Source organism: Amblyomma mixtum, chromosome 4 (assembly GCF_055824585.1).
Source record: "Amblyomma mixtum isolate Tamu chromosome 4, ASM5582458v1, whole genome shotgun sequence".
Taxonomy (NCBI): domain Eukaryota; kingdom Metazoa; phylum Arthropoda; class Arachnida; order Ixodida; family Ixodidae; genus Amblyomma; species Amblyomma mixtum.
The window spans coordinates 41,546,855-41,617,241 of NC_143015.1; the positions used below are offsets into that span (position 1 = coordinate 41,546,855).

The window sequence follows — 70,387 nt, forward strand, 5'->3', positions numbered from 1 at the left end:
TGTCACCGTAACTGTATCCTCGCCCAACTGAGCCAACTCGGGCACTGGTCCGGCTTTCCGGCCGAAAAAATAGCTCGGTTATTCCGAATCGGAACTAGTGTTTTTTTCGTGCACTCAGTGGGTCCACGCAGACTGAACACATTAAAGGTGCATACGTCCCTAGCTATCGTTCTGAAATGGCATCATTGTCTTTGCCGGTCTGCAACTGTTGCACAAAAAAATCAACAAACTGGAGCGGAAGAAAAAGCCAATTTTTAAGCTTTGAAGGAAGCTGGACGCCGGGATGGCTACACTTAGTCCTATAGAGTATTTCAGAGAGCACTTAGCACAACGTGAAGACAACCGCGCAGTGTGTGTTTTCACTCCACTATTCTTCAAGTAGCGCAAAGAGTAGACAATCGAGAGAAGCGCCTGGCACCGCCTGTACGCATGGGAATCGCGAGGAACCGGCGATCTTCAAAAGTACTGCGCTTGGTGGCTGTGACAAAGCCTGCTTCACCGTGCGACGTTGCTTTCTTGTGTTGCCTTCTTCTCTTGCCACGCACGGTCATTCCTCAAAGAGGCTCAATTCTGCTTGTTGAGTGCATTCAGTCTTATTCTCGGGGTCTCAGGAAGTGCCTCGGGTCATGGGACACACTTATAGGTATAGAGATGCAGGAGCGGCCTTTTGCTGAGAGGGCTTCCTTAATGTGCCCTTATGGGACGCATGTGAAGGGTGCCAAAGTTGAAAGAAAAAAATTAGGAGCCACGCAACTAGGGCGCACGGATCACATACGTATCGGAAAAAGGATTGCCCGTTCTGGGTATCCCAAAATGCCTTAACGACGGAGAGGCTCAGCCCTGCATTTAGAAATGATTGCTGATGGCGAATGCACTGTTCGGAGATAGGCTTCCTTTTCCCTTGCAGTTATTTCGAGCTTTTGAGCAGTACCTTGTATTATCAGAATTTAGGCTCGCTGAGCCGTAATGTCTAGCGTTAACGCACCAGCGGGAGGCCACCGTGTTGTTGAAGAGTCGAGGAAGTCAGCAGAGAATTCGGAGAAGTTTTACTACGGGGTTTTGAGGACACTATATTAATGGTAGTATATGATAACGCCTTGCTTGTTCCTAGTTGTGCAGCTACAGTGTTCAAAACAGATTTTAATGAAAGTGCCGCTGTTTGGAACTTTCATTAAAGTGCCAACCAAAACAATTTCAAGCCAGTAATTAGAGGGAAAAGATCCAGAATATAACCCTTGGTTCCACGATAACAACTTATTTTAAACACGTTGTCTAGCTGGGACGAACTAAGAACTATTTAGCTTGGTTCAGTTTATTGTAGCTGAGAACACAGCTAATCAGTGGTGAAGAATCGAAAACATAGTGTACTGGCCAGTGAGCTACTGCTTACTGATTACGACATCCAACTAACCCAGTAGAGGGGATGAGCAGGAGCTACTGCTATTTCTTCCCACTATTTTCGGAATTTCTATCATTCTCCTTTTCATAGAGACGCATCCTTCGCCTGGAAAAAGTATGAATTTTCTCACGAGGCCAAAACATATACATATATCATCGGCGTCCACTGAGCTGACTCCATGATGGCCCAATAAGCGCAGATATATTTATGCAGAACCTGATTACCGGCAAACCCAAGCACCAATCTCACAGAATTTATTTAATGCTGTCATCTGATGTATACCCAAACAAAAGTAAAGCACGCCGTGAAGTGCAATAACAAAGCTCGGCAAGCCAGGTCTATTGATCAACAACTTAGCAGCAAGCGCTGGAATACTCATACTAGCAGTGGGTACAAGCTGTGAAACACGTGCTACACGGACACCAACCCTGCTTCTGGCAGCGACCTATCAGAGTTAAAGAGTTAACTGCGCGAAAGGATTAGGAAACCAGGGAGACACATTCACTACACTTAAAATCGCTTTTAAGTGTCATGCATGTGTCTCCCTGGTAGCCTGACCCTTTCGCGCGGTTAACTCTTTAATTTAGAAATAAAGCAACCGACGCGGCAAATTCTTTTGCGACATATCAAAATTTGTCGGAAGAACCCGAAGAAGGCCAGAGTGGCTTATTACTCACTCTCGCACGTTCTGCGCTAATGTCAGGCTAAAGTTCAGGAGGGATGTCGAAACAAGCGCCGTTTCTTCCCTTCAGACTAATAATATGCTCGGTTCGTCTCGAAGTGGTGGGTTCTCGCCGCACTTTTCCGAAGCGACGGTCCACGCAGTAACTGTCTTGTCCCCTGAGCTGCAAGCATAAGGCACTATATAAGCACACCAATGGCGAGAAAATACGCAAAGCTTAGCGATGCCGACTTGGTTGCGTCAACATTAGAGCCCTTTCTCTTTAACTGCTGCGGGTTCTATTATGATGTACTAGGCAGGGTGCGGGACATTTCTGTCGCCTTCCCTCCCAACACAACTCCTGTGCATACCCTACCAACGTTACGAACGGCCAGAACGTTAACGCTAACAATTTGATGCATGCGAATGACACTGCACTTATCTTTACTGGCAACTTACTTCAGTCAATAGAAAATCCTATTAGCAATGAACTCCAACGTATCTCGACTTGGTTTCGTAATAATCATCTAACTTTAAACACTGAAAAAACTAAATATGTTATTTTTCGTTCAAAACAAAAGTGTATTGAATCTAGTGATTTTTCTATATGTGTTGACAACAATGTTATTGATAGTGTGTCTTCTTTTAAATATTTAGGGGTCATGTTTGACTGCCACTTGTCTTGGAAGGAACAGGTGCACAGTGTGTGTAAAAAGGTTGCATACGGTTGTTTTACGTTGGCAAAAGCACGGCGGCACTTTTCACCTGCTATTCTTAGATCACTGTATTTTTCATTATGTCACAGTCATCTCAGTTATTGCAGTGAATCATGGGGAATCACATACAAAACGTATTTATCACCATTGCTAAGACTACAAAAACGTGCCTTGAAAACCATGGGATCACCTTCTCCGAATAGTTCTAACAATAACATTTTTGGCGCAATGCAAATCATGTCATTCACAACCTTACGCGATTACAAAATAGCTCTTATGGTTAATAATATTATAAATACCAACTACCCCTTACCTCTTGGTGCATTCAGTGTTCCCGTCCGCAACACTAGACAATCCAGCAATGGCAATTTTAATATTCCTATTTGCCATAATGCGTACGGAGAAAGACGAATAGAATTCACAGGAGCGAAAATTTGGAACTCGTTGCCAATTGAAATAAAGCAAGCTAGGAATTTCAAACTGACATGCAAGAAACATTTTTTGGGAATGGAAGCAAGGCTACAAAGTTTGTTTTTCTTCAATGTGTTTGTGATTGTTGTCCTATGTTATTTTGTATTGGACCGCTGACTAGCCTCATTGGCTATCGGTCCAAATATCTGCGTATACATTTTGTTTGTGTTACTCAATAAATACTTCTTGGTTCTTGATTCTACTAACGGCCAGAACGTTAAGGCTAACAATTTAACGCCGACTGGAGCAGTGCTCTACGCTGGGAGATGAAAGGCGCAGTGTTCATACCAAAGAATGTGTAGATAAAATGTTCCCCTTCTATAAGGAGACGTAGGCAAGAAATCATGGCCCAATTGCTTGAAATCAACTATGAAACAAGGGAACATAATTGTGAGCACATATTTCCGATCCTCAGTAGGCAAAAATCTCGTTGCAGTTTGTAAAGAAGTTACCATTCCGAAGTTGGGCGCGTCCACTGATTAAAGTGAAACTGAAACCTCGATAAATCCATCAAGCTAAATGAATAATGTAGTAAAAATGTTCCAAAGAAATTCAAAGTAAGTTTTTTGCAAAGAATTTTGCTAGAACATACTTAATAAAATTTCAGCTATCGAACACGCTCAAGCGGCAATGAATGCAAACTTCAGAATACTTATGTAGATACCACAATCAAATTCTGAATCATACAGGTATACGGCATTATCGCTGACAATTTTTTTTCATTTAAGTACGGAGGCTTTGTTGATAAACAGACACGTGGTGAAACACTTCAAAGTGTGGATGACAACGCAAAGGAACATAATATCTTCAGTCACACTGGTTTTTTGTACCTACGCATTCGTTAATACATTAATGCATTAAAAACTCAGAACAGAGTTGCGCAGTTCGATGAGAGTTTTTTGTGCATATATTCTTATATCGCCTATGTGAGACATAAAACCTGTATTCATGACTACTTCATAATATTGGCTGGTTGCTTGGTTCAATGAGGTTTAACGTCCCGAGCAACTAAGGTTATGAGGGACGGCGTAGTGAAGGGCTCCGGAAATTTCGACCACCTGGGGTTCTTTAACGTGCACTGACATCGCACAGCACACGGGCCTCTAGAATTTCATAATATTGGTACACTCTCATTTAAACATTCTCTGAACACATCTCCTTTCCTGACTTGAGTATAACGTTTTGCTGGTTTTTCTGATAGAATTTAATTGCTTTATGGGAGATCACAATCTGGGTCACTTTATACTTCTTTAGTATAGTTCAGCAGGAGACAACAGACGCACGCAGATAGTGCAGAGTGCAAATAGTTGTCAAACTCTACCTGAATTCTGAAACACACCACTCAGCCAACCATTTCGTTTGGTTTATTAAACGTCCCGAAGCGACTCAGGCTATGAGGGACGCCGTAGTGAAGGGCTCCGGAAATTACAACCACCTGGGGTTTCTTAACATGCAGTGACATCGCACAGTACACGGGCCTCTAGCATTTCACCTCCATCCAAATTTGGCCTTTGCGACCGGGATCGAACCCGCGCCCTTCAGGACAGCAGCCGAAAACCACTGAGGCACCTAAGCGCGGCCGAATCAGTCTGTTCAGGCGCGGAGCACTATCCAAACCATCTAGCGCCTTCCAGCCTTTTGCAGCTGCGGTATGAGTGGTATAAATGGCGCTATTTTTAGTGCGCTGTCCTTTTGAAGCGGTGAATTGACTGACGTAGTAGCATGCCAACACTACTGCTCTGTCAGCGCTTTTATTGGTGCACGCGTTCAAACGTTTATGTTCCACTCCTCTCTTCGGCATTATGCGCCCTTACTCTCAGCACAACACGGCGGCTAGCTTGCCTAGCGGCGAAGATAAGCGCGCTCTGTACACAATGGTGCCCGCAATTTCCGGTACGATATGTTCCTAGGCTACCGGCCCTAGAGCACTACGGACCTATTGCTACCCGCGTCTATCCCAGACAATGAAAACCAAACGCCAAACTACGCTTATGATGAAAGACATATTTGTATAGCTTCCTTTCATCTTAACCAAGACCTAGGGAGCTGCCATCAAAGCCTGCTTTGAGGGTGCTTTTCCTATTAGGATGCTTTAGATGTACAGCGTTGAAGCCCTATGTTTTACCTTGTCCTCTCAGACCTACGCATCTTTTCTGTAAATAAACAGAGTCTCTTTAAACGAAATATTTCGGATTATTTTCGTATACCATTTCTCTGCGGCTCTAAAACTGCCAGACAGCTCTGTCAACTGCTGAGGTAGGCAGAACTGTTGTTGCCTGCTGGGATTTAGAGGCGATGTTTGCTGCGCCAAGAGTAGTGCCAAGGAGCAGGGGCACGTTTGCGCATCAATATAATTTGTGGCCCGTACACTCGTTTCCGCAATCTTTCCCTATGATAGGTGTAGAATTTACAGTTCGGAGTGGTGACGTATAGTCGACATCTTCGACACTACATTGCGGGGAAAGTTTTTTTTCCAAACGACATTTGTAACCTGAAAAATTCCTCATGCAGGATAACTTGGACAGCCATAAACGAACGTCATGCCTTCAGATGCATGTGCTGCATACTGTACAGCGCCATTCGCTTTCGGCTTTTATGTTCGCCGATATTAGTGCGTGAAGATCAGGCAGTATTTTTTAGCTAAACCTTCGCCACAAATCGGGTTGCTGCAAAAAGTTGGTAAATAGGGCTTTTCGGGTACTTTATTTTAGCGTAAAACAAAACTCACTATGCGGACTCGACTTTGTTTGCCACGAAAAACGCTGTACAGTCAGGGACAAAAGCCTCCGGACCACGTGTTCCTCAAACGAAGCTTATAGCTCTACTATGAGACAGCGGCTGGAGACCGCACTTGTGGAGATGGAAGAACAAAAAATTAACTTTTACCTCCACAAGTGTGGGCTCCAGCCGCCGACTAATAGCAGAGCTATCGGCCTCGTTAGAGGAAGACGTGGTCCGGAGACCTTTGTTCCCGACTGTACGTTTTGATTACTTTCGTGGACTACCGCCTTTTCCAGCTCCTCTATTCGGCATCCATGCTTCGCACGCTAGTCTCTGAGCACTGAAAAAACATAAGTTCAACATCACGCCAATCATTTTAAACAAACAAGAGCATTGCAGCAGGACGTGGATAACCACGTACGTTAAGCAATGGGCATTGCTTAACACATGGAGGAGGTGCGGGGTTCGATCCCCAGGGCCGGCGGGCACCCACCGGTAAAGCTTCCCCTGGCTTTATGCTCGGCTTAACAAGAGGGAATGCTTGGGAAATGGGTCCTTGACCCCACCTTGAGCAAACCAAAATACCTTGTGTCATGACGCTCTTTCACCGCAGATTCCCTTGCGTCATAAAGTTTCACTATCATCAGTGTTTGACACATCATCATCCTCGTCGTCATCATCAGCTTCACTATTCCCACCTAAGAACAATGACCTCTTAAATTTCTCTCTATGTAATGTTCAACTTTAATTGCGCACAACGCAGCGCCTCCCACAATAATGCTAACGAGACATGTGATAAATAGTCTTGTTCTGTCTAAATCCCGTAACGTAATTGTTTAACTTACCACCATATTAAACAACCGCATATAATAAATGTTAATTCATCTGTAAAGGAATGTTGCACTAAAATTGTGCCACTCCATTTGTGTATTCTGGTGATCCACAGCGCTGGAAAAGTCAGTGACACGTTGATTTTTTAGGCTGGAAATGGAAAGCACAGTTTTGCTCTTTTTTTCTTCGACCTTGTGCTCCTGCCGCCGGTGCCTTAAACGACAGCTACTTTGAAGCCGTGGCATCCAACTTCTCGATGGCTCGGAGTCCCCCTGGGGGCAGGTATACAGAACCCCTTCGTTTGCTCTTAGTGTTCTGCACTCAGTCTTCCACTTTACGTCTTTCTGGGAATGTCATCTTACACGCAGCGCACAAACTTATCGCTAAGCCACCGCTGCATCTGCGTCGACGGGCTTTTACACATAGTGGAGGAGTGATTAGCAAAGTCAGTTGGTACGATCTGTGGCGCTTGGTGCCAGGTACGCTGCACCTGTGCCGCAAATGCGTCGACGAGATTGTCTACGTACTAGAATGGCAACTGGTGTCGTCAGTCAGTGCGATCGGTCCAGTCAAAAGCGTTCGAATAAGTCACATTTAGCTTTAATATACGTGAAGCAGGATACATAAGTACCGCCAGTGTCTCATAGTAGAAAGGTGTTTTCCAATAACTCTTGCACCAACTCTTGTCAATCCACGGCTTCTGAATGCCTGCTTTAAAGAGACGGTAAATAGCGTTGGCGAGATTCTGTGTCCCTGCCTGACACCTTTTTTATTCTTATTTTATTCCTGACTTTATACAGGTTTTGGTGGTTGTGCAGCTTTTATAATTATCTTCAACTATTTAAACACAGGTTCATATACACCCTGATTCTATAATACTTGTATGTCGTGTCGTATATAGGAAACTTTGGCCAAGAGGAGACGGAAGGAGTTGCGTATTGCTTTCTTGCTGGGTGGCGGAAAAGTGAAATTACTGTGAATAGGTTTGGATTTTTGAGTCATAAAACAGCAGGTAAAGCCGAGGCCACACTTTCGCACATGCTGCTTTCAGCTGCACTTGCTGGTTTCCATTCGCTTTCCTGCATGTGCTCTGGGTTATCGGCTTTGCAGAAATGTGCGACAAGAACTCAAAGGCCAACAAATCAGATTCTTCACCTTGGAGGGATCGTTTTGTTCATTTTACACACGTAATTAAGTTTGGAGCCAAGTACAAGAAAAAAACACTTTGCGTGAAGGATCACTTTCTAAAGCTATTTCAGGGCGGTTGATTCCTGGCATAAACAACAATTCCTCTTATTCGCCTATAGTTACGTGTGTCAAAGTAGGGAGACACGTATGAGAAAGTATTCTTTTAAATTACTGCTTGTCTACTGGCACAGAAATATTCAGAAACGTCATTTCTTGATTTCAATTCGTTGCATGGTTTGAATTCCACAAAACCGAATTCCACGTCCGATGAGGCGCTTTACGTCATCATGCAGACTTCCAATGTCGCTCGTCCACTTGGGAACGTGGGTCATAGGCATGTCCACATGCGACAGGTTGGCGCGTGTGGCAGCTTTGGCTGATCGATTCAAGACGAAGCGGTGGGGTCAGAGCAGTAAGCGTGTTACAGCGTATTTTTGACCATATTACTGATTGGAATCATGGTTGTCGCAACCGCTGCCACTTTCAAGATACGAGATGTCGATTTCGTTCATCTTTAATTGGCGCCGCTGCGGCCCAACTATCCACGAGAACAGGTGAGGTGACGCTCGGCCGTTGCCAACGGTGCGCGGCAGGCGCACAAGAAAACGGAACCCTTTCGTGCTTAACTGAGTAAAATGAATACAATAACATGGGACAATTGCCTCTCCCAAGCGAGATTGAACAATTTCTCGAAAATTTCGTTTTTGCTGTAGCATCGCTTTATCAACACTGGCTTTTCGTTCGTAACAGCAAGATTTTATTTCGAATCTTGTGTTTCCTCGTCGCAAGGAAAAAGGTATGTCGCATGTCCTTTCGTACGGACCGGACTATTGTATTAATCTCATCAAAACTTTTAAGCTGGAACCTTCTCCCAAGTATGAATATCTGCTTCATGGAGGGGCTCTTTGACTAGCTGAGCAGTTATCGACGATAAGCCATCACGATTTGCGGTTCAAATGATCCTTTTATCTCCATGTTATTCAGCGATTTTACTGCCCGAGTTCATCGATTATTTGCGTCTGACGCCTCCTTTGATTTATAAATCTGCAAACTTCCGTGTGAGTCCTTTAATGTAAAGGGGTAATCATTTTAGTCTCGTCCTACGTATCGCTACAAAACTTTGCGCTATCCTTCACATAGCGCATTTCGAGACAATTTTCTCTTCTGAAGTCCTAAAGAGCTAGATATTTTGCCCAATCCTAAGACTACAAGATATCGTACATGTTTGAAATCAGGTTCAAGTTTGACAGCAGAACGGAGTGTTGTATCAAAAACAGCGATGTGGAGAATTAAAACGTTAAATTTAAAAGCAGGGATATTAGGTAAATAAATTCAGTTGCCGCACTGTTCCAAAATCTATATTAGCGCAGCGATGTCGCTTCCGTTTTAAAAGAAACCATCGACGGAAGCCGCAAGCAGGGAAGTTGCAGCACTCCGGAACTCAGATACATCTATCTCTGGGATGACGAGGTAACGCCCGTGAAAGACGAGACGACGGCCATGGAGTGGCTCCTTTGTGAGCGAATAGCCTTTGGATGATTCCGGAAAAGCAGTAGAGATAATCACAATGCACTCAGTGTGGACATTTCTGCCAAATCACGCATCCTATAGTGTCCGTGGCGCAGCGCAGTCCGACGCCTGTATCTCCGATCGAGCTTTTTCCTATTGGGTTAGTGCGGCAGCCTTCTTTACCGGTTTTCCTCGATGTGCCGCGCTCCGACTGCGCTCCGCCACTGCAGCGGCAGAGCAAGGCTTTTGCCGAAGCCTCCAGACGTGGTGCAACAAGGCGGCGGCCTACGTCACCAGAGAAACGCTCGCCAGAGTGCAGGGCCCTATTCTGGACACGTGTGGCCACCCTTCGGCGTTTTCTCTCTGACTGGCTCCGACAGCACTTTTGTGCTAATCACGAGTTTCAAATTTGTAGCGCGAATCCTCCAGGTTTTGAAATCGCTTTTAATGAAAATAGATTATTTATTTATTTATTTATTTATTTATTTATAAATAAATAAATAATCTATTTTCATCATTCTATTTTCATCTGGCCCAATAGCAACGAAACCCGGCATTGGTGCCGCCATCCAGAAAATTGCTCCCAAAAACCCAGAATGACATCACCAAGACCATATTAAGTCAGTCTTAAACCACAAAATAGCTAACCGTAGCAAGAGTTAATGACAGTTATGTCTGTGACGCTGAACATAGTGATAGTGGTAGCTGATAGCGTTATAGTGCAAAGTTCTAAGATGACGCAAAATGGAAGACGACGTCATAGTTTAATGATGTCATATTACGTCTGTGGTAAATCTGTGCCATTGCGTATTCAGTTACGCAATATCGAAGGAGATATGGTGTGATCAACTGCGTCATATTGCAGAATGTGGCGTGATCTAAGACACGACATCACTTTACGTGGAAAAGGTAAAGGTTGGTGCATGGCTTTTAAGTATGAGTCATAAGTCAATGCGTAAGGGAAGCGAAAATGGAGATGGCAGGAAAGAAAATGACTGCGCCCTGAGGAGAACCACTTCTTGAAATCTGATTGGCTAGAGTAATTTCACATGAATTGGGTATATTCAAGCACAATAAAGTCCCAAAACCCGGTTTCTTCACGCAAACGACGTTCCGCATTTACCGCAACGCCGTGTTTGCCTGCCGTATTTTCTCGATGGCTACGAGATGGTCGAATTACGCTAATAAATGCAACGTTGACTTATACGGCTTTTAGCTCACCGCAGTTTGATAGGCATTCATTTTAAAGAATAACATGTTCGTGAACATCTTGTTTTGATTGGAGAAGGCATAGAAATAGTTTAGTAAGACCCCTGTGCTAGATTAGCCACCCCTCCAAGCATTCATAACGAGGGTGTAAATTTACAGCCTTAAAGCCGCAAGAGGGCTGTAATTGCTCTCCCGTTGCAAACGCTGCGTTCACAGCGAGAACTCATCGGTCCGCGCGGTGGCTACAACACGGCGACGGCAGCGTCCGTTGCTGCCGTTAGTTAGGGCAAGCTGCAAGAAGGGAAGTGTTTTAGAGCGGTCAGTGGTTATTTTGAATTCTCTGACTGAACGGTTTGTGACAGTGAGGACCTGACAGGTCTCCTGGCATGGAGGGTATGCAAGGAGCATCGCGGCGACAGGCAGTGTGTGAGCACCTGATGATCATCATCAGCCTGACACCGCCTACTGCAGGGCAAAGACCCCTTCCATGTCTCTCCAATTAACCGTGTCCTTTGCCAGCTGCGGCCACCGTATCCCCGCAAACTTCTTAATCGCATCCGCTCACCTAACTTTCTGCCGCCCCCTACTACGGTTGCCCTCTCTTGGAATCCACTCTGCTACCCTGTCCAAGCCCATTTCTTCCTATTTATTTCGACTAGGATGTCATTAATACACGTTTGTTCCCTCACCCACTCTTTCCGCTTCCTGTTTCTTAACGTTGTAACTATCATTTTTGTTTTCATAGTTCGCTGCGTTGCCCTTAACCTAAGCTCAACACTTTTCGTCAGCCTCCTCATTGGGGTAAATGGAGAGATATTCGGGTAAATGGAGAGATATGGGAGAAGCCTTTGCACTGCATTGTGCGCAGTCAGGCTGATGATGATGATGAAAAATGAATAATGGTCTACGCGCTCAACCAATGCATCTTTATAGCACAGGTTTATATTGACGATAACGATAACCTGGCAGTTGCCGTCTTTTGGCGATCAGCCTCTGATAAAGCAGAAAAAATACCTACCATACGTAATGCCTCAAGCGCGATTTTAAATCGGCGCTGTGCGAAAAGATCAGCTTCTCTCGCAGCTTCATCGTACCCCTTGGCCGTTAGAGCAGCCTTTCGATATTTTTGAAAACAGCTTCATGGGCGCCGCCATATTGGGCACTGGGCTGTGTTGGTAGTGCAGGAAAGAGTTGATTATTTAGCTCTCCAGCGTCATCCGCACAGGCTAGAAAACCGGTTTTCCCAATGGGATATCGTCGTGTTCATCAACTGGCATTTGTTGCTTTCACGCTGTATTTAGGCAGTCTTTCTCCCCGTAAATGAAATTGGAATTGAACTTTGTTTTTGAGGAAAGGAAATGGCGCAGTAAATATCATCCGTTTGCATCCGCAGAAAGCGTCCAAGTCATACAGCACGGCGAGAAATCTTAGCCACTTGACATATTAAGGACATATTAAAGCCCCTTGATATTGACGATAGCGACACTCTCCTCCACTCCCGCGCTTTCCTACTCGATTCTGCTCGCCCGCAAGCTGTGCGCGCTGCGCACGGCACTCTTTGAAGGCCATCGCGCGCTCGCCGGCCCAATACGTTTTTTTCTACACGTGAACGCGCCGAAGTTGCTCTTTTTTCACGGTCTTTTAATGATCAAAATCACCAGAAAGTTGTGCGACATGCTTTACTTTGCCACGAGCCACATTTATCATCTTCTCGTTTGAGCAATGGCAGCGCTAAACGTGAGCGATTGCGGCATGAACAATCAAAGCCTACTCCATCCTCCTTAATACGGCACAGTTTTATTAGGACAAAAGTAAAGTTAGATTTATGTATTCGTCAATATTTTTCGGCACAATGACACTCCGCTAAAAGCAGATTTCACTTAGCGCTGCATTTTGAGAAAATATTGTTTATGACGCTGTCCTATTGAAATTGAGCGAAGCAAAGATTCCGGTTATTTATTTAAAGATGTCGTTTCACGAGAGAAATCTCAGAAGCTCGATAGTGGCTACGAAAATTCTGGGACGTTTTCTTTAATGCGCGGTATGCATTTTATTTAGAATGTTTCGGGCAAAAACATTTAAGCGCCTGTGTTGTGTGCGTCTTTCTCTATCCTTTGTCCCGTTTTTCACCCTCAGTTTGGTTTAGTTTGGTTTATGGGGTTTAACGTCCCAAAGCGACTAAGGCTATGAGAGACGCCGTAGTAGAGGGCTCCGGAAATTTAGACCACCTGGGGTTCCCTAACGTGCACTGACATCGCACAGCATCCTCACATACCATGAACTTAAGCTTGGCTCCGCTGAGTGATGCACATGCAGCGGCTTTATTGCCTGGTCAATACAAATTTCACGGCTGCTTGAAAAAGGACAACATTATTTTCTAGTTTAATCGATAATTTTATGGACTACTGAAAAAGTGTGTCTGGCCAGGGTTGGCTTAAAATTTCTGGATGACTGCTGGTGCCAAGGGATGATGAGATTAAGTGATGCAAAGATAATGCTCTCTCGATGACTCATCGAGAATAGTTCTTTGAAGGAATTTAAGCAGTGCTTCTAATGCCTGTGTTGAATCAATATTCAGCACTGTAAAGCACGATCGGAAACGATTGTGTGACAGAATCAGCTTCACAGAAACAATTCGTACTATTTTATAAAGTATGTAGTTGAAGAATATGACGATTATTTGAAAACGTCATTCACTGTTGTATATCATAACGCTTTCACCCATGACAAGTCAAAGCTCGCCCTAAAAAAACATCTTTTCTGTGACTGGCTCCTCACGTGGGATCATAGACCTCGGAATCGCGGTAGAGTTGCGCAGTCGCGACGGTCGAACGAGCACCTTAATTGCTTTAAAGATTAATAACTCCTATCATCCCTAGACTGACGGTGGTATGACATCGTTAAAGCTACTAGTACACTAGAGCTCTTAGGAACATGGGAGAGAGACTGCCGTATACGATACGAAAATCAACATTTTTACTATTCTGCACCACATCAGAAGCACTAGCAAAAAATTAATGTCTACGATGCATCCGTTTTTCGCGGAAACGCACAATGAGATCCTGGCATTAAAGCGACTATTGTAGGCGCATTACATACGCCAAAAATCGCGAATAGAACACAAAGAGCAATGCCATCGAATGGACAGAACAGCGTGCGAAAAGGCACACAACGACTAGCGAATTAAGCAAGATTATCAGCTTCCCGATGTTATCGAAAAACGTTTCAAGTAGACACACTACACTTTCGATACCAAGAAATGTCCAGTACCTAGGAGAGGACAATGTGCTTTGTCGGAACGCAGTCGTTAAGGCTGATATTGTGGATTTACTTTTTTCTGTGGCTGGTGTCACTTTTTTCTCGAAAAATCGCGAACAGTAGGAAGCCATTTTCACGCCTGCTTGTACACTGCAATTCGCTGCATACGGGTATAACGCGGCGCTAAAAGTACAGTTCGAATTTTCAGCACGCAGCTCAAAGGAGCTAGAGCTGCAGCAGAGGCAGACCTGCGCATGGTGGCGAAGAAAAACGAAAACGCAACCAAGCAACCAAAGGGGCCAATCATCGTTCAGAAAAGCGCCGAGCAGAGACACGGGCGAGAAAGATCTGCAAGGGTTCACGGCGCGTCGGCGAAGGTCACCGAAATGCGCTACTTCCAATATCAAGGAGCTTTAGGACATATGAGCCACCGGCGCCATCTCCCGAGCATGGGACAAGCCATACAAAGCGGCGGTAGATTTAAACCCTCACAGCTGAGCAAAAAGAACATGAAATGTCATTGGTTTGAGCGAATTTAGTTCTCCAACACAAAGCGCTCTCGAAATCTGAGCCACTATTCTAATGCATCCCCTAGGTATGAGTCGCATTTATTGCCGGTTGTTGTTTTTTTTTTATACTGTGGCCTCTGCTTGACTTGTTTTTCCTGCATATCTTTCCGGGATTCATTTTTTCTCCTTCTTGTATTAAGAAAGTGACCATAGGGAAAACATCCAAGTCCCCAGTTCACTTATTAGGTCGATAGAAACACCACAAAGAACGTCAACTGCAACCCTGCTACAGTGGCTGTCATTACTCTGGAAAGTGAATGAAGTGGCAGTCTTTAAGACAGAATGGCAATTGTCCTGCATAGCCTTACTTGCGGTCTGGTGTTGTGTGTGTTGTTCCGCCTTTATTTTTGTTTTTCAGATGGCTTTGATGCGGTTTCATGAAGTTTTGTGAATAGTTCATGTGAATAGAAGATCATTTAACTCTAAGAAGCACAGTGTTTAAAAAAAGGGCACATGCCTAGTGGGCGCTATGTTAAAGCTTTGGTCTGCATGATGCTTTTGAGGCACTGTTTCTCACAAGGATCGCCGACAGCTTCGCACATTAGCTTACCAACTGCAGTTTAATGCAGGAAACTAAGATGTTTAAGGCATCTTTTGGCGTATAAAGTCGGCTCACCAGGGACGAAAGAAATCAAAGGGCAGACAGATTTTACGGGTCAGGCCGGCAGTGGTAAAGCGGCACCTCAAGAGGTGCGTAATTCTGTGCACGCAAGCAGTCTCTGCTGAAGGACAACGCTAGCTTTCTATTATTATCTTTAGCGTTGGGAACTGACTGCAGGAGCCAACCAATTTCTAAGCGCTGCCCTATGTATACCATCAGGTCAGCATGTATGCTGAAAGCTTTTAATCGCTACGTGTCGACTTCCGCGGTGTAAAGTGCGGAGAGCGTGCTGGGACCGAGTAATGTGCGTGTGTGTGTGTGGGGTGCTGTGGTGTGTGCGTGTGCGCGTGCGCGTGTGCGTGTGCGTGTGCGCGTGCGCGTGCGCGTGCGTGTGCGCGTGCGCGTGCGTGTGCGTGCGCGTGCGCGTGCGCGCGCGCGCGCGTGTGTGTGTGTGTGTGTGTGTGCGCGTGCGCGCGTGCACGCGTGTGTGCGTGTGCGCGTGTGTGCGTGTGCGCGTGTGTGCGTGTGTGCGTGTGCGTGTGTGTGCGCGTGTGTGCGCGTGTGTGCGCGTGTGCGTGTGTGTGTGTGTGTGTGTGTGTGCGCGTGCGTGCGTGGTGCATGTGCGTATGAGTGTGGGGATGTGGGGGTGGTGTATGCGCGTGCGTGTGTTTGTGGTGTTGGTGTGTGCGCGCGTGTTTTTCAGGCGTGCGTGCGTGTGATATGTGTGTGTATATAAGGACTCCACAGCAATACCTTGCGTATTTTCTGCTAAAATGCATGCTTCACGGGTCGCGGGGCAAACGGGTGTCAGCATTTTAGGCAATGGGTTCAACCACACCCGCATGTTGGTAAGTTTGCATGCCTTCGCACACGAAGGCATGCAAACTTACCAACATGCGGGTGTTGGTAAGCGCGAAATGCCTAAGCAAAACGCGAAACGCGAAATGCCTAAGCAAATGGCGCCAAAGAGAGCGCTGCGAGGGCGTATCCCTTACTGAACGATCTTTAAAGTGCAAACCGGAGAAAAGAAAAATTCTTTTTTGTCGTTCATAGATAGCCTCCCCCCTCCCCTCCCCCCTGCTTTCCCCACCAGTGGGAGGAGTCGGGGAGATTTCAGCAATTTCTTCGGTATAGGATAACATTTACGCATTTACCATAGCATCAGGCAGCCTCCTTCAATATTTGAATAAATACTGAGCCGCGAGGCTTATTGCACGAAAGGAAAGTTAAATGTCAGGAAGGGCGCAGAGGTCAGCTGCAAAAAAATTCCTGTACCTGCCATTCTACACTAGGGAAAGTAAAGGAAACAGCAGTAGAGAGTGAGGATGAGTGGTCACACCATATTGCAGTGAGATGCATTCAGTGAGCAAGACGATTGCCTTCTTTGCGTGATGAAAGTAATTGTTGTCCCATTGTTCACGTCTGCATTCTCATTAACTAGTACACGCCACACAAAGCCAGCCTGTACATGCGTTTTGGGCCAGTCACTCTCGCTGGTCTTGCACGTATTGTTTAAAGGAAGAACTGAGTGGCATGAAACCAAGAATCTGATGGAGAACGAAGCGGCAGTAAATTTATAAGCACTGCGATAAATAAAGAGCGCACTTGTTTATTTACATACTTTTAAGGCTTAAAGCCATTTGTAAAGAGTAGCGGAGGACTAAATAAATATGGCAACCGCTTATTTGGATTGAATACAGCAGCGAGTGCACGGATGGAGGCAGGAACACAGCAGGAAAAGCGCAAGCATTTAGGAGGATAAGAGGGAAAAGAGGCGTCAGATTCAAGGCTGAAGTGGCCCACGGCAAGATAATTGGGAGGCAGCATTCCTGACAGCGGTACTGTTTTTGGCAAAGGTACTATTAGTAAAAAAATTTCCACGACGCACAAAACAGCAATCTAGCTGCAAAGGTTTCACTTTTTCAACTACCACCACAATTAACTAGCACACAAGCACAACTTTAACCTTCGGAAGTGTGGCCTGAAGCCGCCGGCTAATAGCGGAGCTATTAACTTCGTTCGCTGCTCACTTGCCCTGAAGACTTCTCTTTCAGAGCGTAACTCCCGATCATGAAGTCAGAGTGTACGTATTGGCTACGACAATCTGTGCACTTCTTCAGCAATGCACAACAGGCTCCAGCACTGTATCTTGCACGGTTTGCAAAAGTTTGGCCTTCCTTCTGTGCACTCCTCAAAGAACTGCACACTGGAACTCAGCTGAGGATAGACATACAGCCAGATCATACAGTTTGCCTCTTTGGCTTCCTTATGACATATGCTCTTTAGTTAGGTATGTGAAACCAGGAACTTAGTATTAAAAGAACTGTGCTAACAGGCGATTGCTTGTTTAAATCTGAGTGTGTAATATGTTATTTTATGTGCACATTTATGTATGCACGTGCTTGGTTTTCCCAGCAGCCAGCAGTTTCACCTGTGCTGTTTAGTTCGTCCACCTTGACTCACGCTGGGAAACAGTGGCGTGGTCACATGTGACATTCCTTATCAATTCCACTGAGGGGGAGTCCCTTGGCTTTCAGTGTTGTCGGTAGGAATTTTTCGCATGTGCAACTCATAGGAGGTGTTCATGACGTTTGAAAAAATAAAGGACCAGGTTCAACAAAAATAAAGTAACTTCACAACAGCTTGTAGTACGCAGTTTGAAATGAGAGATCAAAGCAAACAGCAGTAGTCCGGTAAACGTACACTTCCCTGTGAAAAGTGTTCAAGCCACACGGCTTGCTTTACCGCTGTGATGAGGAGCATTCAAGGCACTCGCGATGCTGCAAACTTTTGTAAGGTAGGGAGGACCCTTGTCATAGCAGTTCAAGCCCTTTGTGCTTTAGGATACTGTGAGTGCCACACTTCGGACAAAAAAGCAGACCTTGTCGCCTGAAAAGTTTTGACTGCGTCTGTACAATTCATTGCAATAGGGGACAGCTGGCACAACATTGGAAAAGAAAGAGTGGTATCAACGACGACGGAGAGCAAGTATCCTACTTTTCATTCAGGTATTGTGTACACATGTGCACTAGAGTCATTCTTGAGGAGTTGCTTACTGGAAGAGAAATGTGGGCTTCAACCATAAAAAGTACCTTGCTCGAAGTCAGATCATGCTAAATAGATTTAATATGAAGAGATCAGATATAACTATAGCAAGATTTGAGAAAAGTATTGCAGTTCGAAATGAAATGAATTGCGAACAATGTGCCCTAAATCGCTAAATCCAGTTTTTATTTATTTTATTTATTTATTTACTTATCTATGCAACAGTGCAGGCCTTGGAGTGGCCCAAGCAGGAGGGGCATACAAATACTAATAATACAGCGGAACAATACAAGCAGAGATAGAGAAAAAATTATTAAACAGTGCACAGAATACTAAACCAGTCAACCAGCCGTAGAACAAATCACGGAAAAGGATGATCAGCTAATGTAATAAAAAAATTCCCAAAACAAAAAATGCAGAGAACATATATAGAAATGAGTCATCAATACGAGCGAAGTAAAAGAACAATATTGCAAATATACAAATGAATATATAATTCACAGCAGCACGATAATGTCAATAAGTCAAATGCTCATTAGAATCAATACTGGATAGTAGCGACTGAGGTAAATTGTTTCAATCTGTAAGACTCCGTGGAAAAAAAAGAATATTTAAAGAAGTTCTCAAACTTGAGTGCGGCCATTAAGACACAGATAATTTTACATACAGCCGGGAGATGACATTAGCGACACTGATACAGCTAATAACGTGGAAACGATTCCTGTATTAAGTAACGCAAAGGATAAGCATGAGGTCAAGAGAGATATACAGTAGACTCTCATGAGTTCAAACTTCAATGGACCACAGATTTTTGTCTGAATTAGCAGGAGTTTAAATTATCATAAGTACACCTTAATATGATCGCAAACTAAATGCGATATGTTATATTGATACCTGCCCATAAAAATTGTATTTAGGGGTTATTTCTTCAAGAAAGTGTTGGAAAAGCTTTTACGCAACATAAAATACGGCTAAACAGCGCTGCTATGCTTACTCAAGTTAGGTTTCAAAACGTTGTCAATAATATGCGCTGCTTTACAAATAAAGTATAACCACATTAAGGCCTCAAAGAACTGGTAAAAAAAGGTGAGAATGATCCGAAGGTTTATTAGTTCAATCGCTAAAAAATACTTTCAAAAACAGTTTCGCACCGCAACTAATTCAACTGATGAAAAAAATGGGCAGTGGTTATCTACTTTTAAACAAAAACTCGCTGGAAACGACAATTTTTAAGCTATATCACCACGATGTACTGCATTCCCACTGTTGAACATAGCAGACCTGCTCCAGAATATTAATGCCATGCGCGGCCTCTTTCAGATTCGCAACGCTGTAGTAGTGATCTCTCCTGGCAAGTTGCTGTCCAAGTAGGGCAGCAGCTCACGAGGATGTGTTATCGACGTTCAGTGCTACACGGATTGAAAAGGTGAAGGGAACGCGCATTTGCGACCAAACGGCAGGACGCCTTGTAAAAGGAAAAAAAAAGATAAACCAGCGGCACGCTAATTAGCATACTAACGGGCGCACAGCTGGGCTTGAGTCGCTATGTGTGGCCCAAAGAAGAATCGTCGCAGGCTGGGAGCGAAAGTCGGAAATACGCAGCGATACAGCCCCGATCCGATACGGCCCCCCGTCGGGCCGTGCCTGAATTAATCAGCTGGAAGCCCTGGAATTTTCAGATGACACGGCGTCGGAAAACCGATGTACCCGAACTCGGTCATCGCTCTTAGAAGCGTAAAGTAGAAGTTACACAAAAAGTTGGAATAACCGAATTTAGGAGTAATCGTGGCACGAAGTAAGCGGCTTTGAAATGCACTGAAATATATTGAAAGTGACCATCAAAATAAATATAAAAATAATTAAAATACTGAATGATCAAAATTATTAGAACTTAAATTTTTGCACTAATTGAATGTACGAATTATATAATTTGGAGTTACCGCTAGTGTACTGTATTTGAGACTGTTATGGACGGGGCTAATGCATATTAGTAACAAATAAAGAAATCGGCAGTTATACTGATTCAGAAAATTGTGATACAGTATGTATGCAACGAAGGTGCTTTGAAAGCGCTTCTGCAAAAATTTATTTCGTCTGAAAAATTAGCTTGTTCCAGAAAAAATCCCCTGCTTTCCTGCCAATTTTTGTTTTCTTTTTTTTGAACCTTAAGGAATATTTTAGAGAAAGTAAGCTGCACAATAGTGTTTTCAGCATATTATCAGAATAAACAAAATTTGTTTCTGATAGTGCAAGAAACTATCATCAACACTGCAAGAGGTGTGATGGCGATATAAACAGTGGGCCAATCGCTTGTGCCTAAGTTTGTAGTGTTAAAATATTGCACACGTCAGTGTCCCAGATACAGATTTCTTCAGGAGCAAGACAAGTTGGTAGATGTAACAGAAGTGAGACCAAGTGTACGTGCACTCTAATACTGCGCAATACAAATTGGCAACACAAGTAGCATCTGTTAAACAGAAGAATGGAAGGTCCACTGATGTCCACTGAAGATTAAAAATTTGTCGTTTTTTTATTGTTTGTGGCCGCCTTATGCTCTAAAACGTCTGGTCGATGCTTCTTTGAGAGGGGAGTAATTCTGCGAATCTTTGTAGTGTTTGTTCATTGTTCAAAGCTTCCTGCACGTCGCTTTATCGCTTTGTTTTTGACGCAAGACGCGCCTAGATTTATCTCGCCTCTTCGCATCCAGGTGGAGCCGATTCTACGTTGTTCCAGAGTATTCTAGCAATTTTCCCAGCTTTATCTCGAAAGTTTGCTATCAGCTTTGAAAAGAGCACGGCCGAGAGGGGCAAGCATTCGGATACACGACCGCCGAACATGCTTGTTGCTGCGCTGCCACCGAGTAATAGAGTTCTTTGCGGGTGCAAGTATGCCCAAATAAAGAGTTTTGTTTAGAAGCCATTCTCGCTGTTTTCCTGTTCGCCGAACTGCAGTCACCACTTTGTGACAATATCCTGTGGGCTTGAGCGGGAAAAGCGCCCCCTCGGACCTTAATGCCTGCTCGCTGCGAGGAGGGACGGAACCAACTCCCCAAACCACCAGAAAAGACCACCCCAATGGCACCCATTTCGTGCGCTCAGAAAGTCGCCGCCAGCTGAGGGCCACACCAGGCCCGTTGCCAGAATCTCGACATTCTATGTCAATAAACATCCTTCTCTCTATCTCATAACGTGCACTGACATGGAACAGCACATGGGCGCGTTTTGCGTGTGGCCTCGATCGTAACGCGACCCCGCGGGCTCGAACCCGGGTACTCCGGCTTTGTAGCGTTCCTCGAGCACGCTTCCCACCCGGTGACAGCAGATTGCATAAAGCGGGAGGCAGAGCTCATGCAGGGTGTGGTCATGCACCCTCCCCGCCTCCTGCCTGCTGGCAACGACCCCACGTGAAGAAGACAAAGGGAACACGAGGTCCGAGCAGAGGGTGGTCACGTTGCAGACCTGTCGTGGTGGCTCAGTGGTTGTTCGCGCCCGGCTCCTGAGCCGTAGACCCGGGGTCGAATCCTACCGCGGAGGCCACGTTTCGATGCGAGGCGAAACCTAAAAAGCGCCCGTGTACTGTGCGATGTCAGTGCACGTTAGTGAACCCCAGGTGGTCGAAATTTCCGGAGCCCTCCACTACGGCGTCTCTTTCTCTCTTTATTCTTTCACTCCCACTTCGCACCTTTCCCTTATGGCGTGGTTGAGGGGACCACTGAGAAGGGAGACATTGACTGCGTAATTTCTCTTCCGCAGAAGCGATTGAATTTCTTTTAGTCTCGTTATCATGGATTGGACAAACTCTCTAATTGTGAGACGTGCGTATCACAGCTGTGCTGTGAACGCGATTTCTCAATAAATGCGGTTCTACCTACCATGGGCTCTGATGCGCTGTATGCGATACTGCTCGCCCGGTGAAAGGAAAGAATAGAATGTTTTGGTACAGCGGTAGCGTGACAGCAAACCTAAGAGATATTACGTTAGCGCGGCGCAAAGAAGTTATCCCTACAGAGAGTTTTTCTATCGCGTTTCGACAACATTAAGCGCTCTCTGCTTTACAGAAATGCGGAATGTCCTTTTAAAATGGTCGTGACTGGCACTGATTAGATTAAATATATTATTTCAGAAACTTTTGCGGTCAGTTAATCCAATAACCTTACTTCAGTGGAAAATATGCCCAAATACTTCCTTGCGAATAGAAATTTAGCAAAATAAGAGGGGTGAAAAAAGTTGCGCCATCTAGACAATGCAACTCTGAACACAAATTGCTCCAGCAAGAATATCTTCTATAACATGACGTGTAATGCTTGACCAGCTTTTATAAATTTACTATAAATTGATGCATCAATTTATTTAAAGGCACAAAACACAACAAAAAACCTAGAAACCTATTTTTTAGGGATGTGGGAATATCCAATTTTTCGAATACGAATCGAATACGAATACTTGATTCCGAATATTGAATCGAATATCGAATAATCAAGGACAGATGCATTTAACCACTACAAAGCATTTATTTGAGCACCCAAGAACACACAGTTCAACTATCGATGATTAAATGAACACAAAAGGTGTGTGTGGCTGCACAAAAAGTATCAAGGTCTCGAACATTATTCTTAGAAGAGTGGAAATATCCGAGAGGATGGCTAGTACACAGCATTGATCAAGGCTAGCTTGCCATCAGCACAAAAGCGCGTTGCTGGGATGAACATAAAAGGTTGTCGTGAAGGAAAACCAGCTGCTCCACATGGTCACGCAGAAGTAGTTCCCTTCTAGCTGAAACGATTCCTCCAGCTACAGAAAATGCCCTCTCACTTGGCACTGACCTGGCACGTACTGCGAGGTACTTCGTGCACAGCTCTGACTATAGCAGCTTCGCAGGTATAACCACAAAAAAAGCTCACCAGCGCAGTCATCTACGGCATGGCCCTTGGAGGAAGGAAAAATTTTCCTTCCTCGAAGGAAAAATTTTCCTTCATCCATGCGCATTGCTGTGGGCGTCGTTATGTCTCTGTCGATAGGGCTTGCGGACCGAAGTGAACGCCGGTGCTCACAATGAATATTCGGCTAGATACGAATGTTCGTGTCGGGTCTAATGTTCGAAACAACACGAATACCTGGATTTCGAATCGAATACGAATACTAAAAATATAATATTCGAAATATATTCGAAAATTTCGAATATTCGCACACCCCTACTATTTTTGTTTCGTTCCGGGCGGTTGCGTTCGTTCCGGCCTGATGCAGACGGTTGCTGCGCAGCTTGAGGCTCCATTAGGCCCAGGAGCGCTTGAATCAGGAGTTAATCTCAAAAGTTAGGTTGAATTACAGCTCGCACATTGTCGTCAAAACCGCAAGGCAGCAACACCAGCAGTTAACGGCAAGTCTGCCGGCCAGAACCGCAACGACTCCTTATTCGGCTGAAGCGGACGGCTCTGCTTGGATGGCCGGTGCCATGTTTTCACGCTAAAGGCGCAAAAGCCGCACCACTGCTTGCTGGGAACTTCGAGCAGGCTAACGCTATTTCTCTGTTGGCGTTCTGCGCATGAGAAATTGTCCCGCTGTTTCTCTAAGCACGCACTCGCGCAAAGTGCGCTACGCTAAAGCTGTAATATTGCAGCATAACAGTTTTCTGTATTATTTGCGCAGATATTGCTTGCAGCTGTAAAGTTGCCTTCGGATACCAAGTAAAGAGATTCGCACTGCACAGTCCGTAAAAGCTGTTTCACGAGCATCCTGTCTACAGCAAACGCCAATGTTCCAAAAATGAAACATAGCAAAAAATACCGACGATTACGTTACTTCCTAATGCGAAATTTTAGCGCAGCAAATAAGCTGTTTCACCTTTTCGATAGATTGATGCCGCCGATGCCGACACAAACAATATGATACCCTCGCTTCCGCAGCGCTAAGAACCAGGTCTAGCCGTGGGAAGGTGGTCACGTATTCGTCGACGTGCCGGGGCCTACGTGAAATAACCGGCGCGTCGGCAACTGAAGAGCACCCTATCCGCCACACAAGAACAGAGGGGGGGGGGGGGGGACCCTTTCCTCCTCTTTCTGCATGGCGGCGACGGTGTTCTATGCAGTCACGTTATCTTGACTCTCTAGCGGCGTCAGCGGCATCCAGAGGTATCAGTCGGTCGCTGCTAGCGCTGGGGGGATGAAAGGGGGGGCGGAGCTGGTTACGAGGCCGACGACAACGCCGACGACGACGCGAAACCCAGGAACGGACGCCAAAGAGCTGCGCTCTAAAACATGCTCACTGATTGTAAATGTCGGTACATTATTGTTGAGAAAGCAACACTACTGGAGTCCAGCATTGCTCGTTGCGTATGCTCGTGGCAGTGCGGTTACCGAACGACCTTGAGTCGCCATTGCCTCGCAACCGCTTCAGCTGCGCTCCAAGAGATGTCGCCTAGCAACCCCAGTTACTACTCGAGCTTATACGAGTTACTCGGGTAAGCTCGGGTAAGTTCGGACGAGCCTCGTGCCATCAGCGCGAGAGATTTCTCGGGACGAGCAAAATCGGTCGCAAAATCCCGACGGGTGGCTGGGATAGAAACAGGTACATAGTGCAGTGGCGCATCGCTTAACCGCTGCGCCACTGCGCTGGTAGTGAGTGGTATATGAGGACTTGCCGCCACCTACGAATCGTAAGTAGAAATTACCAATTCAGCCTTAACTCACTAAATATATCACGCCACAACCCTAAGGCGGAGTTTAAGGGCCCCCTTCAATTGAAGAATCAACACCTGCTTTCGTAGGTCTACTCGGTTTAACTATGTTAAGCCCCTATCAAGTTTTTTACACATACTTTAGACAGCATCTGGTAACTGTCTTGTGAATTTTAGTCTTTGAAACACAGTGCGACGTTGACAGTGCGACGTTGAAACCGCGTGCCTCCACGTTTCGTCTGTCACGGCGTACACAGATATGGCACGGAAAGAGAGTAAATCAACGCTAAGAGCAAGGATTTTTTGGAACGATACGCCATTTGTGTGACAATAGCGCATTTTGTTAAAAATTTCTCTTCACTACGGCACCTCTTTATTGATGTCTTTTTCGGATCCCTCCCTTATTCCTTCTCTTATGGCACAGCTCGGGTTTCCACCGCGATGTAAGAGAGTTACAACACTTCCTCTTCTCAAAAACCAATTTTCAATTAAAAGTATGTAAATAGAGAGCAACGAAACATCAGCCCAGTGGCACCCTTTCAGGGTTAGAAGAACGGGAGCCATTTTTTTCAACAAAACCGACGGTCAATCTTACGCCTGAAAGCGGCGGAATCGTCCATCCAACTAAAAAATGACGCAGATTTATCTCTCGTGCGCTTTGTTATATGTAGGCGAAATGAGGAGAAAAGAAAGCCCAGTGCTCCGTTTGAGGCAAGCAAACCAACTGAAAACGAGTGGCTCCATTTGAAATAGGGTTCGGCACATGCACACTACATCATCATCATTGCCATCATGAGCATGACTACGCCCACTGCAGGGCAAAGGCCTCTGCCATGTCTCTCCAATTAACCCTCCCTTTTGCCAGTTGCGGCTACCATATCCCCTCAAACCTCTTAATCTAATCCGCCCACCTAACTTTCTGCCGCCCCCTGCTACGCTTGGCTTCTCTTGGAATCCACTCCGTTACCTTTAAGGACCAGCAGTCATCTTGCCTTCGCATTACATGCCGTGCCCAAGCCAATTTTAACCTCTTGTTTTCGACTAGGATGTCATTAACCTGCGGTGGATCCGTCACCCAATGCCCCCTGTTCTGATCTCTTCTCTCATCCGGCCTTCCCTAGAATATGCATCTGTAGTATGGTCTCCTCGGCAGAAGATTCTTTCAACGGAAATAGAAAAGATTCAAAGACGTGCAGCGAGATTTATTTGTTCAAAATACAGGAAAACAGATTCGGTAACGGAGATGTTAAACTCATGTAGTCTAGAAACATTAGAAAAAAGACGTAAAAGGCAGAGATTAAAAATACTTTACCAAATCATTCACGGAGAAATTAACATCAATAAAGAAAAATATCTGCAGCCTCCAGGTAGACTAAGCTCCCGCCTTAACCACCACAAAGCAATTCGGCCATACTTGACACGGACTAACGTCTTTCGCTGCTCATTCTTTCCGGATGCTATTGAGCACTGGAATAAACTGCCCGCTCACGTTGCTGAGCCTACAGGTGTAGCGGCATTCTTGAATGCACTTGGGGATTCCTTCTAGGCATGGGATTCTTGTAGATGGGCGCGTAACTGATTGTCCAATATTGCTTTTTGTATAGCAGGTGGTTCTACAGTGGTGTGAACTGTATTGCGTTTCAATGCTCTCTTGTATTGTATGCTCAAAGAAGCTTGTTCATTCATGGTTATATGTGCATTTCTTTGTCTCTTCACTTTCCCTCCCTGTAATGACCCTCAAATGAGGGTTGACAGTATTCATAAATAAATAAAATAAAAAATAATGTTACCCTTACACACTACCAAGCATGCTATTTGTAGCGTAGGCTATCTATTATGCCCCTTTTATATATGCACTACATTCTGCCGCGACAGAACACCGCTTGGCCACTCATCGCAACAGCAACATTGGTAGTGCTGCAATGAATTTCTAAGATTGACCACCAGAGGACATCAGTTCGTACCTGAGGGATACGAAGACTACCGCACATATTAAAGAACAGAAATGGGTGCAGGTGATGGCACGTCTAGCAGTCAAGGGACGTGACCGCTAACCATTGAAACAGCGCCGCTACCGGCATCGAAGCATTTGCTTTGAATATTCCACACATTTCCTGCAAACGATTTCATTCTTATACCGGCTGTAGACGCGATGCACATAAGTTTGTTTCTTTGTCATTTTCTCTAGTGTCATTATCATCTACATTTGTTGGCTTTACCCAGTCTACAATTCCTGCGCCTCCATGCAGAGCTCTTAAATGAAATCACTTTGCAAGACTCACAGCTACAAACTGACACATTATTGGCAGCTCTAGAAGAGCTTAGGCAGGCGACTGATAGCGCTTGGTGCAATGAAGCAAAACAGGAATGCTCTCGCCTACGGTTTACCTGGTATTCTTCGGTGCCATCCTCAAGAGAAGCCCCGTTGTTAGGGGTATTGATTGAAAAGAGGATACACTACAGTAACGAGGATTCCACCACTAGCCATAGATCAGATGTTTGCGAATCGGCTTCTGGTTGCTGTTAATTTCGTCACGGTGACTCAGCTCTCCTATCTGCAGTTGCGTAATGGATGTTTGCTTTCTGGTAGAAACCTCTAATTGAGTTTTGCCCAAAAATTAAATTACCCCAACTAGGTAGTGGACGCTTAGACAACCATGGGTCGCTTAACAATGTTTTGAAGGTTAGCTCGCCCCTCCATGCAAATCAGGAGAGCTCTGTATGGGGCCTATCGTGTAGCAGGTTGGGCATAATAGTGGTCTACTCAATTCTGGCATGCAAGCCCTTGGTATGCCTTTCTCTGTTGAAACTGGAACGAGCCCATCGGGGCGTGAACTATCGGCAGGGCACGCCAACTACGACTTTTTGTGCAAATTTTCACAGTAGGATCAATGTTTCTGCAGCTGCTGTCGAGAGATATTTTTGTGCTTTCAACTACTTGCTTTCACGAGCCCAAGCTTTTTATTCCTGTATTTTGAACATACACACACACACACACACACACGCACGCGCACGCACGCGCGCACACACGCACACACGCGCACGCACACGCGCGCACACACACACACACACACACACACACACGCACACACACACGCGCACACACACACACGCACGCACGCGCGCACACGCGCGCACGCACGCACGCGCACGCGCACGCGCACACGCACACGCACACGCACACGCACACGCACACACACGCACACACACGCACGCACGCACGCACGCACGCGCACACACACACACACACACACACACACACACACACACCATAGCGTAATTGCCTCTAAGGGCTGCCAGAGAGTCGATACTTGCCGAGACTTCTGGAGTGCTTAGGGCGGTACTAGATATACACGGGCTGTGTGACAATGAAAGCCTCAACAAGGCACTCCCGCCAATGCGCAATTTGCCTATATTGATGTGTGAGAAAGAATCGCTGAGGTAACTTTTGGGAGCGGCACTCAAAAGTATTAGATAGTTATGGGTACACGAAGGAATAAAAAATTGTCCCGAAAGGGCAGAAAGAATACAGAGAGAAAATATTTTCAGCATGTAATAAGATATGCGTCGCTGACGCGAGAAGAAAAACTTTGAAGGAAAAGGAGGAAGGAATGAAAATGCAAAATACTTCTACAGGAGTCATGTACAAGACGCCGCTTCTGTTGCTATCCATTCGAACACACGATCGCTCAATGTGGCTGGTGGTCGCAAACGCCTTCCAATTGACGGGATTGATTTCCAGCCACGGCGGCCTCATTTTGATAGAGGCGTAGTGAAAAACACCTTTGTACTGTGCGGCTAGAGAACCCTCGGTTGTCTAATTTATACCGAAGCCGTCGACTATGGCTTGCGTTATAGCCCATGTGACACTTTCGAAAGTGAAACCGTACAATTCAATTTACCATTAAGTGACCTTCTTATCTACCACATGCACGACCGCAGAAAAGGCGCCTTCCGAGCTCGACCGTGTGATGTGCCTGTTTTTAGAGTGTGCTTCTCGCAGCAACATCAGAATATTTCAGGATATTGTAAATTGCTTTGCAGAAATGATCTAAAAGCGCACTCACAGTTACAGTCTACATAGTTAACTTCGAGCCTTGCGTTTGCGTTACGTAGAAGTCGACGCAGCATTACAGTTAGGTAATGGAATCCGTAGCGCAGATAGCTTTTGTACGGCTAGCTTGGATTTAGACATTGGGCTCCGCATTGGAAAGAGTCCAGGAAACAGTATCACGCACGGTGGCTCTTGAACTGGCATAAATAAATGAAACCTGAACAAAAGCGGACACAAATATTTCGCAGACTAGTCTTCAAGTACGTTCCACCGCACATAGCAAACCAGCCGATGGAGCGAATTTCTCTAGACCAGTGTTCACTTCTTTTCCTGACAGATTAAGCCGATAGGTAAAAATATTTGAACTTCACCATGTTTCGGATGTGGTAGCCCACCTTTTCCGTTAGACATTAAACTTCAGTAACCATCTTACGTGTAATGTGCACTTTCTTCACGAATGATTTCAAAGTTTAAAGAGCGCATGCTTCCGAAGACTATGAGAAGAATGCTTTCACATTCAGTATATTGCCGCGTATCATTCCAGTGTTCTTTCGGGCTCAAGGCCGCCGGAAGATGGTGTTTTCATTTTTATTCGTGACGTGAGAAGCGACCGGATTAATCTCAATTGGGCTCACCCATGAAGAGCTGCAACTACGTTTTTCTAGATTACTGTATATGATATTGACCTGTTATCTCGAAGTTCTCATGCCGGCTTTAAATTGAGCGATGCCGCGAGCGGCGGACATTCGTAGTTCGACGACTACCAAAGCACGTTTGTTGCTTACGCCGCTGCCGTGCACTTGCGGGCGCAAGTCAGCCCGAATAAATAGCTTCGTTTGCAAATCTTGTTGCTGTCTTCCTGACCGCTGGACTGCCGTCGCAAGAACGTGACAATATCATTCGTGGAAGTACCGAGCGCGCCGTTTACGTAGGATGAGTGAGCACTTGTGCCCAGCATGTTATATTACTACGTTCATAGGTCTCTGTGAGAAATTTATTAATAAAGTGAAACATGCAAGCAGCCATATCGGATATATTTTCTCATTTCAATAGCTTACTGAGATCAAATTCTCCCACGGCGTGAGCGGCATGGTTCATTCTCCTTGTGTAGACCAGTTTGGTTAAATTTCGTATATCTTGCTTACACTTTCGAAATACGTATTCTGTGAAATTGTCCCATATTTTCGTAATTAACGTTTTGTTCTGATTAAACTTTTTAAAGACATTGAACTTCTCGAATGGCGGTGATGAGGTCGTGTATACGGCAAACTCGGTGACGAATACGCTGGTAAGTTTCAGCCGTGGGTGTTCTGGAAAAAAAAAATGCAGACGACATTTTACACCCCATTTAATACAGCACGAAAGACAGGTTTCCAACCTCGACCCTTCATACTGTCAATCACCTTTCCACTTTTTTCCCTCAGATTTTGTTTCTCTATACCTTTGTTTTTTTCTCTCCTGGCATACGGGATTTTTCAAATGGTCTTCACTAGCGCCCACCCCTCCCTAAGTAATGCTAACTACACTAGAGTGTTCTGCTGTTGAAAAAAAAAACCATCATGCTTATTTGCATATAAGTGCAATTTGGTTGATATCTATGGGTTTTGTACTATTATTTCCATGCTCACAGAATCTTTGGACGAAACACAGGGAGTACATACACTTTGAAAATTTTCTGTTTTTTTGTTCTAATGCCTCTGTTGACGGAAATATTTTGCCGGCTATCTCGTTTTAAAAAGTGGGTATTATGGGCAGGGTGAGAAAATGTTCTTTTTATTCGCATTAGGACAATTTGCCGCCTTGCTTATTATCAAAACACCATGCTCTTATTTATTTAGAAATCAAGGATTACCTTTGGCGTAGCATGTTGCCCTAAAGATCTCCGCCTCGCCATTGAACCCAGGAATTGCTATATAAATATATACTGGCATAATTTACAGCCTTGACTAGAAACGCACCGGCCGCTATAATTTATTTCTGTTGCTACAGCGACGCTCAAGGATCGTCACTGCTCTAAATCTCTCAAATTTGATAGATCCGGAGGGAAAAGACAGCGCGATGAATTAGCACCTTATATAAACGCTTACTAAACCAGCGCGAGAACCTTATCAGTTGATAGCAAACTAATAATTTCGGCGTTTTTCTTAACAGATGCTATAGATTGGTTGTTAATTGATATTACTATTTTCGCAAAAAAAGTGGAACGCAAATTACGCAATGCTTAATTCGCAATCCTGGTAGAAAAAAAAATCGAAATTAGATTTCATTTGATTCTGCAGGTACAGATTTGTTTGTGAAGGTGTTCAGCCCTGTTGATTCAAGAGCGTGCGAATATCGTTTTAAATGACAAACGTTTAAGTTTCGGCTTCGTTCTTCGGGCGTAGAAAGCTGATCGGAATTCGGCGGAAAGCTGGATGCCTCAGGCGGCGTGAAATTGTTTGGTTGATCAACCGATATCACGATTGAGGATCTGAAGCACTTGCTCTCAGTGGTAGATCTGTTTAAGCCGAAAGTTGTAGACAGGTGGAAAACGCCCTTTTCTAAATTTTAGAGCTATTGTCACGGCATAGGCGCTGATCAAATCCAGCGAATGACATAGCGTCATACGCCAGTATGGGTTTCCTGCCTCGCATGTCCAGCACGTAGTGGATTTTATCAAGTGCGAATTCAGCGCACCAGAATAATTTATTTATTTCATTTATTGGTTTTGTTTGGCCAGTACAGAGACTGCAAACAAGGGAGAGCAAGCTAAAGGCGCCTAGTAGCGCCTGACAGAGGCCTGCCCTCCCCATATAAAAAAAACAAAAAACAAAGTGGCACTTGGCAATGGTACAAAATTTTCATAAGTAACAGAAACTAGAAAACATAGAATAACAAGGCGAAAACTGGCATGCCAATCAGAAGCCTAGGTGCAGGTGTCTGCGCTATTTCACTCAAGGTATGCATTGAGAGCTGCGAGTATACACGTACCTCTATGAAATTCTTTCAGTTCATAAGACGTACAACATTGCACAACACATTGTGCGAACCTGAGAGAGGGGAATACCGAAACTCCTTAGGTTTCTCCTTGAATTGAGGGTGGAATTCAAGGCGAAACCTAAAGAGTTTCGGTTTTCCCCTCTATCAGGTTCGCACCGTACCAGAAAGGACTGAGATGGTGTGAATTGCAGAAAGCTTACCTCCTATAAATAAATATCGATTATTTGTGGTACAGTAAGACAACGCTGTTCAATGTAAACCTGTTCAGAATACAAGAGCGCCAAGCTCCTGCGCTCTTCGCTCTAAAGAAAATTCTGCAGGCTAGGAAAAGAATAGTAAGAGAGCCAATCGTTGTTTTCATTGGGCGAGGACTTATGCGCAAGTATCGACAAATGTGCAAAATATATTCGCCCACTGCCATGCTCACTGCAGGAGCGACAAACCACTGCTGCGTCTTTAAGGAATCCGGAACGAAAATTAAGCGAAAGGGAACGTAGACGCAATAAGACTAATTTTTATAGGCATCTGTGCCTATCTCAGCGTTGAACATACTACATGTTGTTGCTCTATTCAAGCACGAAATCGATGGTATGCGATCGATGTACTACCTCCCTGGCGGTGGTAGCTTATATTTCATTGTGATTATTTGTTTAGAAGGAATAATCACAAATAAGGGACAAATGACATCGAATTATTGTGTGACGTACTACTCACATCTCACCGACCAGACACGCTAAACCACTGCCTCTTCAAGAATTACCCTGAAGCCCGCTCTGTACTGTAGCCCTCATGGCTCTGTAGCACAAACATCTTTTGATATGTACGGCTTCTCTCCGGAACTGTAGTTTTGTCAAGAACTATAAGAAATCGAAAAATCGGCAAATGCAAAAATTTTACAGAGCGCTTGATCCGACCTTTCGCTCGATGTGTGCCCGCAGTGAATAATCGGATCCCGTAGAATTCGAGACTGCAGACTATCCCAGTTATTGACCTCTGTTATCTCAATTAGGAGCATTAATACTGTTCAGTTAATCAAATTACGCTCTACAGTTCATCAGCGAAACAAGCGAAAAAGAATTCTAATGGCCAGGTTGCGCACTAATTATCAAAAAGATGTACTTGAGAAGAAATCAAGCGAAAGTTACAAAACAATACTGTTTTGTAATTTTTGCTCCATTTTTACTCCTTCATTTGCGATACATTAAGAGTCCAAGTTTATTTTCTCCTTTTAGGCCACTTTCAGAGCGTCATTCTTTTGCAGCTTGCTGCCACAAGCAAGTACAAAATGTCCAGGTGTGAAAACAACCGTGACAGGAACAGGGTGTCGTAAGAGAAGTGGATTCTTTTTAACCTTGAACTTGTCGGATCAACTGGCCTAGAACTTCACCATGTTGAAAGAATAAAAGTTTACTTTCTACCCAATGAACTTTAATTCGTACACTTTAGAAAGCTATCCTAATAAACCCTGGAAATTGTTAGGACTGCTTTAAAAAATTGATGACCGGAAAAGTTGATATTTCCAGTCTCTTGTTCTTCGATGAAGGAAATAATAAGGATACCACAGGAAAAGCACATTACTTTTAAAAAACATGCCTCTCCCTGTATTTTGCAACCAGTCAACTAGAATTCAGGGAAGCCGGCAGTTCTAACGAATGCTCGCAATAAAGGTGTTGTGATCACAGTTGTGACTAAACTGGTTAGTTACCAGCGGCACAGAAATGAATCGCCTTATTGGTTAATTTCCGCTTATTCACTTTGACTCCGTTTTGCCGTTCGGTTCTAACTACTGAGCACAGCGGTCATCCTTTAGCGAATATTTCGCATTTGTCAGTGAAGTGTAAAATAACATACGTGGATAATCGGTGATGTCGAAGTACCCTGATACATCCGCCGGGTTATTCCATCCTTCATATTGTTGCATGGATAGGTTGATTTTAAATCGGTCCACGACAGCACTTCCATATGAGAGCTTGCAGTCGTATGTGGCGAATGATCCAGGGATAGGAAGCCTGCAGTAAGCATGAGGCGTAGGTGCGCGGATGAACTTGCAGACCTCCATGGGTTTTACGGCACGGGTTCCCCGCATGAACATTAGTCCGTTTGTTATGTTGAACCTGAAGAGCGTGTCATTTCTTTTGAATGGGTTGCGAACGGCGACATAGCGTTCCTGCAAGATTGGGGCCCCTTTCTTTGGGAAGAGGCTTCTCAAAACTTTGAGCATTATGTCTCTCTTGTACCCATCATCTGAAAGTGATAAAGAAAAGCGAGAAAAAACCACCGTTAGCCATCATTTTAGCAAAAAGAGCGCTCTGGAACGAAAGCTCTAACACCCAGTATTAACGGTGTTAATCATCTGAAGACCAAAATACATAGACTTATGCACAGAAATACTGAGGAGGATTTGCACGTCAGTAAACACACCCTGTATGAAAGAAGTATGGTGCTGGATTTTTTCAACTTCATAGGTAGACATCTGCATGTCGTTTTATTTTTTACATGACCCCTGGGGGATGTAATAAGGGATGAAAGGGATGAAAGGCAAAAATCACATACATATGAGGGCACTTAAATCACACACATATGAGGACACTTACATTTTCAAGGAACGAAGGCCGTTCTAATCTATAGCTGCAAGCGGAAAGAAAGAGGACGGAGCAGCAATAGTTCGCGCTCGAGTGCGGAAAAATTGAAGCGAGTGGCTTACGTGGAGAGGTATGTACGATGCTCGTATGATATAAGGTGCACGATTAAGCGATGAGTAATATAACTTAAGGTACAGTAAGAGGGTGGTAGAGTAGCAGGGTCTCATAAGAAAGGCCACAGTGGAAGCCGTGCTGTGATGATGCAAGTAGTCAAGCTTCATTTGACTTGAAGAATAATATATAACACATGTATTTGGAGATAGCCCTTATTAACGACGATAGTTCCAGAATGGGCTCGGGCACTTGTTTTTTTTTAGAATAATTTTGCTGTTGCTAGCGGGTGGTCGAGCCATCGCCGTTTTACGGCATAACATCAATATCATCCCAAGTCGAACCTGGCAGCGTGGATGCTGTAGGGTCATTATCCTGGAAAAAAGAAAGGCTCACTTTCATCGCAAAAGCATCGTTTTAACCGGTGGCCTAATAACTAAAGACGGCTTTTTGCAGACGATTTCCTCTGATCGCAGCAAGCTCGATTTTGCCTACATCGCTACTCCGGAGTTCGCAATGACCGGGCAACGTTTACATTCAGCCGGCTATATTTTAGGCTTCTACAACGGACCATATTCAAGTCATTCTCAAGAACACAAGCGAAACCAGTTGCTGCTGAATTCGCCCTTGAGTTCTTTGCAAATTCTACTCTGAAACTAAGGAAAACACTCAGGTAATTGTGTCTGTGCTAGCGGGCTAATTTGCAGAACTGGAAATATATTGCGTAGTTGGTCAAGACTACTCCTATTGCCTAGACGATAGACTTTTCTTTTTTGTGCTGTTTATATTCGGCTGACTTTATCGGGGTTTATTTCCGGATTGTAAGTTCCATGTTTTTCTGTGAAGATTATTTTTGTAGTGGCCAATTATGGTTTTTTCCGCTACAGTATGCGGGTCTGCATAAGGCAAAAAAAGCTTTAGTTTATATCAAGCTTCTTTTATTAGCAAAAGCTGTCGATGTACGAGTAATTGCCGTACAAATTGTTATATGCACATTTAAAGGCATTCGTGTGGAAATAAACAGCGTACCAGCAAGAAACACATAGAAAGAGGAAGTGCTTGGGGCATGAGGCGGAAGCTAGTGCGGAAGGTCAGATAGAAAATCTTGCTTTTTATGTTCCAGTGACCCTAGGGATTGAGCGAGAGGGCCGCTTATCACGTAGTCCGCGTACGCTGAGCAGTGATGGAATTTCAGCGGAACCTTCATGGAAGCCAGAGGAATGCACTTTTTCATTTCTGTCCTGCATTGTTGCGCGCCCATAGTTCCATGTTACCGTTACCAACGCTCAGAATTACCGTTCATGTAAAAGAAAACCTTGGCCAAGCAAAGGCCCTAAGCGGGTGATTGAGCACAGGCACCGGACGCTATGCTAGGAAGGTGCCGCAACTATAAGACCGCAGCTTGGCGAGGTGGTGAAGGCTCTTGGTCTGCACTAGCTTGCCAGAGGTCGGCGACTAATAGACAGTTTTAGCTGAGCGTTTTTACGGCCACAGGAGAGGAGCGGACGAGAGCGGACGGCACTGCGCATGCGCACGTCGCTAGGCCGGCCAGCATTTTTACGGAAGCCCTATCCAGCGGAGCGATAGACAGCGCGCGGGCGTCCGTAAGAGTGTGCGGGTGTGTATGGATATTCAAGATGGAAGCCTCTTTTGTAGATATAAAACGCAACACTTACCAAACAATTAACTAAAAACCCAGAATCTACTTCTACAAAATATTTGCAGCGCATTATTAGCAGGCTTAATTTATATTCTTTTGACTCTAACTCGAATTTTGACAAATTGGTGGAGCAGCAGAGGAAGCGACTTTACTCCGCTCGAGAAGACGGGCGATCCGCCTGGCTAAAACTCTTTTCTCGCGCGCCTGTCCGCTGGTGTATCCGCTCACCCGCTCCGTCCCGCTGGCCGTAAAGACGCTCAGCTAAATCTCTAATGCCTCAAGCGCTCAACCGCTGATCCTAATACAAGAACAGCATTTTGTGACCGAATATGCACTTCAATTTCTGCACAATAACCGTCTAGATTTCATACAGCGGAGTTTAAGGTCTTCGCAGCCAAACCTCAAGAAAACTGCTTTTCTCGCTTGTGTTCGACCTATCATTGAATATGCCTGTATTTTTATGGGACCCTGCACATCGGGTGTTAATTGAAAAGTTTGAAAAAATTCATAACAGAGCAGCAAGGTTCGTCTTGGGCAGGTACGGGCGAAGGGATAGTTGTGCAGCAATGAAAAAAGAATTGCAATGGGAACCACTCGCTTCCCGTAGAAGAAAATTGAGGCTCAAATTGCTGTACTTAATAGTTCACGGAAAAACGGGGATTGATTTTGAGAGTTGCTTAAAACAGCCCTTTTATGTTTCTCAACGACATGACCATTCCCGTAAAATTAGAGAGTACCGTACCAGGACGAACTTGTTTGCAAATTCATTTTTTGCTAAAACAGTGCAACAGTGGAACCGGCTTTCCGAAATGCAAGTGTGCTCTGCAAGTGAAGATGTATCTTTTGCCAACCTGTAACCCCGCTGCTATAACGCCTTCGGGCAAATGTGGGGTAACTCTTGAATAAAGAATAAAGAATAAAGATATGGTGCGTTCTTCAACTAAACTGAGCATTTTTCTTCAAACCAAACTTAAGAACTAAATTAAATGCACATTTATCTCTTTTTAATGGATTAAATCGAAAAGTGGAACATTTAAGTACAACTCTGCTGTAGTCTATTTTAGTAGAACACTCAGTGGCTTTTTAAATTTTAGCGTAATTGAGCCGAAATAAACTAGATAAATTGAGAGAGAAAGAATCTTTCATTGTCACAAAATATACGGCATTACAATCAGAAAGCGTCATGCAGTAAAGATTTGCAGGAAGCACGTAATTTATTCTTGCGGTACACCGTAGCTGTGACGTTCTGGTAGGGTCTCGTACGTGCCAGGAAGAAAACTTTCAGCCCCACCTTTCCTCCAGCCACAGTAAAATCGTGTTTATCTCCTTTTTTGATCGTCGCCCTTTCCATATGGTTATTTTTTGCTCTGCTGCTTCAACACTAACGTCTTTTGATTACATGACGATCGCTGCACTCCTCGCTTTCTAATCACCAGCCGTTGCCGTCTTACCTTGATTGCGCGTCTCCCAGACTCATTGCACTAGCTGCATACTTACTCCTCACTAACCCCATCCCATTTGTCTCAATAAGCCTACACTTCCTCATGCAGATGTGCGAGGGTATATAATCACCGCTAACAGAGGCCGTACTGACTACTCAAATAACAGAAAGGTTGCAAATGTTTTATCATTTCAGCTAGAGTGCAGGTTGTTGAAGCGGCGGCAGAGAAGATGGTGTGGCTTACAAAAAAAAAATAAACAAGGAACAAGGCCTTAGTTCCCTAGCGAACACGACTAGAAGGTTTGTATTCGTCTATTTAAAGATACACGTAGTATCCTTGTTTTGCTTTGTTGCCTTATATATTTTGAAAAGCATTTTGTACAGTGTTCCGTATCGTTTTAGGTTGTATATAGTGAACAATACTATGGTACAAACATTATATAAAGCGAAATGCCGAGGCGCAAGGCTCAGAGCTGCCCTAAAATATGCTCGAGTAGAAGTTGAGAACGGAGCCGGAAAAGCCCGTGAGAAGAAATTGGTATACGACGGCGACGGAATTTCGAGTAAACTTGTGCTCAGATCGCCGCAAGTGATGAACTTCTTTACGAAAGCTGCTCAATATACCACGTCTAAGGGGTGATTCTCGCTGGGTCTTGGCTACTGAGTGTTTGCGTAAAGGCCCAACTGAAACACTCCGCAATGCTGAACACGCGACTGTACCGGGGTGAATTCATTTTCCTTCCGGCCATAGCGTTCTACACTTGTGCAAAGAGAAACATACTACGAGTTCCGTCGGGCGTGTGAGCTAATAAAAGATGTTCACTATAAATTTAGGTCGCATAATTCTGAAGAAATAAATAGAGTAAATGCATACCAGCCGGCGTCTTCGCTGATCCGTACGCTCCTGTAGGAAGAAATGACATGGTGTGTCTTGAAAAACATTCTTTAGCCTTCACTCTAAAAATGTCCAGCAAAGGCTCTACATGAAAGCTGCCTTTTACATGGTTTAGCAGTGAAATTGTACCTGATTGGTTCAAGCTAGTTGATGCAATATAACTTTCGGCGCAACACATATGCCGATTAATGACGTAATATTGATTTTTAAAGCATTGTATTTTCATGCTAGGTGTCATTAAATTGAAAGCAGCGGTGTAGTCTCGTTCTATGTGACACTTTAAGTAATATTTTCCCCGTGTTCGAGAACTGACGTTATGCAGTCAGCGAAAAGAGCCTGTCATCATTATCAGCATCAGCGGCAGCCTAAATGTGTGCACGGCAGGAGAAAGGCCTCTCCGAATTCCTCCTCTGAACATTGTCCTGTGCCAGCTTCGGTCAACTTATCCTTGTAAATTTTGTAATCTCGTCAGCCTTTGTGACTGTGTAGACCCCTTTTACGCTTGCACTGTCTTGGAATCCACTCAGTTAACTAAAAAGATAGCACGTTATTTTGTCTTCGCTTTACATACCCTGCACATAGCTATTTCATTCTTCTTGTTTTCAACTAAGTTGTCATAAATAACCCGTTCTTCTCCTCTCTCTCAAAGTAGCACCTATAATTTGGTTTTTTTTTAGCTAGCAGGGATGTAGCTTCCACGTTTCTGTCCCATTAGCTACTATCGGTAACATACAGAAATCGTATATTCTTCTGTTGAATGATATTGAACTATTATTCACAAATCATCGCCTCTGGAAAACGCACTCCACCCTGTTCTTATTCTCGTATTTATTTCACTTTCGTAGAACGGTTCTCTAGTCATTACCTCTCTTATATTTATGTGCTCACATACCTGGTCCAGTGCTTTGCTGGCTCTCTCAAACTGCTGTTCCCTTCCTAGGCTGGTGAATATTTCTTTAAGACTATTCAAAATATTTCTGCACCTAGCGTTCTTTAGATCGAAGATCATGCTTTGAGATCTTGGCCCTTGTTTTTTTTAGCAAAAGAAATCTCAGGAAATCAAAGATTGCTACCGTATTCCCATTCAGGTTTTCCTTCTCAACTAATCCCACTCGTCCTCTGAATATCTTCTGTAAACACGTGGGGAATAACCCAGGGAAGTTCAAGTCTCCTGCCTACCAACTTTCCCGTTGAACTTCTCGGTAGTTGAGCAACCTCTACAGATATTTTCGGGTGCCTTTACATATGTCTCTACTATACCCTAGATGCACAATGCCTGCACGAACTCTGTTGTTTCGGCTGAGTAAAATGGTTTCTGGTAGCCTATGGAGGCTATATATCATCAACAGCACCACTCATACCACTGCAGATGAAAGGCTTCACAAATCTCTTTCCATAAAATCTAGCCTCTTCCTGCTGCGGCGACCTTATCCACGCAAACTGCCATTTACTTCCCCATGCTTTATTTGCCTTCTCTTGGAGTCAAGTCTGTTACCCTTCACAATCAACAGTTGGCTACCCTTCGCAGTAAATGCTGCCTGCGGCCATTTCGTCTTTGATTTCGACTAAAATATCGTGCTGTCTCATCACCTCGCGCTCTCTCTGTCGTAACGATGCAATGAAAATTTTTCTTTCTGTACGTCACTGTGCACCCTGGATTTAAATTTGAATCCTTTTTGCTATCCGCCACGCTTGTGCCCTTAGATAGTATCGGTAAACTGAGTTCTCATATGCTTTCTTCCTGAGGGATATTTGGGAACTGCTGTTCGTCTGCTCAAAGTGGCTGCCAAATACACTGAAGCTCATTCTGCTGCACTAAGTTAGTTAACTCCTAGTTAGAATTTCAGTTACGGCAACGATATGCGCTATGTATGATACATTTATAGAGGAGATTTTGGCGAAGAGTTAGACTAGGGTGACAGACCCTGTCTTGGTGAGATGCTTTCTCGGCTCTGGTGACTGGGATGTGGTCGTATCCAGGGCATGGTTATTCAATTCCATCGAAACTCGGAATTTTTTTAAAAGATGGAGAATTGCAGACAGACCGGGATTCGAACCGCGCACCTCTTGTACGTCCGTTGGATGTTCTACTGCTAAGACCTCGCTCATTTTATGTATTCAAAGGTTAGGCTTCACACGTGACTATATACAGCAAGAGAAGCGAGCGGATGCCATGATGGCCACCCAACAATCTGTTTATTCTTCGTGTACCTCTTCAACCTTCCACCGGCCCCCTTCCTACTAAGTTAAGTGACGTTTTAAGGGTGAGTACTCGAAACGCTTTGTGACGTCCGTATATCATTAGGAACGGGGTCCATGTATAGCACAGATCAAGAACTCGGGAAGCTGTTTAATGAAGCCGTGTGCCTCCAGCGGACGGCCTACACTGTGCCAAATAAGATGTAGCCCAAAAGACGAGGCTGGCAAATTCTTCAGCATTCTGTATTTTATGCCATAGAAGATCTGGCTAGTGGACACTAGCGTTTGCGTAGTTTTTTTTGTTACCTTCATAGCTTAGCTCTTTTTTCCGGGACAGCAATGCTTTTAACAAACATGAATATAGCACACTCTTCTGTTACGTTTTTTTCTTAAGCTATTTTATTGTTTGTGGACGCAAGGCTGCGGGCACAATGTTGTTGATCTCCAGTCAAGCCAGTAGTGATTCTTAGTGCTCTCTAATTAGTTCCTCAAAGGAGAGCTGAAAGAATGGATCAGCGCATTTGAGGCTCCTGCGCAAAGCAATATAGTTGATAAGTTTAAGGAACATTAGAAAGCGAAGCGGCCGCGTCAAGCCGACTCTATCTCCGTGTTTGCATCCAATCTCAGGCATTGTGTCATGCATTATAATATTCTTGATTTTGAACATATTTACCACTGAAATTTTTCACCCCATTATGAAGCTAAAAAATGTATACATTAAAGTGCAGTGATTATCTCTTAAGAGGCAAAATATGTTTAGGAGCACCTGAACAATTCTTTCAGAACTCGCCGAAGGAAAATGTATCGGCGACGAAGTCGCAGCACTCCGGAGAGCCTCGCCTGGTATAACGCATCGCGCTTAAAGGTTGCGTTCACCGATTTCTTTTTGCTGTACCGTTCAAAGGCGCTGCGTAGAAGAAAAGTAAAACCGGTGGCGATGACCTTCCTAAGATCAGGTCTTTGGGTGCGCGTAAGGTCTGCAAGCATGACCCATCGGTTTAAGAGAACTGTTATTAACCTCAGCTAACCCACTGCATTTGCACAGTGTTCAGTGCATTCGACGTCTTAATTCAAGGGCGGAGAATAGATTTCTGGCTGAGGCGGCCGCTGCTGTGCCTGTATACTGTGTGACGTCACTGTGCATTGAAGGACAAGAGAAGATTTTGGAACACATGAGTTCACTATGCCACGATATTTCTTGCACCTCCCTGTCCTAGCTGTGAAGGCGGTTTTTCAATATAATGGCGAAAACCCTCACAGAACAGCAAGAACCAGGGCACCAAACAAAAATTGGGCTCTGGGAACATGGCATAATCTCTATAGAGAATGAATTACCCTCTTGTGAGCACGCTTTATGGCTAAAGATGTCACTGTAACTAATAGCATCAATCATTATTGGCCCGAAACTACTAAATTACAAAATTTATTCTTCAGCTTGTGTGAAGCAAATATCAATGGGCCCGCAGTTCGTGACGTCTAACACGCCGAGCTGCATATAAAAATCGCCTTCATCGCGGTCACGAAACGGGAGAATCTAAATTTTTGTTGGCCAGGAACAAAGCCCCATATGGCTGCGATATTTGGCGCACATAATTAGACGATCCAGGAGTACAGCAGTGAATGTTTCAACAAAAGGGAAGGTTGTCGAAGTTGTGCTTCCGAAAACCCGTGTGCTATTAATAACGCAGAGCCTTAAACTGGGGCCTCTCTCAAGAACCCTATGTGCCACTTCGGGATGTTAAACCCTACTAACAACAAAGTAGGATGCCACACAACACCATAGCCTACCATATTATAGCGGAAGCGAGAGCACTGTGTACGAATGCAAGCTCGAGCATGCAGCATGTGCCTGTGCTGTGGCTTTAAAAGCTCTCGAATTCCTTCAGCTCCTAGGAGCAGTACAAAGAATTAGCACATTCGACTTTGGTGCTTAGCGCGTAGTAGGGCGCGTTTTCTTGAAACGAAAGTGAATCAATGAGGATTTGTTCCATATTTTGTATGAAATCACTCGCTAGTTCATGTATAGTTTGGAAGCAGCTGGCAGGGGACACTGTCAATACAAATAATATTAGGGAGGCATTTTTCCTGTTGTGGAAGTATTTGGGCTGTTGCTGATGGTAATGATTTTCTAGTATCTGCTTGAGCGGCAGCAATCTATACGATGCTATAGACGAAAGAATTCGGGTGCGAAAGGTTGTTTCAAACGGCGCTTCTGGCTGGAGTGACGCGTGTCGTTTGACGATGACGCAAGTATTAGCGTCAGAAGATAAGGTGCCTCGCTGGCGAAGATTGTCTTCTACAGAAAGGACACACGACGAAAGGCCGGCCTGAGGCTAAGCCGAGCATCAGTGGACTATTGGCGGAAATGTGCCCATAAAGAAAGAAACCAACGTTCTGACACGCAGCCTTAATGCCAGTAGCAAAGGCCGGAGAAAGCGACCTATTGCAATAAAAAAAATTCGGCTTCGTCAGTGCAGCCAGAAAACGGTTCTGTGCACGAAAGCGCTCCACTGAGAGCGGCAGATGTCCAGACAGCGCTAGCACCAAAACATAATTAGAAGAGGAGGTGGTGATTTCTAACTCGTCGAATTCTGTGGTAGCTACAAATATGTCTGCCCTGGAGTACTCTGTGAAACAGATAAAGGTACCCTTCGGGGCTTCGGGCTATAAGATGCCCAAGCATAAATACCTATCAGTACAGCTCGCTGATGCAAGTGACTCAAAAAAATGAGATTTCAGGAACCGTACCTTAACTATCAAAAGGAGAGGAATCCTGTTAAATGGATGACATGGCAGTCAAAAACAAGCGACATTTTCAGTTGTACTGAATTCTACAGTTACATCCCTGCTGAAAACAAGTTCTATGATGCAATAACCTCATAGATCATTCATCATAGAATATCATACAATCTGTATGACATATCATACAATTTGTATGACATATCATACAATCTGTATGATATATCATACGAATTGTAGGATATATCATACAGATTGTATGATATGTCATACAGATTGTATGATATTTTATGATGAATGATCTATGAGGTTATTGCATCATAGAACTTTTTTTCTGTAGGGATGTAAACAAAGAAACTGCGACAGCAGAAAGGGATGAATTTGAGATGTAACACAAATAGACTTCAATCATGAAAACGTTTGGGGTCATAGGAGCAGATTAGTGGAAAAATTTATGGCACCATGTTTTACCTAATCGAACAGTATCAGAGAAAAGGGTTACATTACAGAAGACGCTCTTTATGATCATATTTTTTAACCCCTGATTTTTTAAACCCTGAACCCCTGATGAAGACGTTTTCAAATCGAGTTTTCAAATAAAATCTACGTTGCTTCAGAAGAATTTCTACTGAAGCTTGGAGGCTTTGCGCAGATAATGGACATCACATGGTTGGTTGATGGGATTTTTTTTTATTTATTATTTATTTATTATTACCCTCAGGGTATAAACATTACAGAGGGGGGTGGGTTTTAATCAATAAACAAACAAAAAATATGCACAGCAACAAGAACATACAAGTAATACTGTAAGTGACAGTTAAATTTGGTTAAAAATGATCTAAACAAAGTCCCATAACACCTAATATAACACAATGAAATTCGCGATACCGTTTGAGTGTACACAGTGGTGAAATTAAATAATATATGAACACACAGGAAGGAGGTAGGTTTTATACAATGTTAAGAAAAAGTTGCATGGTCTATATTGCGCACGGCAGACTGAAATAACCAAAATTTATCAATTGTTGCAACGGAAGAGGGAAGGCGGTTCCAGTCTTTAGATGTGCGGGGTATGAATGAATCGGAGAAACATTTAGTGTTGCATGAATTTATGCCAACCTTGTGAGCGTGGCCAATGCGTGATGATACATATGAAGGCGGAATGAGCAATTTATCGTGTAAGTCATCATGGTAAAATATCTTATGAAAGAGGCATAACCGTGCATGCTTTCGACGAAATGTGAGGGGTAGCAGATTGAGATTAGATTTCATTGAGGATACACTAGCGGTGCGGTGATAATTAGAGAAGATGAAACGAGCTGCATTATTTTGAATCATTTCTAGCTGGTTAATGAGATCAGTAGTGCCCGGGTCCCAAACTGAAGATGCGTATTCAAGTTGCGAACGAACTAACGTTTTGTAAAAGAGAAGCTTGGTACTAGAAGGGGCCGAGCGAAAGTTCCGTTTTAAGTAGCCTAGCATGCGGTTAGCTTTGTTGACAATGAATTCGACATGACTGTTCCAGCTAAGGTTAGAAGCGATATGAATGCCTAGGTACTTATATGACGCTACTGATTCGAGAGCTACATTGTTAAGGTGATACGTAGGTGAGTTGCTAGATGACCTTGATACGTGCAGGAATTTGCACTTGTTAACGTTTAGCGTCATTTGCCATGCTTTGCACCAAGAGGAGATGTTGTTAATGCCAGTTTGAATTGCGCGTACGTCATCGTCATTTATTATTTCACGGAAAAGGACGCAGTCGTCTGCAAATAAGTGAATCGATGATGTAACAAAATCAGGCAGGTCATTAATGATTATTAAGAAGAGTAAGGGCCCAAGCACGGTACCTTGAGGAACGCCAGAAAGAACGGGGTGTAAATGTGAGTTAGTTCCATTAGTTGCTACAAACTGCTGACGGTCTGTTAAAAAGCACTCTAGCCATTTTAGTACGTCAGTATGGAGCCCTATCATGCGCAGTTTTAGTAGCAAAAGCCGGTGACAAACTTTATCAAAAGCCTTGGCGAAATCTAAAAATATGCAATCTGCAGTGGAACGATGATCAAGAATTGCATGCAATTTATGAGTAAAAAGAACAAGTTGCGTTTCACATGAATATGACTTACGAAAACCATGTTGTGCATGATGAAAAAACGAGTTTGACTCTAAGAAATTTGCTATATGTGAAAAAAGAACGTGTTCTAGGATCTTACAGGGGATGCTGGTGATTGAAATAGGCCGGTAGTTGTAAGGTGAGTGCTTGTTTCCAGATTTATGTACTGGAATCACCTTCCCTATCTTCCAGTCTGCCGGCATCGCGCTATTTTCTAGAGACTGCTGAAATAATTTAGAAAGAATAATGGAGGAATATATCTTAGTGCTTTTCAGAAATTTTGAGTTAATGCAGTCGATGCCGGCGGCTGAAAATGGTTTCAGGCCGTCAATGATTTTGGCGATTCCATCCGGGTTGACGATAACAGGATACATTGGCAGATAATTATGGGCGCAACAATAAGGTAAGTCGTTTGGCAGGGATTTCGTGAAGAAGCTGGAGAAGCAATCATTTAATACAGTGGAGCATTCATCGCCAGGAACAGGTTCGTCATTAGCGCTTGTTAAAATAATTTTAGACCGCTCTGTAGGATTGATAACTTTCCAGAACTTTTTAGGATTATCTACCAATATATCGGGTAAAGTCTTTGCAAGAAACATTTTTTTAGCATTTTTAACTGCTGAAATATAAGGGTCGTTTGCAGTACGATTTGGTTTGGTTTATGGGGTTTAACGTCCCAAAGCGACTGAGGCTATGAGAGACGCCGTAGTGAAGGGCTCCGGAAATTTCGACCACCTGGGGTTCTTTAACGTGCACTGACATCGCACAGTACACGGGCCTCTAGAATTTCTCCTCCAAAGAAATTCCAGCCGCCGCGGCCGGGATCGAACCCGCGTCTTTCAGGTCAGCAGCCGAGCACCATAACCGCTGAGCCACCGCGGCGGCGTTTGCAGTACGATATAAAGACCAACGAAACTGACTACATGAGGTGTTAGCAAGCCGGTATAAGCGCTTCTTCCGGTTAGATAAGAGCCTAATGTATGAGTTATACCAAGGTGCCTTTGGCTTATACGAGATATTACGGATGGGAATAAATCGATTGATAAGCTCGGTAACCTTATTCTTGAAGAGTGTCCAGTTCGTTTCAACAGAGCGTTGCTCGAAGCATTCTAGGTACTTTGTTAAAAAGAGGCTTAACTCACTGTTGATTTGGGTAAAATCCGCACGGTGATAATTGCGCAGCGTTTTAGTTGTCTTTACTCTCTTTTGTTTGGGTATGTTAATAGTAAAATTCAATGCAAGGTGGTCACTCAGCCCTGGCAGGTATAATATCTCTGAACATAATTCAGGGCTCACAGGATTAAATCTAATATATTAGCAGTGGTGTCCGTTATTCGGGTAGGTTGTGTAACTATTTGCGTGAGGTTAAAGCCCGAACAAAAATCTGTGAATTCCTTGGAAGTAGAGGAAGTTGAATTAATAGAAGCAGTACTCACTGACCAATGAATGCCAGGAAGATTAAAATCGCCCAGTAAAAATATAGGTGTTGTCGGAAATCGTGTAGTTACGATGTTGATACTGTCATGAAGCTCAGAGACAAACGTCGACGATGCGTTTGGTGCGCGATAACAAGCCCCTATAATGAATTGACGGTGCGTTAGTTTCAGATATACCCATATTATCTCTAATCCGGTCGTGACATCAAGGGCGAAAGATTCGAAATTTTTGTTAATGCCTATAAGGACGCCACCGCCTTGCCTTGCATTCCTATCACAACGATAAAATTGAAATTTGTTAGGTGAGTCAAGGATTTCGCTGTCGCGAATGTGCCCATGAAGCCATGTTTCGGTTAGTACTAAGGTATCAGCAGAGCATGAATCAACAAGAGATGAAAGTTCAGTGCTTTTCCTGATTGCGCTTCTTATGTTGGTATACAAGACGGACACGTGTGTTGGGGGAAGGTGGCAGCCACTGCCCCTCTGTAACCGCTAATCACAAGATAACGCATTTTGTTCCTCGGAAGAGGCAGGCCGGGGTGCAAGACTAGGAAGCGGGTTACGGGTGACAGAACGTTTTGGGCTAGTGTAGGGTAACTCAGATATAACATCTGTAATAGGATTGTACGTAAAGCACTTGTTATCGATGACTAGCTTATTGTACTTAAGCTTGAAAAATGGCAAGTTTGGTAGGGATTTAGCATATTCGATCAGCCTCTTTCTAGTTTCACGAGTCGCTGGTGAAAAATCCTCAGTTATGCTGATTAAGTTTTCTTTTAGTTTAGATTTTAACTGCACAACTTTTTCCTTTGACTTGTGGCTGGCGAATTTTACTATAACGGGGCGGTTACGGGAGGGGTGGTGTTGTCCTATTCTATGCGCGCGCTGAATGTCAGCTGAAGTTATCTGGTTACAGAGCAAGTTTAGCACCTTCTCTTCGGTCTGTGCCCATGTTTCGGTTTCATCAGGAATTCCATGAAATAACAAGTTGTCTCGCCGGCTTCTGTCCTCGAGTTCGTTCATACGCGATTGCAAAAGCTCGTTTTGTTTCCTAAGATCGTTGATAGTGTGCTCCATATTTTCTTTAAGACTGTCTATGGCTTCCACCTTGCGCTCAACGTCCGCAAGCCTGCTGCCCATGTTCCCGAGAACCGATTCGATTTTTTGCTGACCTTGACGGACTTCTTCAATACTTTTTTTCATTTCAAGATTACTCGCTGTTATTGAAGCAGACTGGTCCTGTACCACTTGGAGGATGCCCAGTATTTCGTCGTTTTGTGAGGTTACTTCTGAAGTATTAGCCGTAGACGGTTTGACTTTATCGGGAGGGCTATCTTTCGAATCTTGACGGATAACATTGCGTGTCGAGGGGCCGGGGTTTTCTTCGACATCTCCCGACATCAATAACAGAAGGCAATTGTTTAGACACTCGGATAATATATGAAAGAAAACCCGTGGGCACGGGAACAGCAACAGGCAACGATTTGCGTTCTTTTTTGCGTATACAGAAATACAGTTACGCACCTGGAGCAGTAGAACAGGGTGTTTGTCAGACATGGCTGGCGCCGTGCTGTCCGCGTGCCCACTGAAGGGTGCAGGGCGTTGCTGTAGGTTTATATCCGGCGGTTTCCAGTGTGTAGATGATGATGCAGCTTGCCACGTGAAGAAACGGCTATCGGGGATTGCCAGGAACGCTTCTGCGTCGCCTGGCGGCAGAGGGATGTCAGCCTGTAGTTGAACGGGGTTGGCCGCAGGATAGCGGCTTTCGATGAAGCAGTTGGGATTGGGTCGACTGCCGAGCTGGAAGCCACCGTGCACCAAGACAGAAAGCAGGAACTGGAGCAGTAGAACAGGCTGTTTGTCAGACATGGCTGGCGCCGTGCTGTCCGCGTGCCCACTGAAGGGTGCAGGGCGTTGCTGTAGGTTTATATCCGGCGGTTCCCAGTGTGTAGATGATGATGCAGCTTGCCACGTGAAGAAACGGCTATCGGGGATTGCCAGGAGCGCTTCTGCGTCGCCTGGCGGCAGAGGGATGTCAGCCTGTAGTTGAACGGGGTTGGCCGCAGGATAGCGGCTTTCGATGAAGCAGTTGGGATTGGGTCGACTGCCGAGCTGGAAGCCACCGTGCACCAAGACAGAAAGCAGGACCTGGAGCAGTAGAACAGGGTGTTTGTCAGACATGGCTGGCGCCGTGCTGTCCGCGTGCCCACTTGAACGACCCTAAGCGACTGAAGCTTTAAGGAACACCGTAGTGGAGGGCGCCAGGGAATTCCGACCACCTGTCGCTCTTTATCGTGCACAGACGTGGTGAAGTACACGAGCCTCTTTCTGGCATATCGCCTCCATCGAAATGCGACCACCGCGGCCGGGATCGAACCCGCGTATTTCGGGTCAGGGGACGAGCACCATACTCACTTAGCCACCGCTGCGTCTAGATGTGATATCCTTTGTCTGTGAACATTCGCCGGGCTCCCAAGTGACCGACAATAGCGGAAGCTAGGTTCGCCGAGTGACAAAGCCAGGAAACTCAAGGCACATGCGGCTGCAGACAAAATTGCGCAATGAAGCCTAAAAGCCACTTGTTTGGCACTCCCTAAAATATGTTTGTTGAGGCTTGGGTGAAAAACCGGGTGCTATATTTCATAAAAAAGCTTAACATACGTTTTAACGCTTATGCGAGGAGGCGACTGAAGTTACAGTGAACGCCGGGATTTGATTTCTTAAAACCAAACTGCTCCGTGCTTTGACGGAATATCGCGCACGTGTCACATGTTACCTCACCTCACCTCCATTTGGTTCTATATATAGTTACTTTAAGAATTACCTTTGATCTCCACCAGGAAAATCCATAGAAAGATGTAGGCATCTGTGAAAGAAATTGTTGTTGATTATCACTGTAGTAAGGAAGAAGAACGAAATGCTCTACAGTATTAAGTATTTCCTTTCGAAGAAATAAAGTAATATGCTAAAAAAGTTAAAGCTGGGGCGATTTGGTTCAACATTACTTGAAGCGGGTAAATACGAGAACAGAGCCCTGTCTCTGACCTGTTTTCGCGTCAACGTCTTTGCATAGCTCCGATTACCAGAGAATGTCGCGTGAAAGCGACTAAGCCACTCCAGTAATCTGAAATTAAAGGGATAAGCATGCGATGCCGCTGAGGTGCCAGGTTACCATCTGAATGGCTGAGTGGAAGAAGAATATATAAAATCTCTCGCCCAATTCATTCTTTTGGCTGTCAGACCTTCGTAAACAATTCTTTTATAGCTGACTTGGAGCAGTTGGTGAGCAAAGTAGCTTTCTAGGTACAAGGATTTCTAGGTAGTGTGGGGTGAAAACAGGCGCATTATATAAAAGAGGGCGCAGTAAGGACAACATATAAAGGAGAAGGAGCATCCCTAAGATTTTGGTGCCTAATAGATAACTTTTGTTTTGCACATTTTTAGATAACGCAACACATCAACTGCATATTCTACTGCGCAGAAATCACACAGCAGGGAACAACTGCATATTCAACTGCGCAGAAATCACACAGCAGGAAACAAGAATCACTCTTTCAACGTGCACAATTGAGATTATTACGCCTATCACTCAAACAGCGCACAGCATGTTATTCTGCGTAGACAGAATCGTGAATATGTACATATTGCGAAGAGCTATCCTTCGGCACAGATAACGTTCGAGGCTTACTGCATCAGTAGTAAGCGCTCACGTCTCATAAACGATGACGTAGCGTCTGCGTTATGTCTACTGGGAATCCTGGCCAGTTTTCAGCGTTTAGGCGCGACCATATGCATATTTACACATTCTTTTTTCTGCTGCTCTCACGCTTTCCATTTTATGTAGGCCAGGAAGCTATAACATTCACGCCAAGTTTGGCACAAGCACAGAAAAACCGAACACAAGAAGATATCACACACAAAAAGAACAAACGCGAACCCAACTGCACATTCGAGCGCAAACACAAGCAGGTGCGAGAAAGGCCAGAAACATGCCCTCTCGCCATGTAAAAGGCCGATAATACAGCTGCGGTCTAAGCTTGGAGCCTCTTATATGGCAGTAGGCCGCCGGTTCGGGGAAAAGCAGCTAGAGTGAAATTGTAGTGCCTTCTCAGATGCAGCAAGAGAGAAAGGAGGAGCTACTCTGGCACGCCGCATTGCCTTAGGCTGGCGCTCGCATTCGCGTGCCGACGCGGCTGTGAGCTTGCCTCCCCCCTTTAGCTATCCTGCTTGCAGAAATAGCCGCAGCAGACACCCTACCTGTCGATACTGCCGCAAAACAAAACGCTGTCGCGGCCATCGGAGCAGCGGATGCAGACGACTCGCGAGGACAGCGGCCCCAAGCAGACGACAGTGGCGACGCATGCACGGCACATACGTGAACTTGAACAATTAGGGTGTGAAAGCGTCAGACTCCACGGGACCCTGAACTATATAGTTCCAGAGTATTACTTAGAGGGAAAGCTGGCGCCATCGTTCGTGCGAGTCTCTTAAAGAGCAATTCATTCACCGCGAGAACGGCGGGAAGACGAGCTTTCGTGCTTGGCTTGGCTAGCGTTCGGCCGAAAGCAGGGATTGTTCCTCGAAATTGGTAGTTACGTCGGGACGCTCTCCTGTGTGGCAAAATTGTGTTCTTTTAATACTGCGTTAAAGCGTTTTTCACTTCTTCAACACATATAACGCAAGTTAAAATTCCGCATTAGGCTGGCATGAAAACTTTCGCAGTATTAAGGCGAAAGCCTTTAATGGCTCATACTGTCGTCCGTTAGCAGAGGATGTCACACCTTTGGCAGCGTTTAACTCGTGTTAATTCGGGAACTGAAAAGGTTAGGAGAAAACCAATGGTTGCTCCAGATAGAGGAGGAAACAATGAACCTACAAGCCGAGTTTGATGACTGTAGACTAATTAGGTATTAATTATAGGCAAAATTGTCAAAATTACGTAAAAATAGCGCGGACGTCGATATAGCCATGGGAGCAGTGTGACGTCACATCCACCGGAAGTCGTCACGGCATCGTGGCCTCGGCTTTCTACTCTCAACACTTTAGTTGCCAAAGTGCCCTCGCACTTTTTTCGGCGAGGTTTGCTTCAGGACGAGAGGGCTTTTTACGCTCGAATCCATGTTTTATGTCCAACAATAGCCTAGTCTAGAAAGAAACTTCGTTTTCGTGGCATTCCTGCTCCATTTCATGGCGGCCAAATGTAGCGTCGACGGCGTCTATTTCTATTTAGAAACCCCATGCCCTGAACAGCCAGAGCGGCGGCGCGGTGAGAGCGTTCTACCAGCGCTAAAACGAAACCTGATTGACACCTATCAGATGCGCAAAGAAGGTTTCTCAAATGTACCAAAATTCAACCGCTGTCATAAGCAGAATCGGCGCTCAATTCTACGTGGCATCGGGTAAATCTGATCATCATCAGACTGACTACGCCCACTGCAGGGCGAACGCCTTTCCAATATATTTGCAATTATCCCAGTCCTGCGCCAGCAGCGGCCACACGTTTCCGGCAAACTTAATTCTTCATCTCATTGCCCAACTAACATTCGGCCGTCGCTTGCTGCGCTCGCCTTCTCTTGGAATCCACTCTGTTAGCATTACGGACCATCGGTTCCAGACTTCGCATTACATGCCTTGGCCAAGCTCATTTCTTTCTCTTGTAAGCCAGTATTTGGTCCCTAGCAATCTCAGCCATCTTCCTGTCATTTAACGTTACACCTATCATTTTCCTTTCCATAGCTCGCTGCGTTGCATTCAATTCAATTTTAACCCATTCCGTTAGCCTCCATATTTCTGCCGCATAGGTGAGTACTGGTGAAATACAGCTGTTGTATACTTTTCTCTTTAGGGATATCGGTAAACTGCCGTTCATGGTCAAAGAGCCTACAAAATGCTCACAACGCGATTCTTATTCTTCTTAGTTATTTCACTCTCGTGATCCGTATTGGCGGTCATCAGGTGCCCTAAGTAAATGTATTACCTTGCCACTTCGAGCACCTTACTACCGATTGTGAACTTGTATACGTTACATTGGTTTTCTGCATATTATTTTGATATCTACAATAGTGCTGTGCCTGTCTAACTTGCTGATCATGTTTTACAGTTCATCTCCTGACTGAATTAGCAAGGCAATATCACCAGTAAATCGCAGATTGCTAAGGTACTCTTCATTAACTTTTATGCCGAACTGCTCCTAATCCAGGAGTGAATACTTCCTATAAACAAGCTATGATTAGCATTATCGAGGACTACGGTAGCTGTGCACAAGCTACAGATGACTTCCAGTATTTCCGAGTAAGGCTATTTTAAACCATGATTCTTCAACGCGTGCATGACTGCTGAAGTTCCGACTGAGTCAAATGCTTTCTCATAATATATATATGCTATATATAGGTGTTGGTTATACACTGAGCATTTGTCTAGCACCTGTTTGATAGTGTGAATATGATGTATTCTGGAGTATGCTTTACGAAAGCCAGCCTGATCATTTGTCTAAAAGCACTTGCTGCTGGGCTAGTTGGTTTTGGTTCATATTTGAATAGGTTTTAGGCGCGAAAAATAGACGATACACATAGGAAGGTAACAGGGCGAAGCGCCAACTTCCAACTCATTTTATACCATACATGAAACGTACTTATAAAGCTATAAAGCTTGTCGTCACAAGCGCAGGAGGGTCATCTAAAGTTCAATAACGACATGATAAGGCGCGCTCCAGGAGTTTCTTTTCACAGTTAAGCAATACAACTGATGTGTCGCTTACGCACATGTTGCCTTTCTTTTTGATAAAAAGCGCTCCAGGAGTTTCTTTTCACAGTTAAGCAATACAACTGATGTGTCGCTTACGCACATGTCGCCTTTCTTTTTGATAAAAAGCGCTTCTTTCAATTCCCTAGCAGTAGTGTCATTGCTTTTGCCCAGAATGCCCACATCAGTGAAGCATGGCTCACAATTGCGTGACGGGCACTTACTTATGTGTTTAGTTAGATGTGTGCCTTCCTTTTTCTCCTCTACATTTCTCGCATGTTCCCTCGTTCGCTCATTCAGGCACCTGCCTGTCTTACCTATGTAGGAGTGCCCGCAAGACAGGGGGATTTCGTAGACAACCCCTTCAGTGTCTCCTCTGTTTTTTTCGCCTAAAACCTATTCAAATATGAGCTAATCATTTGGTTTATTGGAGAGTACGGTTGTCCTGATACCCTTACCGATTTCCTTAGTATGCACCGTAGAGGCAATGGAGAGGTAGCTGGTCAGTATGTGCATTTTAAAGTCCTTGACGTCTATTTATAGTGAATTAGGATGATGGTATTCTTCTTTCAAGCTTATGATACACTAGAAGTAACATATCATTGCGTATACAGGGTAGCTAGGATGTCCCAGGTCTATGAGCTACTGTCTCTCTCATTAACTTCCTGATTATACTGGCTACTGTATACTGTTCTGTAGAACTGTACGGCTGCTTTAACGGTGCTATCCAAACTGCTGATGACATTTGCTTGTTTGTCTCCGAACGAATGCATCGAAATTTTGCCGATTCCTAGTTTCCTCTTCAGGGTTTTCAGACTGCCTCCATTATTCAGAACATAATCGATTCGCTCCATAGTAAACTTTTTTACGTCCACTACTTTCTGCTTATTTGCGAGTTTTAATCTGGCTGCGGGATTAATGGCCTTCATGCTTTTTCGTTTCTTAATCAGATCTTTCAGGTTCTGAGATAGCTTCCCGGTATCCTACCCAACCGACCTACCGCCTACTTCTACTGCGCATTCCGTAAAGCTTGATAATTGATGTCGACGTCCTCATTTAAAGCCGAATATCTGTTCTGTAAAGACATCCTGAAATTTTCACTTTTTTCCTAAGCGATAATTTGTTAATGGCCTTGCACTACGCTAGTTTCCTCCGTTCCTTCTTGGTGTCTAGGCTAATTCGAGAGCTGACCGTTCTGTGGTCGCTAAACACACCATTCGGAGGAGCTTCACGTCCGGCACGATGCCAGGGTGAGCGCACAGTACGAAGTCTATTTCATATTTACTCTGATCATTAGGGCTCTTCATGGCCGCTTCCTGTTATTTCGTTTCCGGAAGAAGGTATTCATTATCTGTAAATTATTTTTCTCTGCGAAATCTGCTAAAAACTCCACCCTGCTATTCTTATCTTCGCCTACTACCTGGTCGCCAGCCTGCTTCTTCCCTACATTGGCATTAAGTCCACCACGAATAGAGTGTACTGTTTTTTTTTATTGTGTCACGGATTCTCTCCGTGTAGGGGGCAGAGGTAAAGGCAAAATGCCTGACAGAGCCTCTGCGCCCCCACAGTTCAAGGCAGCATAACGTGTCATTTACACACATATTTGCTAAACATTTTTAGCACACAACAGAAAGCAAAAAAAATTCAGTTATTTAGATCACATGATTTCACAGCATTAGTTTTTCTTGAACGTGGTATATTTTAAAGAGGAAGAAACGGCATATGCAATAGGTATTATGTAATAACCAAATTGGCTTGCATCAGAAGCCAATCAAAGAAAAGAAAAACCACAATTCATTGGTCCGAAAAATAAATCGCATATGCAGTAAATAGATCAGTACATACAAGCATTTCAGAAAAAAACAAGGTTTATACTGATGTGTAGGGTACATGCTGAAACAATGGCAAATATATTGTACAACCGAACAGAGAAATAACATAACATAATATAACAGAAATAATAGAAATAACATAACATAATGCAACGTAGCTGAGGTTACATGTGTTATCAGGGATGAGCGCAAGTTAACAAAAAGAGAATGGAATGTCACTGCCCACTAATGGCTTTTTACAGTTCTTTTTGAAGTTGTGGAAGGATTTTGTGTATTGTAAATTAAAGTGATCACTGTTTAATATGTTAATTGTTCGATAATTCAATGTTTGCCTTCCGTAATTAGTTCTTGTGGCGGGCTTGAGATAGTGTGGTCTACGTATTGGGTATGAAGTGCAACTGTCTACGGGTATTGTGTGCAGCCTATTTTTATAAATCCACTGAAGTAGTTTGAAATAATAAACTTGATCTGCTTTAAGCATGCTGTGTTTAATGAAGAGCGGTTTTGTTCGGAGTCCTCGTTTGTCACCAATATAGTTTTCACACATTCTAAATATTTTCTTTTGTATCATGATTAGTTTGTTGTAGTTTGAAGCTGTCGTAGTTCCCCATAATAGAATGCCGTAACTGAGTTTTGAACAAAAAAGTGAATAGTATAATGCTTACTTCAACCAGGTGGGTAGTATATTTTGTATTTTATACATGCAACCAGTAACTCGAGATAGCTCACTTTTTAATTTGTTAACGTGAGTATTCCTTGTAAGGTCCTCTGTGAACCATACGCCCAAGAACTTTTGCTCTGTAACTTCTTCCAGTAGCGTGTCCTCAAATTTCAGATGAACACAGTAGGGGTCTCTTTTATTTGCTGGCTTAAAAATTATGTATTTGGTTTTGCACGTGTTTAAACTCAGCCGGTTGCTTTTAAGCCATCTGGAAAGATGCAGGAGGTAACTGCTAGCTGATGATTCTATGCCCTCTTTTGAGGTGCCAGTGAAGAAGATATTTGTGTCGTCAGCATACATTATTATTTCAGGGGAGTTTGGTATTGACGTTATATAATTTATGTATACAAGAAATAAGAGGGGTCCTAAGATTGATCCTTGAGGGACGCCATATTCGACTTTCAATTTTTGTGACACCAGATTGTCGACGCATACATACTGATACCGATTTGAGAGATATGATGTAATTAAATTCTTCGCTACACCTCGGACACCGTACACAGCAAGCTTCTTAAGAGCGATATCGGGTTGCACAGTATCGAATGCCTTTTTTCAAGTCCAAGAAGATTCCCAGAGTAAGCAGTTTGTTTTCGATGTTTTCAATTATTTTGTCCTTTATGTTTATCAAAACTTGTTCTGCAGACTTACCCTTCTGAAAGCCATACTGCGACTTGGTAATTACATCGTGTTTATGAAAAAAGACGAGAGCCTATCATTGATAACACGCTCAAATATCTTGAAAAATACCGGCAGAACAGATATCGGCCTGTAGTTACTTTGCTCATTGACGATTTAACGTCCTCCTAGAAACTTTCTATCATCTGCTCATCATAGCTAGATACAGGCGCATAAGCCTGTACCACCTTTAGTTTGCATGTTTTATTAAGCCTAATTACGATAGCTGCCAGCGCCTTGTTAACACTACAGATTTCCTGTATGTTGCCAACTATATCGTGAGTGATGAGCAATCAAGCGCCTTGTTCTCGCCTGTCGGCTGATCCGCGATAGCAAAGTACGTACCAGCTCTTCAGCACAGAATACGCTTCATCTGTCGTCGTAACCTCAGTAAGCTCCATGACCTCCAATTTAATACCCCCTAGTTCCTTAAGCAGAGCTAGAGTAACCTCACTGGTTAAAGTTCTAACGTTAAACGTCGCTAGGATCAGTTTCCCATGGTGGCCTTGCCGGAGCCAGAGATTCTTAGCACCCTCCGCTGCGTTACATGCCTGACCGCCACCTTGGTTAGTTGCTCTGCAGCCGCTGGCGTCTGAGGGTTTAGTGTTCGGGTAAGAACACACATCACAGCAAGGGAAATAGCGTCGCCGTCCTCAGACCGCTAGGTCTTTACCGCCATCTGCCTTCTTTTTGTTTCCAGAAACTAATATTTTCTGGTAAAAAATGCTTACATCTAGTGTGTAGGCGTCGTTATAATGACAGATATGCGGGAATTATTGAATCATAAGTAACCACACTTACAGTAGCGAATTGGCATGCTCGTAGAGAGTATCTCCGGTCCTTTGAGTATTCACCGTTTTTCCACCGCAGAGATGCTCTGTGCCCCTCGCGGAGAACATACACAAGTGCTGAGAGAACATGTTCTTTCAGACGATGCACTTATCTTTTCCAGAGGCCACGTTGTTTACTGACACCAAGAAATACCTCTAGTTATTCTGCCTCAAGTGCCCTCTTAGGTGCCACCAAAATGTCAGTGACCTTTCCTTCACATTTCAGGTCAGGCATATAAGTTCCTTGAATTTGCTGTGAGAACTGGCAGCGCGATGATTTTTGTTCCTGTGTAGTGAAACAAAGATTGATATTTCCGTCTTCATGGGAATCAGTACTTCGAATAGCATCTCAGCGTTGATGAGCGCATTACAAGCGCCTGGAAGAGAGAAGGCATTTAGAAGTTCGGGGGGAGAGAACGTTGGTGTCGAGGTCCTGTGACATCTAGCATAGGGCAAATTTTCCATCATTCATTTCCTCTACTCTAGTTCTGTAGAACGCTGTAAAGCTTCTATCTGGCTGAGTACCGCCTGTTCTTGAGTGCAAAGTAAATGCCATCCACGGGACGTGTTGTCGAAAACTAAATCCGTTGCACTGCTGGTGTAGTTTTGAAAAACACGCAGACTTTGTTTGAACTGTACTGCTGTTTTAGCGTGCCATGTAATATCGTGATCGTCAGTTGTGTAAGTATCGCTCAGCCCAGTGTCCAATATTCTGGAGTGTGTCCAGAAAGTCCGAATCCATGGCGAGGCTGCAGTAAAAAAGATCGAAGTGATTCACTAATCCTCCCGCATGCTCTAATTGTGATGCGTTTTAAGGAGCATTGAAGGCGGCTCTTTTCATTACTGTTGGATTTTATAGCAGTGCCCTAGATTTAATAGCTTATGCGCAAATGACACTTCTGTAGGCCTTTGCGAACACGTATGGGCTGCAGATCATGTCAGGTTTTAAATATTCTAGAATTGATCTTTCGAGTATTCACGACGTTTCTGACAAAACGGAATTGTGTTCTTGTTGAGAGGTAATTTCTTCAGTACCTGATTGCATTTTCAGGTAGTGGCGACGGAAGTAAAGGGGTAGGGAAGACAGGGAAAAATTATTCCAAAAGAAAACCGTTCATTGGGCTGATCTGCACCCACAATGAACTGCGACTAAGCGGCGGCGAAAGCATAAGCGTGCTCGGCGGTTGTCGAACAGAAAGCCTGCAGTTCTTGGCTCCGCTCAGTTTAAAGCTGGCGAGCAGCCTTCGAGATAAGAACCAAAAGCAACTACAACAATATGGAAAAATGTGGAAGCAGTTGCTCATGGCCATGATCGATCGAAATAAGTCCGGCACCATCTCGCGCCTTGGCTGAATTGCGAAATGGCGAAATTGTTGGCCTTGGCGAAATTGCCAGTGGATCCTTTTGAATCAGTGACAATCTGTTCCGCTAGCGGGTTTGTCAACGCCAAAGTGATTTCCGGTAGTTCGGCTATTTGTGAGGAGTTTGTGTGCACAGTCGCGTTTGCAATAAAGCTGGTCTTCATCAGTGACTGCGGCTACCGCGTGCGCTTTTTCGGGAGCGGGATAAGCGTCCGCCTCTACGCAGTGTACGTCATGCTGGCCTTGGAGTTGCTTGGAAGGGCTTGCGCTCGTCCTTGCGCCTTCTTTCGTGCTGGTCGGGGTGCAAGTTTCTCGGTGGTGGTGTTACTGTGATTGCGTTTCTGTCATTGGACTGGATATTTCGGCGGTCCGCGTTTGCGGTTCCAGGTTGGTTTCGAGCCTTTCTTCGATGGCTCTACCCGCATTGGTTCGAGCGAGCCTAAGCTTTTACATGCTCCGATGGCCCTTTGTCAACTTTTCTAGCTTGCTGTGCGGGTCTATTTGCAACAGCTCTCTCTGGAGATGTCGACGGATAGACCAAGAGCTTCCTTCTAGGCCTGCCTGATGAGTCCTACAAGTTTGAGTTTGCCAGCTTTGTATAATTGTAGACAGGGAAGTGCGTAGTTCATCCAACTGATCGCAAAGGCTTGCACAAATCAGCATATATCTTTTTTCTCACCGCCTCTTCTCCCGCTCAGCCCCAAAAAAATCGAAAATTAAACATTAATATAGGCATGAAAAACTAGCCTTAAATATCAAACGCAGTACGCTCAGCGATGCCTCGCCTTGACTGCCAGAGTCTTAAGAGCGTAAATTTGATTCAGTTGGTAGTGATTTATTACGTTGTACCACCGGCAGATGTACAGGCAGAAAAGGAAAGGACGGGAAGAATTGACCGCTATCAAGTAACCATGTAACACTTTTCCCATGTAATGTACGCATCTATTAAAATTTTTTCACTTGACAGTAATTTTCCTGCCCTTTTCTCGCGTGTTTGCTTTCTCTTTCTAAAAGCAAAAGTAGCCTGAAAACAGTTTCACTTGCCACACAGATTGTGTAGCATAAGAAGCTTGCCGGCATTTGGCATTGTCACTGTCTCGTGTCGTCGTGGACAAGACTACATAGCCATGTGCTACCGCAAACCAAGCTCCAGGTGCCAGTTATGGCGCAGCCCCTCAGTGCACAAACTTTCCCATAATATACCTACATGCCTGTATATTCATCGAGCTTCTTCGAGCTTATGCATTGTTTGCCAGAAATTCTCCTAGCTGTAGTAACAGCTCTTAGAACTGAGCGAAACCCCTAGACACATACCATCAAGTTGAAAGTTTATCTTTGGTATATACGGATTTTATATGTACCAAATGTTTTCCCTGAGAATGGAATATGTACACTGTGCCATGCAGTACTTATAGTACAGGTAGCCTCTGTTTGAAAGAAAGCAGGCATTTCGAACTGAAAATTTTTTTTCTTGACTGCCCTTGAAAATGGCTTAAGGCCATTCTATAGAAAGGTAAAGCATGTTTGTATGTGCACTGCCTCTTTTGCAATGGAAAAACTAGTGTGAAATGGTGTGCCTAAAAAACTAAACGCTCTTACTGAATGTACGTTGTAATAAAAAAAATCTTTGGTAGTGCTTTCCAATCGCAATAAGCAGCAAAACACTTAATGTCTTACTCCAGTACTACACTTTTGGCTTATGCATGTTCATCACTCAGGTAATGATAACAGGCGCTGTTCCATGCTAAAAGGTGATAGCAGGGAATGGGCAGGTGGGTTGACGTATGCATTGGCAAAAAACAGTGCACAATGATGCTTTTCACACATCGGGTGAGCTGTTTTAACATCTATTCTGCCTTCAGAAAGGGACTTTCCAACTCGCTGCTGAGTGACTGGGAGGTATAATGGCAAACGCACTCTCAATGAAGTGGCAGCTGAGAGGCACTACTTTTTCACTGCAGGCTTCTGACCGCACACAGGTTGACCACGGTTGAACAGCAGAAAGACCCGAGCCAATGGCTGGCCAATGACGCGAGCCACTGGCAGCAGTGCGTCCGGCGCCTTTGTAAGCACCAGAAGCAGCTCTTCGGTGCACCGACACAGAGCTCAACCACAAATGGCGGGAAAGCATGTAGCATGTAGCACGTAGTACAGGCCTTCTGCATAGTCGGGTCTGGGATACCACGCCACTGACGCAAGCAGCCATGGCTCCAGTGGGTAGACATTGTCTCCTGCATAACAAAAAATGACGTAGTTAAGCACATCCTTCCACGGTGAACTGAACAGCCTGACAGGACGCTCTACTACAAGACGGACGACTCATGCCACGTAGCCCACTTCCAGACAACGCATGATTGAGAGGTATAAGTGAGCACTGCTGTAAGGTCAGACTTTTGGCGTCACAATGATATAAATGATGCGCTACGATTGCCTGCACCACGAAGGCGCCATCAGGTAAATTTTACATTGGTTTCTTAGACAGGAAGTACCGTGTTTTTCTGCTACAATTATAAATAAGAAATCGCCCGACGGTTAACAGGGCCTTTTCACTGCTTACCCAGAAAAAAACTCACCCTCGCCCAGAAGGCCCCCTGCCACGTCGGAGTGCCGCCAGAAGAGCGCATCAAGAAAGTATCCGGATTATCGCTGATCTAAGGACACAATGCGTATGATAGCGCCGCATATCTGAGATAAACACATGCACAGCACAAACTTAGTCATGAACAGAGGCTGAGGTATACTCAGTAATATGATGTCCGCAGCGTAGAACGCATAGCAGCATGTTCGCAGCACAGCCACGGGGCGCATTGATGGTGATGAGTGTTCCATCGACGCACCCGACGCCGCTGCCTTCTCTTCGGGTCTCGCTGGAAGGCGCACACCTTCTGCGACCCAGCATTGGCCATGGTCACTGCCACACACCGCAAACAATTGCTCACAGTCGGTTGGGCTACGCCGACGCTTGCTTCATTTCCTACGGTGCCTTGAAACAAACCGGTGGCGTAGAAGTGCAGCACGCACATCACTTGCCGCTCCACTGAGAGCGATCTCACATGCACACCTCCCAGTTCAACGGCGATTGCGTCGCAGCCACTGGGCAGACTCCTTCCTAAGTCGAAGCGTCGAAAGAACTTGTCCCGCGCGTCAAAACCGTCTTCATGCACACTCCTACACCGTTGCTCGCGCGGCCACCCACGATGTAAACAGCCCCCAATTTCGCTGTCAAATGAATGGGGACAACTTTTTTCGCTCCCAAGAAAATTCTCTCAATTGGCTCAAAAAATCAGGTGCGCAACATCAACTTTTCTGGCCAACTTAGGGCGTTAGCCGGTCATGCAAAAAATCAATACGGCCGCTTGTCAAGGCCGACCAGTAAGAACGCGGCATGAGAGCGTTTTGAAGTCGTTTTTCGTTTGAGAGTGACTCGAAATCCGGCCCCTGGTGTCGAGAACGCACATAGGTCGCCGCCGTCAGAAAGAAGCAGTAGCAGCAGCAGAAGTGCGACGAGGAACCTGCAACGTTGAAATGCCGCAGGGGCGACGTACGCTTGGTCCGCGAAGTTGTCCTGCATTTGGCAGATTTTCCAAGAAATTTCACGGACACAATCATTTTGCTGCACGTTGCAACGTGAATAAGCAAAGAAAGTCAGGAGAAGCGAAAACTGCGAAGCGGAATTCGATATCATTGATGTATGTGTCAACAGCACTGGATGATCGCATGGCAGTGACTCGGTGGTCCGACCGGAAGTTGCGGACACGACTCTAGCCTTAAAAGTGGACACAGGATCGCAAGCCAGCTTTCTGCCATTTTCCCTATACAAGAAACGGCAGCCGGGGATACCATTGACTACGAGCAACTTTATCCTACGGGCTTACAACGGAAGCGTCATCAAATACTCGGCGTCATTACTACCAAGGTGACGGTCGGAAGCAAGGAGGCAGAGATCAATTTCTTCGCCGTGAAGAAGGACTGACAGGCCATACTTGGCCTACGAGCGAGCGAAATGCTTGAACTGCTCTCACGCACCGTAAACGACGTCGGAATGCGCAGCAGTTAGGAAGTGGTTCAACCATTTCGACAACTTTTTCTGGGACAGGATGCAGTAAGCGGCAGTACCGTAAAGTTCTTCGCAATGACGAAGTGCCAGTCGTCTAGACCGCCCGCTGTTTGTCCCTTTCCTTGCGGGAACATCTTCGTGAGGAACATGACCGCATGCCCAAAGCCGGCATTATAGCCAAGCTAGACCAGTCGATGGACTGGGTGAGTCCACTGGAGATTGTTGAGAAAAGGACGGTCAATTGGTAAATTGGTTTCTGGGGAAAGGAAATGGCGCAGCATCTGTCTCACATATCTCGGCGGACACCTGAGCCGCGCCGTAAGGGAAGGGAGGAAGGTGGGAGTGAAAGAAGAAAGAGAGAAAGGGGTGCCGCAGTGGAGGTCTACGGAATGATTTCGACCACCTGGGGATCTTTAACGTGCACTGACATCGCACCGCACACGGGCGCCTCTTGCGTTTCGTCTCCACCGAAACGCGGCAGCCGCGGTCGGGTTCGAATCCGTGTACTGCGGCTCGGTAGACGAGCGCCTTACCACGGATCCACAGCGGCTGGTAAAAAAAAACGATGGTAGGCTAATATTCTGCATGTACCCGAGGAAAATTAACGACAGTCTAAACCGCGAGCTATGAGAGATGCCACGGCGGGAAGATATTGAATTTGAACTGGCGAGAGAACGTTTCTTCACGCGCCTTGCCGCGAATTCGGGGTTTCACCGGATACCGCTGCATGATGAAACATCAAAAATATGCACGTTCGCGACTCCTTTTGGTTGTTATCGATTGCTGAGGCTGCCCTTCGGTGCAGCATCCGACTCATTACTGTTTCAGAAGACTCTTAGCGAATTCTTCAAGACGCTGCCAGGAGTAAGCGTGTACGCTGAAGACATGGGGGCAGAGAAATCCAGCATTGGCGTGCACAAGATCCTTCTTCTTGGCGATGTTATTGCCGGAGATAAACTCGCGTCTAGGATTACCACCGCCGGCTGACAAGCAAGCAGTGCAGCGTGTGCTCGACGCTGTTAACTATTTTGTGAAATTCTTACCATCACTTGCAGACCGAACATGACTTTTTCGAGACTTGATAGAGAAAGATCGCCTGTTTGAAGGGACTGAACACCAGGCTATAGGTTGCAAGCTGATTTCCGACAGTCTGAGCAAAGATCCTGCACTGGCGATCTTCGATCCTAAAAGGACTACGAAGGTAACGTCCGATGGTTCTCGAAATGGAATGTGCGCCGCTCTCTGGCAGCGTCAAGAAGGGTCTTGGAAACCCATTGCTTATACCTTACGCGTCCTAACTGAAACACAACAAAGATAATTCCAGATAGAAAAGCGGCTATGGCTGTTGTTTTCGGGTGCGAAAAGCTCCGCCATTGTGTATACGGACGCAACCTTGTCCTAAAGGCAGACAATCGACCCCTAATCGCTATCTCGGAAAATCCTGTTGCAGAGATGCCGTCCAGATTGCAGCGATTTTTTCTTCGTTTGCTCAGACACAACTACAAGCTGCAATTTGTTCCAGGAAAATGCTTGGTTTTCCCTGATATGCTGTCTCGAGTGTTCGTCGAAATGCCAGATGACGGCTACACCGACGATGACCAGGAAGTTCATGCTTTAAGTGTTGTTTCATGACTTGTCAGCGAAGGAACTTTGAAGCATTTGGCTGAAGAAACTAGAAAGGACGACTACTTGAGACAAGTCATCCACTACTTGCAAAGCAATTGTCCAGTTCTTGGAACACTAAAGACCTTTGAAAATGAACTAGTTGTCGTCAGATGTGTGTTGCTTCAACAAACGTAAGGCGGTAACTGCGTCAAGAAGGAGCTACTTCGAAGAATTCATGAAGGTCACTTTGGTTCAAATAAATACAAGTCTCGAGCGCCTAGGTTGCCGTTTTGATCTGGCCTCAACGCGTGCATTGAAGCGCTCATTAAAAATGCGCAATTTATTAGATGTGCATATATCGACAAGAAAGTGAGCCGCTAATGGAGCGCGTAGTGCCGGAATGCATGCCTGGCACCGAGTAGGTGCAGATATTTTTCAGTGGGCTGGAAAATCGCACCTTTGTGCCTTTGATGCGCTGGCCAGCTTTCAAGAAGTACAAATTTCTGACGTTAAACCCTGCTTCCTTATAACATCAAGTACTGCAGACACACGCCATGCGTGTCTCTTCTACAGTGGAAAAAATTATTCCACAATTCAGTTTGAATTTGTTGATTGTTTGCTCGTAACTTTCCTAGAGCATTATTAAAACGCCCGTATGGGAGTGCAGAAAAAAATTTTGCTGGTTTTGGAGCGAAAGCTCTACTCCTCGCGTACAAAACTGAAGGTCATCTGGCTATGAAATTTGACCTTCAAACCTGGAGGAGCGGAGGCTTGCATGACTCTGACGTTATGCCACGTGACTCGCCATGCCTCGTCACAGCTGCGTATGCGGAGCCGACGGCATTCTAGCAAAGCCGGCTGGTTGGTTTATGCATTCAACCTCCCAAAGCGACTCAGGCTACGAGAGACGCCGTAGTGGAGGGCTCCGGAAATTTCGACCACCTGGGGTTCTTTAACGTGCACTGACATCGCACAGCACACGGGCCTCTAGAATTTCTCCTCCAAAGAAATTCAACTGCCGCGGCCGGGATCAAACCCGCGACTTTCGGGTCAGCAGCCGAGCATCATAACTTTAATTTCTTAAGAGGTGAAATTCTAGAGGCCCGTGTGCTGTGCGATGTCAGTGCAAGTTAAAGAACCCCAGGTGGTCGAAATTTCCGGAGCCCTTCACTACGGTGTCTCTCATAGCCTTAGTCGCTTTGGGACGTTAAACCCCATAAACCAAACCGAACCAACCGAGCACCATAACCACTGAGCCACCGCGGCGACGTACTCGCAAAGCTGGATATCGCTTGTTGGGCCGTTCGCTATATAAAAGCTCGTGGCGTGTGACTCCTTCGCGCAAAGCCATGGACGAGCAACGTGCCCGAACCAGTGCTTGGACGATATAGCGGGCGTTTCAGCGAATACTTTTAAAAGTTTTCAAAAATAGGCTTTTTTGCGTACAATTATGGCTTTTGCGGCGTGGCATTACAAGGCCTGGCGGATACAAGAAAACTGGTGAATTACCGTAACTAGTAAGTTGGTTTACTAATTTCTAATAATTGTTTTTTAACTATCAGAGTTAGGCGGCTGGTTGCAATTAGAGATTTGTAGCTGGTCAGTAATAATAACAATATCAGTTTTTCGAATTAAAAAACTGGTTTAACCTTTGCGGTGTGGCTCGACAAAATTGGGCTTTTTCAACTAGTTACGTGCACTGGAGGGGTTCACTTTCCTGCATGCTTTCAAAAGCGTATGTATTTTCATACGATGCAGCCAAACTTTATCGAGCCACAGCGGTGAGGGTACTTGTGTTTTCAGAATTCTAAAAACTGATATGGCTATAACTAACGACCGGCTACATACCGCTAATTACAACTAAGCGCCTAACTCTACTAGTAAAAATGTTAATTATTAAAAATAAGTTAATCAGCTTACTAATTAAGCCAATTCACTGATTTTCTAGTGTCCGCCGGAACTGGTAATACTATACCACAAAAGCAATATTTTTACCCCAAAAAGCCTGTTTCTGAAATTTTTTAAAAGTGTTCGCTGAAACACCTGGTGTATTCTCGCCGTCAAGCGCAACCTGATGATCTTTATGATGTAGAAAGGCGCCAGAGTGGATAACCATGTATAATGGAGCTTTCGCTCGTCTTACTAGGTTCAGCCAGGTTGAACCACAGCTAATTTTTTGTAAATACGCGTAAGTCAAATATAAAAGCAAAAGAGTGTATTAAAAAACAAAATTGCCGGTAAATGCAAAGAGGCCAACCTGGTGGCCGCCTAACATGCTATGATTTTATCAATCTTCATGTGCTTTTAAACGAATACATTTTCGGGGTATAATATCAAAGCATAATGGCAGCAACTTGAATAGTGATCAACGCTGTTGAAGACATTTACATATCGATCACTTATTTGTACTATGTGATACATTCCAGCGGCTAAAAAGACACGGACGAAGGTAGACGAGACAGGACGAACGCCGGTCTACCTTCGTCCGTGTCTTTTTAGCCGCTGGAATGTATCACAATAGTACTACCAACCAACTAGCCCAACTTTCTACGCTTAATTTATACTATGCTCGTTTGTTTAAAAAATTGACGACAGGGGTTATTTACGCGAAAACAGGTCCAATATTCGCTATAAACTTCGCTATTTTATTGTGCTCTTCATCAAGAAATATTCGGCTCTTGATCAAGAAACCATGTGGTCATTGTTACTGAAAATATGTTTTCTCCATCACTCTTATGCCGTAGCCCAAGTGTGCTTCATGTAACAATGGGTATGATGACTCAGCAAAATAAAACTAGGAATAATGTTATGTAGGAACATTTCTCAACAGAAGGTATGTATATGTTCTTACCCGACTGCAGTGCATCCAAATTTTGCGAAATTCCTCGCTTTCAGGAAACAAGGTGGCAGGAAGTGAAGTTTACAAATTATTGAAATTATGCGGCATTATTAAATATGTTTCGCCCGATATGAAACTTAAGCTACATCGAAACAAAGCGCGATTCCTTTCATTGAAAGCTAAACCAATGTCAACCTGACACAAATCTAATTTCGGACGCTTTCTATCCACGTTTGCGGCTCATCAATGTTATATAAATGCTGTATTATGCAGAAATGAGCCAAAAATGTTTGTAACAGTTTAGAATCCAGTCTGTGCTGAATATTGGTTGCTGCCTGCTCAACCCAAATTTTCAGCTTGCGTCCGCTATACGTTTCTCGTGTATATGGGCATTGACTGTTCCATCCTAACTGGCTCAACAAGCAAAGGGTGGAGTATTGGTGATACAAACGACTAGAAGGCAACTGCTGACTTTACTTTAAACAGTTTATTGCCAGCATCAGAATACGCAATTATACACTCATGGAAAAAGGACGAAGTAGCATTGTACGAAATGTTTTACGCGATAACGTTACGCTCCCATTTTATAGAATATTCGGCAACGTGCTTGTCGGCGTCATCGTCGGTGTTGTGAGTGAACAGTCGTCGGATAACAAAATAAGTACGCCGCCTACGTCCCGTGACTTTGGGGCATAATCAAAACCTGGCCACCGGATTGTAAAGAAAACTGTACACCTTAGCAGGTGACAGTTAAATCAAGGACTGGTCGCGAGCTATTGCCCCGAAAGAGCGGCCTGGTTCTCAAACGCGTGCGCTGGCAGCGCCTGCCATCGCAGGGTAGTTGCACATCGCTTTACCGCTGGACCACTGCTCCAGGAGTGGAACGCTTCAAGGAGCGTAACGCGACAGAGTGTTCCAGTGCTGCCAGGGAGTCCTCGGAACGCCATCGCCCGTTCAGTGCCACGCCTTGTCTGTTGGAAACTGAACGCAACGCATTTTTGAGGACAGGAAATGCCCTGGTCTCGGTAGACACCCGAACCCGCCGTAAGGAAAGGGAGGTAAATGGGAATGAAATAAGAGAGAGAGATGCCGTAATGAAGTAAACGGAAATTGTATTTGAGGAAAGCAAGTTGGAGTAGCTGCCTCACACATCCCGGGGACACCCGCAGCCCCGATTATAGGTCGCCGGGTCGAATTCCTGCCGCAAGCTCTCTAGCTTTGCAAGTAAGTTTATGCTGCTCGAAAGGTTGAATATTATTACATCATCTGGAACATTCTGTGGCAAGAAACGAACCCTGATTAGTCGAGCGGAGCGGACGTGCTCCATATGAGCTCCGTCAACTTTCTGCCTTTTTGCCGAATTACCTCAACCAAACTCCCGAAATCTTACCTTCAGGCCTGGCTAACTACCCCCTGCTCCTCTTCAAGAACTTTGTTGGCCGTGAGGGCTTCTTATTTTAGCGCAAGCTGCCTTTGAAGACACTCGACGCGGCGACAATGCGCTAAGCCTAACGCCGCTCTGGCGGCGAACGGCGAGGCCGCGCATAATGTCAACGCAGCATATGGATAACTGCATCGCTTCCCAGTCAGGCCCCGCCGGGGCCTGCCTTCCGCCGCCAGAAGAAGTCAGAATGGATGTCCAGGACATTCCAACTGGACTTTATGAGTCACGCTGGCAGGAGGAGGGACCAACGCTGAGGACCCGCCGGAGGACCCTTACTAATACCAGACATCAAGATCTGCCGCAAGTATGGCACGACTGGCCCAGACGAACTCCATACCTGCTTCCCGCGCTTCGCCGCCTGCGGAGAGGCCGAGAACACGTGGTCTCGGGAGTGCCAAAGACGTCTTAAGCGCCACACCAGGCTCCGCCAAAAGAATCTCTTCCACCCCAATAAAACGGCGAACTTGTAAGGAAACCAGCCGAAGCTACCAGGGCAGACCAATTCATCTCAATATCTCTGCAGAGTCGACAATCCACCCAACCTATGAGACAGGTGCTCCAGCTCGGATCAAGAAACCTTATCGCACTCCCGGAGAAGATCACGTTTCCACCCGAAATCCAGGGCAGACCTAAACCATCCAGAGGACCGATCCTCCATCCCGACGACGTCTACCGGGACGAAGAACCCCAAGAAATCAACGAAAAAGGCACCACCCAACATCCATGATCAGGTGAGCTGGCCAGCTTTAAGAGTCACTCAACCCTCAAACACCTGCTCTAAATGTTCCCAATTAGAAAAAGACAAGACACACCTTAGAGAACAAGTCAGTGACCTAAAGCGGCACCTTCAGCGCCTAGAAGCACAACGAAAACAACCCGGGTAGTCAACACAACAAACACCAGGGACTAAAACTAGGGAAGTGAGACTCACTGCGCAAGTAGTCGCATCCCGGACAGATCCCCGTAGTCTTGCAAGCTTACAAGCTGCAATTAAAACGCTCATCACCCAGCAAAAGCAGTTTTTCACCCAGATGCAAGCTCAGACGCAGACCAATACAGAGCTAGGGCGGGCCGTAGCCGCGCTCCAACGCAGCGTCCGCGTCCAGGAACATGGCCAACGCAAGAGTGTGGACGACATAAACAACCCAAGAGTCAAGGTATACAGGCGCATCAACAACATAAATGACGTCAGTGACGCTGAAAGCAGTCTCGATGGCAGCAAA

At 44.8% G+C, this 70,387-nt stretch overlaps 1 protein-coding gene across 3 annotated transcripts; it reads right to left on the reverse strand.

Moving 5' to 3' along the window:
- Positions 1 to 29,912: 29,912 nt before the first annotated feature.
- LOC149346315 (uncharacterized) lies at positions 29,913 to 57,925 on the reverse strand. Of its 3 annotated transcripts, none has more exons than XM_089585378.1 (5): positions 57,830 to 57,925; positions 49,884 to 49,925; positions 38,552 to 38,581; positions 33,735 to 34,127; positions 29,913 to 30,214 (listed from the first exon to the last, which is right to left on the reverse strand). In XM_089585378.1, exons 1-5 carry the CDS (start codon positions 57,843 to 57,845, stop codon positions 29,946 to 29,948), a joined length of 750 nt encoding a protein of 249 aa, XP_089441504.1. In that variant the 5' UTR covers positions 57,846 to 57,925; the 3' UTR covers positions 29,913 to 29,945. The 3 variants fall into 3 exon arrangements, with proteins under 3 accessions (XP_089441504.1, XP_089441505.1, XP_089441503.1); XM_089585379.1 differs by lacking the exon at positions 29,913 to 30,214 and adding an exon at positions 48,584 to 49,207 and having other exon boundaries at positions 33,958 to 34,127; positions 57,830 to 57,890; XM_089585377.1 differs by lacking the exons at positions 29,913 to 30,214; positions 33,735 to 34,127 and adding an exon at positions 48,584 to 49,207 and having other exon boundaries at positions 38,472 to 38,581; positions 57,830 to 57,890.
- Between the last annotated feature and the right edge of the window lie 12,462 nt (positions 57,926 to 70,387).

Bases quoted from the DNA above. Each gene is read 5' to 3' on its own strand.
- LOC149346315 (XM_089585377.1), bottom strand. From the start codon at position 49,925: ATGCCTACATCTTTCTATGGATTTTCCTGGTGGAGATCAAAG. The intron at 49,208-49,883 runs GTAATTCTTAAA...CTACTGCTCCAG, and splicing joins TTTCCTGGTGGAGATCAAAG to GTCCTGCTTTCTGTCTTGGT. The intron at 38,582-48,583 runs GTGCGTAACTGT...TTCTTCCTACAG, and splicing joins ACCCTGTTCTACTGCTCCAG to GAGCGTACGGATCAGCGAAG.